Source organism: Notamacropus eugenii, chromosome 1 (assembly GCF_028372415.1).
Source record: "Notamacropus eugenii isolate mMacEug1 chromosome 1, mMacEug1.pri_v2, whole genome shotgun sequence".
Lineage (NCBI taxonomy): Eukaryota > Metazoa > Chordata > Mammalia > Diprotodontia > Macropodidae > Notamacropus > Notamacropus eugenii.
Window position 1 is genome coordinate 509967371 of NC_092872.1, and position 72089 is coordinate 510039459.

The following is a 72089-nucleotide window of genomic DNA, read 5'->3' on the forward strand; positions in this document are numbered from 1 at the left end:
TCTATGTAACATTTCTAGAGCCTTCCAAATAGATTTTTTCCTCCAAATTTCTAGGGCTTGTTATTTAAAAATACTATAGCATTTAGCTGCACAAAGAAGAATGTGTTATTTTTATAGATCTCACACCTCCTTGTGGATTATAAGTTTCTTAACTTCAAGGGCTTTGTCTCATTCTGTTTTGGGTCCCCCACAGAGCCCAGTCCATAGGCTTCAAATACATTAGATATTCTGCAGTACATATTGATTGAATGAATAATTATGATTTATGCTTTTAAAAAATACTTCTTAATACATCTAATTCATTTTGTAGCTTTAGCCTAGATGATGTATCTCTGTGTCTTAATTTGTCCACAAGCTGAACTGACTTCCTGTCCAGGAAATTTGTCTCTTTGCTTTATGTCCCTCTGACTTTCAGTGAACAGCCTAATAAATGCAAGGCTGAGAGGATGGATTAGAGGATATGAGGCTAATAAAACCTAGCTCTTCTAGCGTTCTGGTGAAGAGAAAATTTGGTTCAAACGAATGGTGGCAGAGGGTGGAGGTTGTGTGTGTGTGTGTGTGTGTGTGTGTGTGTGTCTGTATGTATGACTTAGTAAACTTAGTAATCCTGCCCTTTTTCTGGACTTCTGGAATAGCTAAGAATATTGTTTTTGCTTTCTTGTTGAAACAGTAGGAATCACTTTCACCTGGAGAGTGTAGTTGCTTGTTGTTGTTCAGTTATTTTCAGTTGTGTCCAATTCTTCCTGACCCCATTTAGGGTTTTCTCAACAAAGATACAGGAGTGGTTTGCCATTCCCTTCTCCAGCTTATTTTACAGATGAGGCAACTGGGGCAAACAGGGTGAAGTGACTTGCCCAGGGTCACACAGTTAGTATCTGAGGCTAGATCTGAGCTCATGATGAGGTTTCCTGATTCCAGAACAGGTACTCTTTGCACTATGTTGCCCCCTAGCAGTCTAGGAGAGTGCTGTATCCCTTTAAAGGAAATTCATTAAATATTACAAAATTGTAGAAGGTCATTGCTGGATGAGATCTTGGTATATTCTGTATGTACTTAACATAGATGCACACAGTGTCTCCTCTCCTAAAAGCTCCTAGAGGGCAAGGCTCTTCCTTCCTTCCTTCCTTCCTTCCTTCCTTCCTTCCTTCCTTCCTTCCTTCCTTCCTTCCTTCCTTCCTTCCTTCCTTCCTTCCTTCCTTCTTTGTCTTTGTATCCTCAGTGCCTAGCACAATGACTGTGCACATAGGAGGTGCTTAATAAATACTTGTTGATCAATTGACTCTGTTTGATTCTGTTCTACCATAATTATGGACACAACTAAACGAACCTGTGATCCTTTTGAGACTGTTGTATTTCTATATGGACCAGATAGCTACAATATGCAGCTATGTAGGGCTTTGCTCCAGACTGTCCTTAGCTTTGCCTTGACATTAACCTGTTTGACTTGAGAAATTTCAGAAACAAGAGCCCCCTTAATCATTCTGAACCTTTTCTGAGTAATTGCTGGAACCCTGACATTTAATATGTGTGCTTTCCTAATTAAGTTCCAACACAGGATGCATATGAGAAAAAGAATGGAACTTACTTGTCTCAAATATTGAACAAGTACAAAATGGATAATTTCTTTTTTCTTTTTTTGTAATGAGCAACAAGTTGTTTTTTTTTATTTTTTGCACGTGACCAATTTTATGGGGGTGCTGGGGAGTTTGATCCCAAAACCAGTGTTCCACTTAAGATTGTTCATACAGAAACTGCCATTATAACTACATTTTTCAAAATATCTTTAGTGTTGCAAGACTCATATGGTAAACACTTAACTCCTACTCCTGTTCTGTAGTGTACCTTTAATGGAAAATAAAAAAGCCTTAACAACTACTTCATTTAGGAAGATATGTAGATAACAGGAATGAAGACTGAGGTACTACAATAATTTGATGACAGTCATGACAACTTAATTGGCATTCCTTTTTGAGGGGGAAAACCTTATTACATAAACATGCTTTTAATGCATAGTAACACATATAAATATATGTGCATATTTATATATGTGTGTATATATGTATATGTAATACATATACATATACACACATATCTATGTATGTTTCTATGTATCTATCTATGTATCATCTATCTATCTATGTATCTGTCTATCTATGTATCTATCATCTATCGATATCTATGTATCTATGTATCTATGTATCTATGTATCTATGTATCTATGTATCTATGTATCTATCTATCTATCTATCTATCTATCTATCTATCTATCTATCTATCTATCTATCTGTCTATCTATCTCTCCTGCTGTGTCACAATAGGAATGTTAAAAGCAGGTTTGGTGTGCGGAGCATAAGAGCTTCAGGAACTGCAATCAAGTGCAATTTTAAGTAATACTGAATGAACTTTAGCATCTGACCAGTAGATCATACTTTCAAGGCATTCAATTAGTTAACCCTTTGCAGTTTTCTAAGCTATTCATATTGACTGTCATATTCATCTTAGTTCTACAAGAGATGCTTATAATGCCATTTGTTTTGGCTAATGTGATGTGAAGGCATTCCTCAGGTTCTATACATAACTACCAAGATGAAACAGTCTAATGGCAATCACTGGCAGGCTGCTTAAATTACTGACATTCCCTTTATGTTTTCTGGGAAGGTATGGAAAGAGACAAAAACTATTGCAACTAATGGAGTTGCAGAAATGAAAGCTACTTCTGGATGCCACTTCACTGTCATTTTATAAAGGTCTTCCCTAGAGTGAAACTACGACATTGCATTCCAATTTCTCTCCAAGCGTTGAAGGATGCGTGATATCATCCAAGCCATTTACTAGCCACTCATGTTTAATACCTGTAAATTTCTTTGTAATAGAACCTTTAGCACTAGCATAAATCATCTTGCTTTTTAAAGGTGCACATTCAGGAGCCCAGAATATAAAAAATACTAGGTCTTCTTTCTTACAATCTTTTGTCTCATATGTGGCATCATACAAAGCGTAGCAGTAATCATTTAGAGGTAGTATCTTCACAAAAGATATGTAAGGGTCCTCTACAGTATCACGAATGTCACCCACCAAGATCTGCTTTGCTTCTTCTGCAATTATTTGTTTTGTCACCACCTAAACAGAAGAGAACTGCATCCTTCCTTCCTTCCTTCCTTCCTTCCTTCCTTCCTTCCTTCCTTCCTTCCTTCCTTCCTTCCTTCCTTCCCTTCCTTCCTTCTTTCTTTCTCTCTCTCTTTCTTTCTCATCTTGTATAGAAGATTTCCTTACTTTCATGTCATTAAAAATTTTGGTTACTTCATCATTCATAGTTACTCCAGAAGGCATGATTCCCAGAATGGTAAGGGCTGCAGCAGAGGATTCTCAGTCTGGGGAGAGGAGGAGAAGAAGAGGAAAGAGGAGAGAAGAGGAGGAGCAGCAGTAGGAGACACCAAGATGGATAATTTCTTTACAAATTCTAGCGTGGGGAAGAGAAGACTAAGAAAGGCATGATAACTGTGAAAGATAGATCAAATTTGTTCTGCTTGGCCCCCAGAGGGGGCAGAACTATGAGCAAGTTTTGGAGGTAAAAAGATGACAGTTATCAGCTCAATATTTAAAAAAAAACAACCTACTATAACATTTGGAGATGTCCAAAAATGGAATGAGTTGCCTTGGTGATTCTAACACATTTTCCACCCTGTTCCACTACTGTCAATTAACAAACATTTCCAATGAACCTTCTATGTATGTGCCAGATAGTGTGCTAGGTGCTGGAGACACAAAGGTATCAATGATAATTTCTCTCTAAAGGAATTTTCCATAGCACAGGGGACCTGACCTGACCTATATCCTAGGAATCAGTTTGGCAGTTGTGTTGTGTTTGAATGGAGAAGTGAGAGCCTGAAGTAGGGAGACCCATTAGGAAGCTATTGCCACACTACAAGTGAGAGGTGAGGAGGGCCTGAATTAGGGTGTTAAACTTTGTGAGTAGAGGTAAAGGGGACAAATGTGAAAGATGCTGTAGAGGTAGAACTGACAAGACTTAGCAACTCAAACTTGCTAGACAGATGGAGAACACTGAGATTGTGAACCTAGGTGATTAAGGAGGAAGGTGGTGCCCTTGAGAGTATAAAGAAAGTTTGAAAGAAGGGGACAAGAGTTGGTTGGGGAAAAGAGTACTGTTGGACATAATGAATTTAAGATGTCTATGGGCATCTATTTGGAGATATCCAATAGGCAGTTGGTGATATGGGACTAGAAGTCAGGAGACAGATCAGTGCCAGATATGTGAATGTGGGATTCATCTGCATTTATATGATAATTAAACTGGATGATTTCACCTGGGCTGTCTCCAGTCATCTTGATTCTTTTCTTGCCATTGGACTTTGATGACTCTGGAGGAGAGAGTGAGGCTGATGACTTTGTGCAGCTCTGCTTCACTTAAATCCAATTCACTCACAAGTCAAGACATCGGCCTCCTGATGTGACTGGTCCTCTTCAAGAATGAACAATGACAGCAACAACAAAGTGGATGATTTTGCCAAGAGGAAATGTATAGAGGGAAAAATAGAGGGAAATGAAGAAGGCCAAGGGACAGAACCTTGTGGTATATCTATCTGTCTGTCTGTCTGTCTGTCTATCTATCTATCTATCTATCTATCTATCTATCTATCTATCTATCTATCTATCTATCTATATCTACACACACACACACACACACACACACATACTTAGGGGAAGCAGTAATGATGATGATCTAACAAAGGAGACTGAGAAGGAGTGATCTGATAGGTATGTGTTCGTCCTTTGTCCTTCGAAGTACACCATGCCATCAGAGAAATGATGACATGACTTGCACTTGATTTTGTTTTGAGTGAGTGAGGGAGGGCTGTGCAGGTCACCAGCCTCACTTCACCTCCAGAGCCATCTGAATCCAGTGATCAGATTTTCATCAGGATGACTAGAGATGACCCAGGATGAGGCAATTGGAATTAAGTGACTTGCCCAAGGTTAAACAGCTAGTGAGTGTCAAGTGTCTGAGGTGAGATCTGAGTCCTCCTGACTCCTGCACTGGTGCTCTATCCACTGCACCACCTAGCTGCCCTATCTGATAGGTAGGAGAGAAGAGAAAACATGAAAACCACGGTGAGGAAAGAGCATCTAAGAGAATCACATTCATTCCATATATTAGCTCCCTATTGCTCCTGTCTCCACAAAGAAAGGCAAGATTCCTGTCTCTGCCCTCAAGGAGTTCACATGCTAATGCACATAATACAAATTATGAAAATACATAAAATATAGACAGAGTAAATGGGAGGTAGTTGTAGATGAAGGAAGTATTAGCAGTGTGGAATATGAGAAAGGTCTTTTTCAGGAGCTGGCATTTAGGCTAACTCCTGAAGGAAGCCAGAAAAGCCAGGAAGTAGAGGTGAGGAGGGAGAATATTCCAGGCATAGGGGTAGGGGTGGGGAGTAGGACCGCCAGTGAAAAAGTGTCAAGGGAAAGTGCCTCCACTTCTTCTCATCTTATTTTATTCTCAATTCTCTGCAATCTAGCTTCTAACATCATCATCAAAATAAACTGAACAGAAGCAGTTAGATGGACAGAAGGAGAAACAGGACTGAGCAGAGTTACAAAAGCCTAGACAGGAGAGTACCTGAGAGAAGAAGGTGATAAAGAGGATCAGAGAGAGGTTGCAGAGAGGTCTGGAAGGATGAGGACTGAGAAAGGACCATTAGATTTGGCAATTAAGAGATTATTGGTAATTTTGGAGAGAGTTTTTTCAGCTGAATGATATCTGAAGCTAGATTGAAGAGAGTTTCGAAAAAGATGAGGAGAAATGGAGGTGCCCAATTTATAGGGCTTATTAGTATTTAGCCATTACAGTTTTTTAACCTCTAAGGACCAAATACTAGTTCCCAGGTTGTTTACTAATACCCACAAATGGTGGTGGGAGTCCAGAAAGGGTAGTAAATTCTTTCTCCTTTCCTCTTCCCATCCTGGGGTGTATGGGTATCTCTCACTTTTCTTTTGACCCCTTAGTATCCTCAGTATCTGATGGGATAGGCTAGAATATGGTGTCTGCAGTGATTCCTGTCAAGCTCTGATATCCTTCATTCTGAAATCTATGGATCAGAAAAATCTCCATTTTATATGACTTTATAATTTGTCTTTAGTGTTGAATTCATCAAACAGAACAAGAAAATTAAACACTTGGGCCTCACTGGGACTTTGTGGCTGAATGAGGCACATCACATAATTAGGGCATTACTTTGTTAAATAATGCTGTTGGTGTTTTTCTAAATGGGGATTGTGATTCATGAACTGGCACAAGGATTGCATTAATCTTTTAATTTTAACTACAGAGAGCTCTGGGCAATTTCCCTCTCTTATGTAAAGAAGAATACTTCTTAGAAATATTTTTAGCCACACAATTAGTTTTTTGAACTCTGCCTTGTTTGAAACTTCCAGTTAACAATTCATATACATACACACGTATACGTACATACTCAGACACACACACACACACACATTTGTATTTGTCAAGTTTTCCTATGAGTCTCTCTCTCTCTTATCCTGATTTTCCACTCAGGATTTGTAGTTACAGGTTTAGAGTTTGAAGGGAACTTTAATGGTCATCAACCCTTTATTTAGCAGATGAGGAAACTGAAACTCAGAAAGTTTCTGACTTGATGAAAGTCAAGTAGACAGAAAATTGTGGAGCTGAAACTCAAACCAAAGTCTTCTGACTCTAAACCATTGCCCCGTCCTCTCTTGTTCTGCTTCTCAAGTTCTGATCACTGGTAGGAGCTGTGTGTGTGTCCTGTTTTTGTGGAAGCGAGCTCATGTTTACTGCTTTCAGGAGGATGTTGCATTGGAAAGTGGGCTGGAATTGGAGTCAGATAAATGGTTCAAATATGTGGCTTTTAAACCAAGAAACTTCCCCTCTCTGGGCTTCAGTTTCCTCATCTATAAAATGAGAGTTGGACCAGATGATCTCTGGGGTCAGGTCCAGTCCTGAAGCTGTGATGCTATGAAGTCAATCAATCAAGAACCATTTATTGAACTCCTACTATGTGCCAGGCACTGCTGTAGGTGCTAGGGATACAAGGATAAAAATGAAATAATTTGTCTTCAATGATATTGCATTCTATTGGAAGAGACAAAGTGTTATATTTAAATATGTATAAAATATAGACAAATAAATACAAGATAATTTTGTGAGGGAAGACACCAGTTGTTGGGTAGAATGGAAAAAACTGAGTTTTGAAGGAAATGTGGGATTCTAAGATATGATGAGCAGGAAATTCAGTGTAGGCATGGGAATGACTTGTACAAAGGTGTGGAGATGAGAGGTGGAGTGTTATGTTTGAGGTTTAGCAAGATGGCCATTTTGATTGGATTGTAGTATGCAGAAAGGGGAATTTTACATAATAAAGTTGGAAAGGTAGGTTGGGATCAGTGTGTGAAGAGCTTTAAGAAGCAAACAGAAATTTAAATTTATTCTAGATGGAATAAGGAACCACTGGAGTTTATTGATGAGGGGAATGATACAGTTGAACCTGTGCTTTAGGACAACCACTTTGGCAACTTCATGCAGGTTGGATCAGAAAGGTGAAAGACTTATGGCTGGGAGACTCATTAGAAGGTTGTTGCAATAGTCTAGATGCAATAGGTAATGAGGACCTGAACTAGGGTGCTGACAGTTTTTAGAGAGAAGAATACAGATGAGAGAGATGTTATTAGGTAGAAATGATAAGACATGGCAACTGATTGGTTAGAGGATCAAGAGAGAGTGAAAAGTCCATTAAAAAACTGATGTGAACCTGGGTGAGTTGAGGAATGGTGCTGCCCTCTACAGAAGTACAGATAATAAAGCAAAAAAGGATTGTGGAAGTTTGCATCTTAGATTTTGATTCTCAAATGCACTTCATTAATCCCAGCAGAGAGAAATAAAATGTCTTGTTGATGATTTAGGGTTTTAATTAATTTATCATTTCCTTAAATATGAATAACTAGGTAACAATGGTTTCGTAGGAAGCAGCTCTCAGGCAGTCAATTAGGAAGAAAAATCCTCTTTCAGCTTGCCTACCAGCCAGTTAAAATTCCTTTTTCCCTTTTTTCATTTAAACTGAAATGAAGATTGCTTTGGATTGCTTTGGGGAAAGGATTTTGTCATCTTTCTTAAATGGGAGAGGTGGGTGAAGATTCATTGCCTGGATATGTAACGTTATATTCATATACCTCTGAGAGAAGGAGCAGAACTGCCTCACATCTGAGCCTGCCATGCTCAGCCAAGGTCAACCAAAGAGGCAGTGGCAGCAGGGAAGGCTGTTAACCAATCAACAGGACAGACTGTTCTTCCTCAGGACTAGCCCTGGGACTGGGGGTCCTGCTCTAGTTATAGGAGCACAGGATGGGAGATTCTAGAATGGGAAGGGATTAACTAGTCCAGAGGGTCCTAACCTGTGATTGCTGAACTTGTTTTGAAAAAAAATTATAACTATGATTCAATTGAATTGGTATCTCTAGCCCTTAATCAGTACCTGACATACTTTCAATTTTTTAATTTTATACATTTAAAAATGTTATTTTGTGGATGGGTCAACAGGTTTCATCAGCTTACCAAAGAGGCCCATGACACAAAAAGGTGAAGAACTCCTTATGTGGTCCAATCTCCTCATTTTAGAGATGAGGAAACTGAGGCCCAGAAAGGGGAAGTGACTTGCTCAAAGTCTCACAGCTTTAAAGTCATAGGCTCTGACCTTGAACTCAGGTCATTTTACATTCAATGCTCTTTCCACCACAACATGATTCAAGCAAAGCTTTTGTGAACACCTCTTCCAGTTTTCTTCTCAACAGATTCTGGCAATGTGTCTCCCAGTTTAACAGCTTTTCATGAAGTGCCAGTAGGTTTGATAAGTATTTACTGATCACTATTATGCTATGTTTCATCTCACTAAGAAAATGACGTTTGTGTGTACTTACAAGAACATAAATAATTATACAAATGATGCATCTTTCTTCAAAAACTTTTTCTTTTGTTTTTTATATCATCTTGATTTTCATATATATACCTTTGCCTTTTTCTCCCTAGAGTCATTTCTTATAACAAAGGATGAGAGACAGAGACAGAGACACAGAGAGAGCAGGAGAGAAAGAGAGAGAGAGAGAGAGAGAGAGAGAGAGAGAGAGAGAGAGAGAGAGAGAGAGAGAGAGAGAGAGAGAGAGAGAAAGTTTGTTGAAATTAACCAACCAATCATACCAGAGTTTAACCAATACAGGCAATGTGTTATGACCGTAGCCATCACCTTTGCAAAAAAGGGAGAGGAAGTGCATTTTCTGTTCTCTACTTTGTGGCCAGGCTTCATCCATATAATTACATAAAGTTCAGTTTCATTTGGGGAGGACCATTTCTATTCAACAATACAACAACATTTGTTAAGTGTCTACTATGGAGAGGGCACTTTGATTAGTGCTGGAGCTACAAAGATAGGATACAGCCTGTTCTCAAGGTTCTTATTTTCTAAAGGAAGCAAAAGGACATATTTATAAGTAACTATTAGTGAAGGTAGTGGGGAGAGTTATCCGGGCAAAGCACCATAAGCAGTTTGAGGAGGGAGATAACAGTTTCAGCTTGGAGGGGAGGGGAAGAGGGATAATCTTGGGATGTCTCACATGTTAGCCAGTCAGTCAACAATCATTTATTAAGTGCCTATTGTGTGCCAGGCACTGGGTGAAAGAAGTGTTTGAGATTCAAAGAAAGCTAAAAAAACAAACAAAACTTCTCCAGGAGGTTGTACTCTTTATTTATTCTACATGTATTTTGTTTATTTATTTACATTTCTCTCCCCTAGTAGAATGTCTAAAATAGAATCTTTCCCCCAAACTCTCCCTTTTTCTGAAGTTCCCTGTTCAGGGGTGCCACTATCTTCTCAGTCATATAGACTTGTGTCTTCAGTGTTAGTCTAGACTCTTCACCATTGCAAAGCATCATTTCTACCTTCACTACAGTCTTTGGATACATTCTTCTGTCACTACTCACACAACTGCCATCCTAAGGTAGGCCCTCATCACCTCATTCTTTGACTATTGCAAGGTTTGTCTCCCTTTGGAAGACCCTCCTTACTCCAATCCATTCTCCACTCAGCTGCCCAAGTGATTTTCTTAAAGCAAAGGTCTGTGCACATCACTTTTCTCTCCCAATTTAAAAAGTGCTCCCTCTTACATCTAGGAATTTAAAGACCTTCCCAATCTAGCCTTTCTTCCTTTCCAGTCTTCTTACACTTTATTCTGACTCAATAATACTGGCTTGCTTGCTGTTTCTCCTACCTAATACTCCATCGGCTGATTTCCAAGCTTTTGTCCTGATTGTTCCTTATGCTTGGAATGCTCTCCTTCCTCATCTTTTCTTTCTGGCTTCCTTCAAGACTCAGCTTAAACCACCCAAGGTAAAAAGGCCTTTCTCAATACTCTTCCATCCTCAGTGTGCTCTCTCAGATTACCTTCCATCTACGTCTATATCTTGTATGTACAATTTATGCATTTGCCTCCTCCATTATTAGCTCCTTGAGGACAGGGTTGGTATTTTTTTATTTCTTTGTATCCCAAGCCTTTAATACAGTGCCTGTTATGTAGTAAGCACTAAATATATTTTTTTTGACTCACTCAAGGAACTTTCTGACCTATGATAGGTCAGTAAGATTTCCCATCCAAGTGAGATGTCTCAAATCTGAATTTGAAATGAATCATATGATTCAAATGAATCATATGAAATGATCCAGATCTCATACCCACATTGCAGGATGAATTATATATAACATAAACTGTACAGAACATTTTGTTCCTACACTTTGTCCATCTGGGCAGTTTATTGACTGGAGTGAGTAATCCATAGGCCAAACCAAACATATATAGCTGTTTTCCTAGCCCTTGCTTATGAGAACACTACTGATGGGTTGTTAAAGGAAGTGAATTCACGTTCAGTTTGGTGCTAGGGATTTTAGTTTCTGGTTAGGCTGTCCATTATTTTAGTAATCTAGAAATTCTAGGAGTCTGTGATGCTTCAGTGACTCTAGAAATGCTCTCTTAAGTCATAAGCCTTTCTTGGAGGCATCTTCTGGAACCCATCTTATAACAATTATGAATATGAGTCCTATTTTGAGCATATTCATATAGTCCTTCAGGAGAGATGTTGAAAAGCTTTCATTGTAAATATTTCTTTCTTTCTTTTTTTTTCTTTTTTTGTCCTTTTGGTCTTATACCTCAGCTGCTCTCTGGGATAATTACCAAGCTTTTAGGCCTAGCTTTTTTCTGCTTTTCTTTTATTCAGGCTCATTATCTGTTGTCCTTTGCTCATCAAGTAGGTTAAAGTACTTAAGTCACATTAAGACATAGAACAACAAGCTGCAAACACTAAAAGGCAGTTGTATGGAGCTTGTATATTTCCCTGGTGCAACAGAACAATTCTCAAGAGCTTTCTCTGTAATGATTTTTGAGATGTTTAAGAGACCTGATAATTGAATTTTAGTGGGAGATGTTTCAACCAAAAGAGGGTGCTTCTTTAATAAATGAATTGTTGGTGGAGTAGTGGATTTATCTCACTACTCTATATAATAATTTTGAATTATATAATAAAATGATTGAATAGAATTCATCAGAGAAAACCAGGATACAAGAAGACTAAGGACACTGAGGGTATCCTTTGTGTGTTCGTCCTTTGTTACCAAAGAAGATCATGCCATCAGAGAAATAATGACATGACTTGCACTTGACTTTGTTTTGAGTGAGGGAGGGCTGTGCAGGACACCAGCCTCATTTCTCCTCCAGAGCCATCTGAATCCAGTGACCAGATACTCATCAGGATGACTGGAGATGACCAAGGATGAGGCAATTGGGGTTAAGTGACTTGCCCAAGGTCACACAGCTAGTGAGTGTCAAGTGTCTGAGGAAAGATTTGAACTCAGGTCATCTTTACTCCTGCAGTAGTGCTGTATCCACTGTACCACCTAGCTGCCCAAGGGTATCCTTTACCCTTGCCTCCAACTTACCTCTTTTTCTAGCCCAAGGCTTCCCAGAACTGGGCTGTAAATTTCCTCATATGACTTGGACAAGATGGTAGTCACCAACTGTTCCACGTGGTGAGATGGAAGACCTCAAGACCTTCCTTTCCCTGTTTCTATGTCCTCTGGCATACTGGGTAGATCATCTGTGGAGGATTTATGGATAATAATGGGCAACTAGGTGGCACAGTGGGTAGAGTGCCAGGTCTAGAGTCAGGAAGACTAATTATCCTGAGTTCAAATCTGGCCTCAGACGCTTACTAGCTGTGTGACCCTGGGCAAGTCACTTCACCCTGTTTGCCTCAGTTTCTTCATCTGTAAGATGAGCTGGAGAAGGAAATGACAAACCCCTCTAGTATCTTTGCTAAGAAAACCCTGAATGGGGTCACAAAGAGTCAGTCATAACTGAAAACAACTGAATAACAACAACAAATGGATAATAATAACAGAATGATAAGATATGGATATCTTGTGATCTGCACTGGTGGAGAGAGCATCCATCTAGATGAGAGGAATGAATGAATGATAAAGCATTTATCAAATGCTTATTGTGGGCTAGGCACTATGCTCAGTGTTGGGGATATGAACATAAGCAGGCAAGACAGTCCCTTCCCCCAAGGAGTTTAAGTCTTGTTGGGAGAAAAGAACACATAAAGAGAAGCTAGAAGGAGGAGAGGTATACCCATGGAGGCTTGATTTGAAAATGTCCAGGCAATGATGTAGAGTCCTGGTTTCAGAGTCTAGGTTCTCAGGGAAAAGGGTCCAAGATCTGGTGGGAGGGGGATGAGGAGGATGACTAGGATGACTGCATCATAGACAGCATGGTTTGGGAATGGCCAGGATGTGACACAGAGGCCTGGTTGCAGGCAAGACCAGGAAAAACCTCACCAACTAGAGCCCAGAGATCCCAGATCCATTGAATTTCTGAAGTGTTGAACTATATGTTGCCTTGTGAACTCATATTGAATTTGTAATTCACTAAAATTCTCCAGGGAAATTTTAGGTTTTTTCAATTCCACCATTGGATGACTCTATGATTCTCCCCACAGACTATGGGAGCAATGTATCTTTTGTGAAAACTCTGACTGATATCTCCTGTACTTCAACCAAACAAAAGTTGATTTAGAAATTACCGAAATTTTTTATCCCCTGATTCTCTTACCTCTGAAGTAATTGAAAAGTTTAAATGAATTTTCAAACAAAGATTAATGTATTTGAAAAAGGAATTTTACTTATATCAGGTCTTGAAATTAGGGAGAAATGTGGATTGTGTCCTCAGGAAAGCTGGAGGCAGATGAAGAGAACTGGGTCACCTGTATGCCCTGTATGAGGCATTTGCTCAGAACACTTGCTTTTACTAAGTTGGGAGAATGGATTACCCATTGCTGTACTACTGGCTGAAAGAGTTCAAGACCTGAGTTCAAATCTTGACTATGTCATTTACTGTCAGGGTCACCTTAGGCAAGTTATGGAAAATTTCTGGGACTTAATTTTCTCATCTTTAAAATGAAGAAGTTGGATTAGATTACCTATAAGGAGCTTTTTAACTTAAATCTATGATCCTAGACTAATTTCATGTCCTATCTACATTCTTTTGAGTGTATATGTATAAACTGTAGAATTCATCATAGCTTCATCTACCTGGACCCTGACATCATTTTTCTTCGTGCTTTACCTTGCTGAAGGGAATTTATACCCCTTCCCCGTCCCTTGCCTACTTCTATCATAGGACTATAGGATTTAGAGCTGGAAGTGGCTTTGGAGATCTCATCTACTTCTCTCATTTTACATAAGAAACTGAAGGCCAAAGATGAAGTGACTTGGTGAAAGACACAAAGATAGTGAGTGTCATAGTAGGGGTTCAAACCCAGGTCTCAATCCAAGACCAGTGCTTGATTGATTCCACTGAAACTGCCTAACCCCAGAATTGTCTGCTTCTCAGGAGGGGAGGAGCTTCAGGTTACGCTTAAGGAGATCTTGATACTTCTAGGAACCCTCTAGTCTTTCCTTGAGGGAAGGGAGTTCAGTTTCTCTGGAGATAATTATTATTTTTATATTGATTCCAAGTACCATTCTCTCTCTCTCTCTGTCTCTGTCTCTCTCTGTCTCTCTGTCTCTCTCTCTCTCTCTCTCTCTCTCTCTCTCTCCCTCCCTCCCTTCCTCCCTCTCTCCCTCTCCATCTTTCTGTGTCTCTCTCTCTATTTATTTCTTTCTCTTTCATCTTCCTTTCTCCTTCCTTCCTTCCTTCCTTCCTTCCTTCCTTCCTTCCTTCCTTCCTTCCTTCCTTCCTTCCTTCCTTCCTTTCTTTTTCAACAACATTTCCTTGGCACCAGCTCTGTACTAGGTTTCAGAGATCCAGAAATGAAGCACATGATAAGCTTCTTTAAGGCTGCCATAAACTACAAGAGAAATGATGATAATACAAGGCAGAATATAAAGCTGCCTAAAGAGAGCTACTGCAGAAGTTCTCAGAGGTGGGAGATGTAATTTCTAGTTGGAGGAGGAGATATGTCACATTCTTACTTCTTTTTCTTCTATTCAACCAAAACAGCCGAATTCAATCCAACAAGCTGTATACAAGGTATGAAGTGACATGGCATGGTGGATAAAGGGCTGGTATTAGAGTCAGCAAAGTCCTGGGTTCAAGTACTACCTGAAACACATATAAGTTATGTGACCCTGAGTGAATCCCTCCATCCTTCAGTGCTTCAGGCACTGAACTAAACGATAACTAAACTAAAACTACAAGTTTTAGAGGAGTTCCTGGTCTTCGTTGGTGGAGGGTGTTTTTCTGCTTGGAGTTCCTTGCACTGATGAAATTCCAGGTCCAGATCAATGTGTGAGGTCATGTGCTAGGATCTGTAGATGAAAAGACACACAAAAAGCTTGCATCATATTAGGGAGATACAGCATATACAGCATTGGTCAATTAAGGAAGGAGAGATCATTATGACCTGGGAGTACCAGGAAAGACATCATGGAGGAGATGGTGTCCTAAGCCTTGGAGGAAAACAAAGATTTTGAAAGTCAGAAATGAATATACAATGCAAGATATTGTGCTTGTGCTAGAGACATTTGGGAAACTGGCCATGAATGCATTCTAATCCTTTCAATTAATTTAATTTAATGTTAATTTAATGTCATATAGACATGACCTACGTTCATGTGTAGGGCAACGATGTTCTTTGGACGAAGATGTTCTTTGTACTACCTTAGTCTGAATGCAAACCTTGACAGATGATATTCTAAAAGAGTTAGTGTGTCTTTACCAGATACTTTCTGACAATAGAAATTGCTTGAAGGCAATTTGTTACTCTAGGTGATTTCTATTTTGAGGACTTAATAAAAGATGTAAAAATATATTCCTCATATGGTGGCCATGGAGAATACTGAAAGAGTCTTTAGGGCCACCTTTGCCACTGAATGTCATTTACTCTCACTTTAACTTAACTCTTCCCTTTGCAAAACAAGTATAAGCATCTCATTGCCTTCCTAGGCTACTTAGAAGATAAATGGAATAGCATTTAAGAAGTATTTTGTTGAAAAAGAAAAAAACCTTAGAAAAATTCAAAAGTCCTTTCTTTCTACACAAATACACAAAGTTCTATAAACAAAAGCACAAAGTGTTGTTAATAAGCAAGCTCATCTCATCAATATCATTTGAGATATGGTGAGATCACTGAATTATGACACCAGAAGATTGTACATTATTTAAAAAGAACCAGATAGGTTAAAAGTAGAGAGTATGAATTAACTTGATTTATTAAGAGGGTACATTCATGTGAGGAAATTTAGAAACCAGAAGTAAGAAGCATAGTTAATAATATTTGGGCAAAAATCAATGGTGGCAGAAATAGAAGTGATATTGACATCAGATTATTCTACAGATCATATGACTAGAAAAAGGAGATAGATGAAAAGGTTATGAAACAGATCATAAGCTTGGCATTAAGGCATGATGGAGTAGTGATGAAGGACTTCAATTATCTGCACATCTGTTGAGGCTCTCTCTGCCAAAAGCAGAACCACTAATGATAATTACATTTTCATTAGATGGAGAAACCAATTTAGGTAACATTCTATTCTAGGTCTGCTTTTCACTTACAGAGAGGAGCAAGGTGCTATGGTGGGAATGACAGGAACTTTGGAGAGATGTGACCACTTGCTCCTCAAATTTGTGATAGAGAAGGAGAAGAACACCGAGCTTAGTGTGATAGACATTCTGGACATGGGTAGTAGATTTCAAAGGTTTTAGAGACAGAATAAGTAGGATCTCACTGATTAAAATTCCATAGGAGAAGTTAACATAGTGGGTATGGGAAGCTTTTGAGAAAGAAAAATTTAAAGAAAATTTAAAGACATAAAGAGAAACGATTCCCATGGAGAAGAAGAGGGAGATTTGCTTAAAGAGACTGATGTGAATATTGTGAATTTGCAGTGAATATGTGAATTTGTTGATGAGTTTAGATTTTTAAAAAAATGGCACTGTCCTATAAAAAGAGTATAGGGAGTTAGTGAGGAAAGCCAAGCACTACAAAAAGTGCTTCTAAAAAAAAGGATATATTGGACAAGAGGCTCAAAGAAGGGTTAGGGTTGTTTTTCGGAGTGAATGAACTGCTGAAAAATGATGACAGAGAGAAGATGGGTCTATTTAATTATTGGTTTGCTTCCGTTCATTCTGCCAGGGAGAATGATCTTTGAACTGCAAATGACCGGACAAAAATACCTAGTAGAGAATCGATGTCCAACACAAAGAGAATATCTAGTTACCTTTGATGAGTTCCAGTTTACCAGGTTGAGATGAAATGTATTGAGAGGTACTGAAGAACTTGTGAATATAATTGCTAAGCTAATGTGAGTGATCTTACAAACATAATTCAGAGTTGAAGAGGCACAGAAGAGTGAGATTGGAGCAGGGCAGAATTTTTTTTTTTTTTAATAATGGGAGTGAATAGAGTCCATAAATAATAGCCAGTAAATTTGCCTTCAATTTCTGGTAAAGTTCTGGAGCATACTCATAAAAGGGTGGTTAGTGAATGTGCAGATAAAGAAGCAGTGATCAGAGTCAGTATGGCTTGATCCAGATCGGATCAGGCAAGATTGACTTTCTTTTTTCTTTTTTGACTGGGATAGTAGGTTACTAGATTAAGACAATGCTATAAATAGTGTATCTAAATTTCAGAAAAACATTTGACTATGTTTCCCGTGCTATTCTTATGTACAAGACAGAAAGACATAATTTAGATAATATAGTTAGATACTTGAACAACATTCCTGGATAAATTCCAAAGAGTAGCCGTTAATGGTTTGATGTCACTTGGAAAGAATTTTAAAGTGGAGTATCCCAGGGATTTTATTTTAAATTGAATAATGTCTTACTTGACATACTTATCAGTCATAGATATCACAAAGTTAGGAGAGAGAGATCTAGCCAGTAGAATTAGTCATGATCCAAAGAGATTTTGATAGACTAGAATTTTTGGGTTGAGTCAATGAAATAACGTTGATAAATATAAAAGCTTATATATGGGTTAAATATCAACTTCACAAGTACAGCTTGGGAAGCTTTAAAACTTACAACAATACAAAGACTTTTGGGACACACTACATGAAGGGGAGAGGTGGCTAGATAGCAGTTCATCTGAAAGAGATTTGAGTAATAAATCGGCATGAGTCAACAGTTAGCTGATCCCTCCCAAAGCTAATGCAATCTTGGAATGCATTAACATGGACATAGGGTTCAGAATGAGTGATAGTCCTGCCATACTCTGCCCTGTAGTCACTGGGCACCCCATTTTAGGAAGGACACTGATAGATTGACAAATGTCCAGAAAAGGCTATAAGCTAGTCACTTGTCTGGAAGGTTGCAGATGACTTTTCTATTTCATTATTATTTCTATTTAATTATTAGAAGGTGTTCCAATTTTGGGAGTCTGTGATGATCCTGTGGAAGTCTCCTAAACTGCATTCTCACTTTCCTTACAGCCCTTAACATATTTTGCCTTGGGCTATTGTTATTTTGTACATGTCTTATCTCCTTTACTAGTCAGTAGGCTCTTAGATAATAATAATAAAACAACTAGGACTTACATAGGACTTCAAAGTTTGCAAAAGGCTTTACATATGTTATCTTATTGGATTCTTACAATAATCTCATGAAGTGGGCACAATGATCATTTCCATTTTACTGATGAGGAAACTGAGAGTAGGAACTTTCCTAGGATCACACAGCTAATAACCTTGTGAGGCAGAATTCAAACTCATAACTCTCTGATTCCAAGTCCAACGCTATCCCCTGTGCCACCTAATTACCAGATGTCAGAGACTGTGTAGTGCACAGCTTTATTTCCCCAGTATCCAGCACTAGGGTCCTGCATGTAGTGGCCATGTAAATGTTTGTTGAATGAAAGAATGTGATTCAGTAATGATATTATCATGTTATTGGGGAATTATGCCTTAAATTTCTAGGTAAGTGATTTGCGGAGTTAAGGATGATAAGAGGATTTTGATATATGACTGATTTGGACTCTGGAAAATTCTCAGAAGCAGAACAGCTTTATTTCTGCCATGCTGGGAGATGAGCCTGAGATAGAGGTCAGCATAATAACCCCAGCACTTGTACTACTGGTGAGTAGAGAATATTGCCCTTTTGGGCCTGCTTGGGAATATTGCCTGCCTGCGGTGGGATTGGGGGAGCAAATAAACTGGGAGGGATGCAGATGAAACCATCCCCAAGGATTGTTGATATTCTCCATCCCATACCTGTGGTCTGCTGTCCTGAGGTGTCCCAATGAAACAGAAGATTATTTATGAACAGAACAATGATTTCTGTACAACAGACCTAGCATGGTGGGGAATATAATCTGCCCTTATTCAACCCTTGCTGCTAACTTTAAATAAAGGCATCTCAGAGCCAGCTCTGGATGGTCTTGTCAGAAACTGTAGCAACGAAACAGAGGAATCAGATGACGTTCCCAATTGTTTTAGGGTACAGAAGAAACTATCTGATTTTATTTATTTATTTATTTTTTCTTTATCTTATGGAAGATATAGAGGAAATATTTCTGACAAGGAATGGTTGGGTTCAAGTCTCAGCCCTTCTTCTCACTAGCTGTATGATATTCAATCACTCATTAGGCAGTTAGGCGGCACACTAGGCCTGCACTCAGGAAGACCTGAGTTCAAATCCAGTTCAGATGCTAGTTGTTTGATCTGGGGCAAGTTACTCTGCCTCAGTTTCCTCATCTATAAAATGGGGATAATAATAGCTCCTAACTTTCATGGTCATTGATGAGTACAAAATGAAATAGTACTTAAAAAAGCATTATAAATGTGCTAGCTATCATTATTGTTATTTCCCTCCTCTGAGCCTCAGCTTTCCCTTCTGTAAAATAAAAGTTTAGACCAGACAACATCTGAGACTCCTTTTGGCCATAAATGCATGATGACCTATGACTTCAAATTTTTCTTCTGATAATATCTTCCTATAGAGCCTTAGAATTGGCAGGGCTCTCAGAGACCATCTAGTTCTTTGTGAATAGGAATCCTCTCTAAACATTCTGGATAAGAGGTCTCCTAGCCTTCTTTTGAATGAGGGAGAACTCACTACTTAGCTAAGCAGCTCACTATATTTTTGGACTGCTTGATTTGTTAGGATATTTCCCCTAACACTGAGCCCAAGTCTGTCTCTCTGTAATTTCTGCCTATCACTTCTAGTTCTTCCTTTTAGGGTCAGGCAGGACAAATATAGTTCCTCTTCTACATGGTGGCACTTCAAATATTTAAACAAAATATCTATTGTGTCCTCTTCACCCTCAACTTTTTCTTTTTTAGGTGCAACATCCCTGGTTCCTCCAATCAGTCCTTGGATGGAATGCTCTCCATGATCATCCCCAGTTACTCTTTCTTTGTGCTTTTTGACTTGTTAAGACCTTTCATAAAGCATGGAGCCCAGAACCAAACTCAATACACATAGTATGAACTGCCTAGGGCAGAGTAGCACAGCACCAATGCCTTCTTCATTCTGGATGCTATACTTTTTGGTGGCCATAGCACACTATTGATCCATATTGAGTCTGCAGTCCACTAGGACTCTCAAATCTTTTTCACAAGAGCTGTTATTCTCCTGTGCTTCCTCATGCATTTTGATTCCTGAACCCAAGCATAGGTTATATTTACTCCTCTTTAATTTCATTACATGTAGCACATGTAATGCCTTGCACATAATAGGTGCCTTATAAATGCTTGTTGACTGTCTAAGATTAGGTCCATTGTCTAACTACTTGATAGATTATTAGATCCTGATTCTATCAGCCACCATGTTAGTTATTCCTACTGTCTTTGTATTGATGAACTTGACAGAAATGTCAGACCTTCGTCATTACTGAGAAAACTGCTAAATGACAGAACGACAAGGGCACATACCTTGAAGGCACACCACCTGAGACCATCTTCTACATGCCTTGATCCATTAATTACTACTCTCTGGGTCTGGTCATTCAAGTAGTTCCAAAATCCTTCTAAAGACACTAACTCATAGCCCTACAGCTTTCCTTTGGATCTGTTCTATGATTTTATGATCTTTACGTTTTAGAAACTTCTAGCATTTTCTTTGATAACCATCCTCTCTTCATGACCCCAGCATAATGGGTATTGCCAAGAATTTGAGATTTGTCCATGTTATACATTGACTGTGCACTGGCTAAAAGTGATTGGGTGGAGAAGGAGCAAATGCACAATAGCACCTCAAGAGAGAAAGAAGAATGATCTTAAGCTCCATGAATGGAAACTCTAGCAGGCAAACAATTTCCTCTTGGTAGGCTGCCATTTTTGTTAAGCCAGACTGTGATGCTATATTTTTTCATATTGGACAATTTTGTAATGATTAATTACAAATGAATGCAAAAGCACTAAGTGCTTACTTTCTGCCACACTGTGCTTGATTATGGAGATACAAATATAAGTAGATACCAGGGGTAGGGACCCTGCAGCCCTGAGGCCACATGTGGTCCTCTAGGTCCTCAAGTGGGGCCTTTGAATTCAAAGTGTACAGCACAAATGACCTTAATCAAAGGATTTGTTCTGTAAAACTTGGACTCAGTCAAAAGGCTGCACCCAAGGTGCTAGAAGGCCACAGTTTCCCACCCCTGATGCTACACAGTTTCTGCCCTTGAGGAATGTATGTATGTATGTATATATATATATATATATATATATATATATATATATATATATATATATATATATACATATATATACTAATAGGGGAGGAAACATACAGAGGAGTGATGGTCTGGGAAGGATGCTGTTTTAGACAGGGAAATGAGAGGAAATGGTGATCAGAATAATATGACAATTGATTTCTTGGAAATGGTAGAGTTGTCCTTTCTAAGAATGGTAGTGTTGATTTGACTTTTGTCCTTTGAATGAAAGTTGGAGAGGGAGGTGGGGAGGAGAATGGCACCAGAGGTTGGAGCTTTAATTCCTTAAGTTGGCAGGTGGAGTACAGGCAGTATGACATGAAGACAGATGTCTGGGAAAAAGTATGTTGACCCTGAATTTGAACAAGAAAAAAATGCATGCTCACTGATTAGAGAACCAAATAAAATTCTTCTTTGTGTTTCCCCAAAGTACTGAGTTCTTTGATTACCATTCTACTTTTCATGGGGACGAGTTTCAAGAAGGCACTGCTGATCAGGTTAGTAGGACTTAGAAGAGTTATCATCACAATACTGACCAGTAAACTGACCCATCTAATTATATGGTAGCTCCTGGTGTCATTGCTGCAACCTGACCTCAGGATTTTATCAGTTTCCCCTGACTACTTTTCTTAGAATTAGATCTAGAAAGTCTAGATAGGTAAACTATATGCCTACAAAGCATGCCTAGAGGTCAATACTAGGCACTCACAGAGTTGTCTATAGCAAAATCATGGGCTGAATCTGTATTTCTTAATCATTGGTTCATATACCTGGAAGGGACTTGATAGATCATCAGTTATAACCCCTCTGTTTTATGAGGCAAGATTGAATCCCATAGAGGTAAAGTGACTTGCCCAAGGTCACAGAGTCAGTAAGTATCAGAGGACTGGGTGGCACAGATAGAAACCACACGTTCTTCTGGTCTGAGACAAAAGGCTTGGGGCAGGACCTAGGATAAACCTAAATGGAGATCCCTAGCACTAAAGACAGTTTCACAAGATGAGATCCCTAACTCCAAACACACAAAGTGGATTCGCAGAATGAAAAGAAGCCCTCTCTCTTGCATAAAATGATGCTTTCTTCCTAACTCAGAGCTGACGTTAATTGATTAAATTAAATTGCTTTTTTTTGCAATTGATTTCTTTTCCTCTTTTTCATCTGACACTTTGACCCTATACAAAGTGGAGCCTGAACTGGGATATGATTAAGAGATCACATGATGTAAAACAGAGGACTGAAGCCAATTACTACTCCACAGGAGGGCAACATTAGAATTCTCTCCTGGTGTCCACATAGTTGAGGCTATGTGGGTAAATTTTCCCTGAGGTGGTCTCTTCTTTTCTCTATCTGCAATTGGAATGTCACATCTGAGGATCCCTGATAATACAAGAAGTGACATTCAGTCATATCTGACTTTTTGTGACTCCATTTGGGGTTTTCTTGGCAGACACTGGAGTGGTTTGCCATTTCCTTCTCCAGCTTGTTAGATAGATGAGGAAACTGAAGCAGACAAGGTCAATTGACTTGTCCAGGGTCACACAGCCAGTAAGTGTCCGAGGGCATATTTGAACTCAGGAAGATGAGACTCCCTGACTCAAGGCCTGATGCTCTATGTACTTGGCCACCTAGCTGCTCTAAGAAGTGATTGTAACTAAGTGGCCTACGAGTAGTAGGTATTTCTTTAAAGGAGGGAATGAATGTTCTTTACTGGCTGGAGCAGTCAGGAAAGGCTTCATAGGTTTGGTTAGATTTGAGATGAACCTTAAAGAATTGGGCGAGGTGGACACGATGGAGACTAGTCCAAGCAGAATGAGTGAGGGGAGCAAAGCTCATCTCCATCTCCCTTTCCATTCTACTCCTGGATAAAACTTACTTCTATTTTTCAGCTTATCCATTGCCTTGGGCTAGAATTCACAATGCTGTTACCTAAAGAAAGATATGACACAGGCAGGATCACCCTGGGGCAAAAAGAAGTTTCACTGCCTGTAGACACAAAAGATTGGTTATTTAGCTCCAGTCCTGTTTCTGTGCCTCAATATAGCATGGAGGTCTTAATGCCCAGATTCTGGGCTCTTAAAGAAGCACAGTCTCTGGCAATTTTTATCAGGCTGGAAAGTGCAGGCCAAGTGACAAATTGTGGCTTTTTGTTGGGTCAAGTGACTTGGCCAGCTTAGCTAAGCATGGGCAGTCTAATCACCAGAATGTTGATCAACTGGAGATTAATAATAACCAGCAACCTTTATATAACAGTTTGCTAATTGGAAGTGCCTGTACTATAGTAAGCACTTCATAATTGATTTTGCTCCTTCCCCCATCTCTCTTTCTCTGCCTATCTGTCTCTCTCTAGTATCCCCTGTTTTATAGGAAACCGAGGCTGAGAAAGGTTAGACTTGCCCAGTTGCACACACCTCATAAATGTGTGAAGCAGGATTCCAACTCACATGTTCCTGACTCCAAGTCCAGCATTCTGAGCACTTATTCTACAGAAACTCAAACCTTCCACTAGGAAAGGAAGGGGTGCAATTTGTATTGTACATACTCTTCTGGTCTAAAACAAAAGGCTCAGGGCATGGCTGAGGCTAATCCTAACAGTTTCTATTAGTACCAAATGTAGTTTCAAAAACAGGTCAGTTTCAAAACTGGAAAGAGTTCACACACTGATGAAAGGACAGGTTTGTGGAAGTGTTGAAGTAGTTTACATGTGTCTGTAGCACCTTGTTTAGCTATTCTTAGGTTCAGGAGTTCTGTTTTGGAATGATAACTTTTCTAACTGTGTTCTAAGCCTTGACCCAATATATCATTCTTGCTAGGCATAACAGATTCAATTGTAAAAATGATTTGAATATATTTTGAAATTTGAAAATTCAGTGAAGCAAAATAAATTGCAAGGAAATGAATCAAGTAGAAAAACATTCTTAACCCCATCCATAAATCTATACCTCTGTAGGAGTTGTCTACTTCTCTTAAATCCCCTCTAATTCCTTGGCATAGTGGGAGGGATCATTTACTTTTTACTTTTGGGCCACAGATGGATGCTTAGCATGCTCTTCAGCTTAATTCTTGAAGCTTTTTCCTTGAGTCTGGCCAAAGAATGGCAATAATTCTTAGGTCAGTTCTGTAGTTATCCCAAAGTTCCTGAAATAGTGTTCAGAAGGCCATGACTGCTACCTTTGATGCTCTCATCCATATCACCCCTGTGGTTCCCACATGCCCCTTTGAAACCTGCTGTACTGTCCAGCGTATTCTCTCAGTCAGGATCTTCGAACTGGTGAGTTTATGCACAGACTTCTGGGAAATATAGTGCAGAGAATTTCTCCTGGTGATCAAGGTTCTTAGCTCTAAGCGCTGTGGAAAATGAAGTCCATGGACATGTCCTTTCTATGTTTTCTCATTCATATAGTGACAGATATCCTTCTTCCCCATCTTTGGAGTTATCATTCCTGGAAGCTGAGAGTGGGGGTAGTGTAGCTATGTGACTCACCCCTAGGTTGAGTTCCCATGATTAGCCAGCTGCTGAGCCTTGGGTAATGGGTCTCCAGTACTCATATGGATATTCAGGGTACTAGAATTGTCTCTGGCATAGGAATGCTAAAGAGGCCATCCACCCTTTGGCCATTTCTCTTTCTTTCTGCAGACTAAAGATGACTGAGCCAGGGAAACAGGTGTAAAAGAATGTCTTTTTCCCAATCTGACTACAAGCTATGAGCACATGTCTTGCCTAGGCAAGCCCATGTTAGGTATGAGGCTGACTTCTTTTGTGCCTTTTTTTCCTTTGGTACAGGGTCTTGTGAGACCTTGAAAGGTTTGGAGGTCTATAGTCACAGTAGTGTCATCTCCTACCAGTGTGGCAGTGGTATTCCTTAGACTGATAGTACTTGATGGCGGGGCGACTGACTGCTCTGGGTAGTTCAACCACTTCCAGGAGATAGCGCCTAAGCATTAGTAGGATTATGGCTAATGCCAATGGAGAAGTCGGTATTGAAGATAGGCCACTGGGAATATCGCAGTTGGCTGTTTGATCGGACAATGGCCCTGCAGGGGAGAAGGGTAAAGTGGCTACTTAATGACTGCAGTAACTGTTCTATGTTCCAATAACACTTAAATGTTGGTCTCCCAGCTGATTGTGCTAATAAGAAAGTACTGAATTCTGTTCTCATCATTCTATAATGCCTTTTAATTCATATGTGCTTATCATTGATTTCTTTGAGTAGGAATATGTTCTCTGTTCTATATCCAATTTGTCATTGTGTGTTGGGTACCTCTTTTACTTTGTCCCTGTCTGGGAAACCCTTGACTGGAGCCAAAACTAGAATTGTGTCTGGCATAGAGTAAATGAGGGGATAGATTTAGTGATAAGTCAGTGAATGTGAGTGTGGGGAGCCCAATCCCTCTAGAAGTTGGGCTTCTGACCCCAGGCAATCTGTGCTGTTGTGTGAAAGAGATTGCTGAAGGTTTCTAATCCTGGGCCCTTAATACAGCAATTGTTTCTACTCCTGATGCTAGATACATGCTGAAGTTCAGGCTCTCACAAATCAGTTAATAACAATTTTTAGGAGAAGCATGTAGTGCTCTATATGTGTTTGTCTAGGTGATCCAAGCTTCCTGGGTCCTCAAATTTTCTTGTCTTCTGCCTTTCTATTTGCTTTTCTGAATACCAGAAACTAGAATTGAGAGGATGGACTTTTACTGCCCAAGCAACCAGAATACTGATAGAATTTCTGCAGAAACACACAACACATACTTGCATACAGACTGAGAAGAGAGATACTGAGGGATGACTTTCCTACCTATAGATGTGTAATCTCAAGATCAAGCCATCAGAGGTTTAAGAATCTGGACCCCAGTCTCGTAGAGGGATTATGTTTCTTGTTTAAGAGAGAGGGTTGTTCTACAAATGAAATTTTGTAGCCATGGGGAAGGGGGCAAGAAGTCTGGACCTTGCCTGTCCCACTGCTATTGGAGTTGCTCAGACAGTGCAGATCCACTGAAAAGAGATTGTTGGTTAAAAGGAGATTGATAGTCTGGCACTCTCTCTTCCCCCTCTTCCCCTAGTATGTTTACCTTCTAGGAAGAGTCAGATTGCCTATATGAGTGCATATATATTGTGTGTTTCTCTATCTGTTTATAGGTTCCTGTGAGTTGTAGGCATTTTATACATTTTCTGTGGGGACGAAATAAAAGCTGTTCTATTCCAAACACTTATATTGTCCCCCGAATGTCTGTATGAGTATTGGGAACTCATTACCCAACTTGGGAAAACTTAGACAAGATGTATACTGTGAGTCATTTGGAGATTTTCTTGCAAACTCCCTGTGAGGGCAATGAGAAAAGAGAGAAAAATGATCCTTTGGGGTCAGCCGCAGGTTCCAACCTGGTCCATGTTTGCCCAGAGCCTTTGGTGGATTTTTGGTCATGGGCATCATCTAAAATGGAAGTCAAGAGAGGAGAAATTACATATCCAAGGTCACTTAGCTAGTATCAGAGACTGGATTAGAATCTAGCTAACTAGGATGTTTATTGTTTTTAATTCAGATGTTTTGTCCCAAGAACACACACACACACAAACACACACACACACACACCACCACCACCACCACCAACAACAACAACAACAGCAATCTACATTATTCATTTGTTTGCAGAACATGAATTGGGGATCGATCCATGGGGACTTAAGGAAGATGAAAAGAAAACTATTTTAAACCCAAGGTCAGGAAAAGCACTCCCATAACAACCTTCTTCAGTCAGGGGTAAACAAGGCTACTCCATTTGGCTCAGGACATTCATCAATGAGAAAACAAACATCTGTAGCAGTTCAATTTGTACCAGTTCTGTCATTATGAAAAAAAAAGTTCCATTAGGAAGCCCAGCAACATGTCATTAAGCAGATAGAAAACATTCACATGCAACAGTTAGTGCTTCTATGTGCATTTTAACTCAGCCTTTGTTTTCTCTTCTCTCAGTAGGCTCAGAAACAATCTGTTGTCAGAGTAGCACATTCAGTATGATGCAACACATGTTCCTCTTACTGGAAGGGCTAATGATCAGCATGGTGTATCTACTATATAACTATATCTGTATTTGTGTCTTTATCTGGATCTACATATCCATATTTAGACTGATATCTGCATTTTACCACTATATCTATATTCATACAGATATCTTTATCCAGATCTATATCTTTATCTCTATCTCTATCATCCATGTACCTACTTTGTGTCTTTCTCCCCTTTCTCATTCTCTTGGTCTCTATTTCTTATCTTTTCTATCTCTGTCTTTAGGCAGATTGATAGATTGAACATGTGCCAGGTCTTATGCTAAGTACTGTGAATACAGTTATAAGCAGCCAAGACAGTCCTGCCCTAGGGAGCTTACCTTCTAACAGAGGAAGACAAACACCTCAAAGGGAGGTACAGTGGAAGAGTGATGGATTTGGTATCAGAGCAGCTGTGCTCAAATTCTGGTGCTGCTGTTTATTTGCTCAGGTAAATAACTTTACCTCTCTAGGCTTCATTCAGTTCCCTGCTCTGTAAAGTGAGCCACATTGGATTAGATGATTTCTAAGATTCCTTCCTGATTTCTAATCCCTCAGGATATAGGAAAGACCATTCTACTGCTGTGCTGTTAGGGTTGACTTGGAAAGACATGCTTTTGGAAGCACTGTCAGATGTTAGTCATAGAATCACAGAATTGTTGGGTTGTAAAGGACCTCCATGGCCTTCCAGTTCAGCCTGCATTTAAAAAGGAATACCTACTATAGCATACCAGACGAGTGGTGGTCCAGCCTCTGCTTGAAGACTGCCAAGGATGGGGAACTCATTGCCTCTCAAGGGAGCCCATTTCAGTCCTTTTTTGGTCTTCTGTTTTTGTGCAAGTATGGAAAGTCAAATGTTTGAGGAGTTTACTTTGGGAGGATGGAGGAAATGGACCCCTGACAGAGGGCACTTAACTACCTTTCTTGGTGTGAACAGGCACTGCAAGTGTCGTATTGCATATTTCCCTTCCTGGGCTAAAATTTTAGCTTTTAGCCTGACAGTAATTCTAACCCCTATCTCTGCCTCTGTCTCCTCCCCTACCACTCCCCCCTCAGTTTTGGGGATCATCCAAAAGGAACTTGGGTGCCAATAGGCACCAAGGTGCTTTTACGAAGTCAACAACTCAACAAGTGTTTTAAAGTACCCATGATGTGTCAGACACTCTGGGAATGCAAAGACAACAACAACACAACTGTCCTTGACCATAGTGAGTGGAACAGGTGTATTTAGTAAGACCCCTCAGGGAGTAGAATAGGTCTATTTAGTGAAAATCTCTCAGGGGTCCCTTGTGTCAGCCCCATTTGTCTCACCTGGCCCTGAGAAACCAAACAATAGATTCTGTTTTTTTTTCTTAAAAGTCTTTTTGTGTTATGAGATAGTCCTTGACAGAGACTGCCTTTACTCACTCCCTTATCTCCTTTCCTAGACATTACTCCATGTTACATGACAGTCCTTGAACAGCAGCTGCTCACTTCCTTATCCCCCCACCCCCTTTTTCTAAAAATCGCTCTTGTAGACTTGTTCTTTGTTGCTGGGGTAGATTTTTCATGGATAGATTGCAGCCTCAAGGCTCAGCCAATGGGCTAAGAGGAAGGGGGTTAGGGTGGGGGTATTGTGGTCAGGGTCTATAAAAACTGCTGTGCAGGGCACACCCTTGCCCTCCTTAGACATTGCCATGTTGAGCTCAGGCAGAATTGCCCTTTCTCGAGAAAGCTGAATAAGTATCTTTCCTTTTTGCTCCTTTGATCAAGACTCTAATTTTATTAAGGGGGTCATTCCACACAGTTTAGGTGTATTGGCTGGGAAACTCCCCTTTTCCTTGGAATTTCTCCAGTACCAACTTGGTGGCAGGTGCCATGCCAGCTTTTCTGGTGGCTTGTGAGCCTGGTACCCAGGGAATCTTCCTTGAGAAGGCAAAGTCCCAAAGAAAGTCCTTGACCCAGTAAAAACAAAACAGCAGAGCTCCAGAGATAATGAAGAAGTCATCAAGGCCACCAGATCAAAGTGAAACCAACTTGGTATCATGAGTTTGTGTGCACAAACCCCTCCCAGGTAAGCAAGATCCCTGAGACTTGGCACCTTAAGCAGTTAGAGTCCATAAAGCTTGCCTAGCCAAGACCAGTGAGTTCCTGGATTTGCCTCCCACTTAAGTGGTTAGAGTCTGTAAGGTTTGGGTAGGAGTAGCCCTAAGCAGTTCGAGTCTGTAAGGGCTGTTTAATCTCCCACTTAAGCAGTTAGAGTCCATAAAGATGGGGAACACTAATTCTAAGGAAAGTGGTGTTGTTACCTAATATGCTGGCTGATAGTCCTCTTGGGTCCCGACTTAGTAATTGGAATGAGCTACCAAGATAGAAGGGAAAAGATAAGAAGAAAATGATTAAGTATTGTTGTTTAGTTTGGGCAGACACTCATCTCAGAGGATATGTCTTCTGACCAAAGTATGGATCTTCCGAGGACTAGGTTTGTCAAAAATTTAAACCTATATGTACACTCCTATTTTGCTAGATGTTTTGTCTGTATATGTTGTGTTGATGTTTCTGTGTGAAAGTCTGTGTCTCTGTTTTATCTGACACTTTGTAAGGTTGTAAATTTAGCCAGCCAGCCACCAAGAGCAGAGAGGCTGAGCTAGACTGTCCTTGATGGAGGGACAGGGAGAGAGGGAATTTATCTTTTTTTCTCCAACTGAAGAAAGGCGGGCTAACCAGCATTTAACCATTTCCTGCCTCACCCAAAGGAGAAATTTTTGTGTAATGGGACACAATAGAAAGGTAATTGAATTCATTCTGCTCGTATTTGGAATTGTGAGGTGAAATGTGTCACTCTTAATTTAATGTTTAAGATACGTTAGAATTTATTAAAGTCTGGTGGAAGTAAGTGGAAGATTGGCAAAAAAATCTCAAGCAGGCAGCTTAGAAGAAGGGCTGAGAGTTTTGATTTAGGTTTAATTAGGACTTGAAGCTAAACTTGGTACTTTATGTTCAAATTAAGTCAATATATCTGATACCAGACAATGGGTTTAAAGTGGCAAAAATAAATAAATAATAAGAAGAGGTTTTTTTTTTTTTTTTTAAGTGATCACTTTAGGATAAGGAAAAAGGGTTTCATTTTATTTTGCAGAGGTGAGAGGAAGAAATGTGGCTTTCTTGGTATGTAAATTGTTAGACATTTAATTCCTTCTAGTTTTTAAAGTTTGGGGTAGGACAAAATTGTTAGGCATTTCATTTTTCTTCGGAATATAAAGGAAAATAAAGGTAATCTGAGTAAAGGCAGAAAAGAAAAAAGGAATGATGTAAAGAAAAACAAGAGATGGGGGAACAAAAGGCTCATGTGCTTTCAGCCACTCTCTTCCTCATATTAGCTCAGAAGATTTGGGTACGTTGAGAAAATGAAAATTTGTAACTTGATTGGAAAACTAACAGACAATTATTGTGATTGTTAATTATTACAATTCAATGAAATATTGAGCTTCCAAGTTCCCTGCTTGGAGAGTAAATCAAACCCACCTGGTTAACATTGGTTCAGAATTAATAAGATCCTCTTTTACCAAGGCTAAAGACAGTCAACTTAAGCACATTTTAAGCTTACATAATTTTAAACTTTTTCAGAAAAGAAGGTAAAAGGTTATTTAGACTGAATTTAAGTTAAAAAAGTAATAACTTATGAGTTAGCTTGTCTTATGGTTAAAATGTAAAGAAAAGTTGGATAAACTGAGTAATGGGATTGAGAGATTTGGAAAGATGAATAAAGATTTGATTGAAAATATGGGAGGCAGATAAAATTTGGGAACAAATAAGGGTTATTCAAACCCCACTTGTCTCTTGTTCTAGACCTTTGTGTCAGTTTCAGATGGTCTCAGTAAGTGGTGAGTGTGTGAGGAAGTATTTTAAGGAGACAGAGAAATCATGTGACTTGATTTGATAATTAATAGCTCAAATTGGAGATGACTGTATCTGATCAGATGATAGAGTGTGCCCACGTGGTGGTAAAGAAATGAATTACTGTGCAAGGTGATGTGGAAATGCATTCACCTGAATGCATTAATGATTTTTTTAAGTTTTCAGTAAATTTAAATAGTTTTAAAGTTTTAAGTAAATCTAAATGTTGTTATATTAGGAGTGGCATAGTTAAATTAATGATGAATTGGTTAAAGAAAGCTGTTGTAAATTCTGTGTAAGAGTTTCTATGTTGTAAAATTCCTATTGAGAAAATGAGGATCCTTAAAAAAATACATATATTTTTATATATAGGTGTGATTTTCAAGCCTGTTCCATCCAAGGATGTATTAAGTATGTTGTTTATTTCTGCTGTTAAAAAGCAAGTTTTAACAAAAATTGTTTTTGCTATGACTCAAACATTTACACAAGTATGTTTGTAGAGGAAGCTTATGAGAAAATGTGAAAAGGCCTTAGTTTTTACATCTTTTGTAATTTTTGTCAATTAGGTTCATGAGGGTCTTGTGATAAACTCTCAACTGTTTTTAAGAGAGGAAGATTTATTTTTTTGTATGAAGAAATGCTTTGTAAAATCTTTTGTAGTTTTTGGAAGGCCTACCCAATTTGCATTTGTGAGTTAATTTGTTCTGTTCCCAAAAGTTCATGTTTTACAAAAGCGGGAAAAATTTAGTTTCTCTAAAGAACTTAAAAAGAAAAAGTTCATGTTCTTTTGCAATACTGTTTGATCTCAGTATCGCCTAGAGGGCCACAAAGCATGGCTCATTTTTGGGACTTTAAAAATAAATACTCTCTTACAGTTAGAAGGAAAATGAGGAGATGTTTCCTACATAATGGCCCTTGTTGAGCTCTCAGAACTCTGTTCTCAGGAGAGATTGTGAGATACTCATAGTTAGAACTTCTCCCAAAAGAGCAATGGGGGTCAACCAGCTTTGGCCCTCTTCCCCTCCTCTGGTCTAGCCATGGGTCTTACTGAGGTGTGACCTTTTGACACCCACTTATGCCTCAGGCCCTGCTCCCACAGCACTCTCTGAGGAAATCTCCCCTTTGACCCCTACTCTTCCTCAGCAGATTTTTTCCCCCTGCCACCCTTGACTTTGCAGCCTAATCTGGTCCAAGCAGCATTCCCTAGCCCCTCCCTCAGAAGAGTGGAACTTCCTATCACCACAGGGCCCTTGAGGCTTTTTCCCCTGAGGGAAGTGCTTGCTTCTAGTGGAAAAATTACAGCCTGGAAGTATCTAGGTTCAACATATAGCCACAGCCATGGATAGAGGGTGAAGGGGGATGGGTCAGTATGGAGAAGCCAGCCAGTTGCTGTCTGCACTTGGTAAGACAGCCCATCTTGACATGAAAATGCAATTGATGTCATCTGAAGTTTATTGTTCATGTTCACACCAAAAACAATTTGGTTATCACTTATGAAAATTGTAAGTTTGCTGTTTATAGTTCTAATGCTAAAACCTAAAGCTGGTGTACTGTGTATGTGTGGAAAGGAGCAGTCCTCAGGCTAGTTTAAGATGTAGGCACAAAGCAAGTAGTGGGATCTTGCTGTTTTCAATTAATTGGGTAGATAGGTACTCTGGTGTGAATGGGACATTTTTTCTGAATGTTATAGGAATAATTAGATAAAAGAAAGGAAACCAGAATATAAATGTAATGGTGTATCGTTGTTCCATAGAGCAAGATTAGTATTTAAAGTTAATTGTAATTGTATCAAATTGTTGAGATTAGAGGGGCTTGTGACCCAAAAATAGTGCCACATTGGGTCCTGCTCAAATGAATTCAACCCAAACCTTCTTTTAACTAAAGAAGGTCAAAGTTTGTTACCTTATCTACAGAGGGACTGAGGAAGGAGTCCAGGGGTGGCCCCAGGAGGTCTGGGGGTTCCAGGGCTGATCTTGATGGGAGTGGACAGTAACCTGGAGATTTGGATTGGTAGGATCAAAGATGGGAAATAGAACAGAGATTTGGGCATAATGATAAGGAAGAGTTTATGGACCTCTAAAGAGCCAGATCAAGTAGAGAAATCTAAGGAGCTTTCAAGGGGAGGTTTTTCCAGGGCCCTTTTGGACAAATGGGATTAAAACTCCTTTGGAGTAAGGGACAAAGGTTCCAACTTGGAATAAGATCTTTACCTATTACAAAATGATGTAAAAGCGATTGGTATTAAAACAATTGACTGAATCAATTACTGAGACTAGAACAGAGACATCTTTAATTAGAGGAAAATAGTTTGTGTGGTTTCTTAGAGGCAGGTAACCTCTGGCAATATTTGTCCTTAATGGAAAATTAAATGTTTCTGTTTTGCTTCGAATTCATTTCAAGAATATAAGTTGAAGTTAGTGTTTCAACTTGTGATATATGTAGCTCATTCTTTTAGACTGAGCAGGATGATAAAGTATAGAGAAGCTTGGGAAACAGATGTGAATTTAGAGCAATAATGTGGTTTTAATGGTCAATTTGATTTTGGTTGTTATTTAATCAGGAATTAGAACATATATAAAAAGGCATGCAAGCTACTTGAGACTTGCTTCGAAAGATGTTCCTTAACCAATGTAAAACGATAATCATATCTGAAACTGATTACTGGAGCTTGCTATGTTAAGATTTTATGGGACCATTAACTGACTGTTCTTCTAAGTCTAACTCCAGGTATGGATAGCAAGAAAGACCATCTGAACCATTGATCCATGATATCAGTGAGCCTGTGAGATGCTGGTATGAGCTGCAAAGGTGATCTCATGGGAAGGTTGAGGAAATGACTGTTCAGCCTGGGCTGAGGTAGGATTTTCCTGACTCAATTTCCCCACTGACACCTGAAAGACTTTAAGGCTGGCTGAATGCCAGTTGATGGTCTACTCCTGCCTGGGATTGACATGAAGTTAGGGAGATGTTCCCCTGAAATGTCCCTACTCTTAATGGCAATTTACTATAATCAAAAGTTTTGTAAGCATAATAACAGATCTATTAAATAGTAGATTGTTGGTAGGGGAACATTTGAGGTTAAGTCCAAAAATTAAGCTATTAGGCTTAGGATTTTAGACCAATAATGAAAAGTTATAGTCCTTTAATTCTTAGTAATATTTTGGAGACAATCAGGTTAAGGACTTGTAAGGTTAACATACATAGTTATTATTTTGTCTCAGTTGGTTAATGTGAATTTCTTAAACATGATGATTGGCCAAAGTTCTAATTTTGATCTTGTAAGAGTGATAAGTATATGAAGCTCAGGAATGGTCATCTGAAATTGTATTGTATTAAGGTCAGTTTTGTAGGAGAGTGGACATCTGGATTTCTACAAGAAGATGAAGAAAAGAAGATGCTGAGATGCTGTACTGAAGACGGTTTGAAGAAGCATCACATGACCAGAAGTTGGAATTATTTTATGATGTGATATGTACTGTGCTAACAATGATTATTTAGTATATTTATGTAAGTACTGGAACCTGTTATTGACTCCTTAGTGGAATTTCATGAAGGGGACTGCCCCCCCTCCCCATAATTTGTCAGTGCATCAATCAACCTCATACCTGAATGAAGGAACTGGTGCTAATTCTGACCCAGTGGATGGTGAAATCACAAAATCCTGGAACCTTAAAATTTGAAGAAGGGACCAATTCATTCATGACAGAAAAGACTGTTGTGGGTTTATTGTTCTTGTTAGTTGTTATACCTTTTCTTTCCTTTGCTGGAGATATTTTGAAATATACTGGGAATGGTGTGAGAGGTCTTCAATTGAGAAATAAAAATCTTTCCTTTTTTTTTTTTTTTTTTTTTTAAAGAAGAGGGATTGAGTGGAACAGGTGTATTTAGTAAAGACCCCTCAGGGAGTAGAATAGGTATATTTAGTGAAAACCTCTCAGGGGTCCCTTGTGTCAGCCCTGTTTGTCTCACCTGGCCCTGAGAAACCAAACAATAGATTCTGTTTTTTTTTTCTTAAAATTCTTTTTGTGTTATGAGATAGTCCTTGACAGAGACTGCCTTTACTCACTCCCTTATCTCCTTTCCTAGATATTACTCCATACTACATGACAGTCCTTGAACAGAAGTGGCTCACTTCCTTACCCCCCCATCCCCTTTTTCCAAAAATTGTTCTTGTAGACTTATTCTTTGTTTCTGGGGTTGATTTTCCGTGGATAGATTGTAGCTTCAAGGCTCAGCCAATGGGCTAAGAGGAAGGGGGTTAGGGTGGGGGTATTGTGGTTATGGTCTATAAAAACTGCTGTGCAGGGCACACCTTTGCCCTCCTCAGACATCGCCATCTTGAGCGCAGGCAGGATTGCCCTTTCTTGAGAAAGCTGAATAAATATCTTTCCTTTTCACTCCTTTGGTTAAGACTCTAATTTTATTAAGGGGATCATCCCACACAACAGTAAACTTGTGTTTTTTTGGTGGTGGGGGCAACACTGGATAGAAAATGAAATAAAAATTCTATACAAAGTAATTTCTGGGGGAGGGGGCACTTGCAATTAGAAAGATCAAGATAGACTTTATGTAGGAGCTACCTCTTGAGTTGATCTTTGAAGAAAGCTAGAGATTCCCTGAAGTAGTAAGGCAGTGATGGTGAGGGAGGTATATTAGGGATAGACACAGCCTGTTGAAAAGCACAGAAATCTCTGTCTTGCATAGAGAATCGCAAATAGGCTGGCTTAGCTGGAATGTAGATTTCTTGAAAGAGAATAATATTCAGCAAATCTGGAAAGCTAGATGAGAGCCAGGTTTTGAAGGATTTTAAAAGCCAGAGGAATTTATGTTGTATTTTAGAGGATAGGGAGGCAATGGGGTTTCTTGAACAAGGAGGTGACATAGTGAGATGGATGCTTTAGGAATTTCAATTTGGCTCCTGTGTAGAGTTTGTACGAGAGTGGGGCAAAGAAAGGTCAATTAGGAAGCTCTTGCAATAACCCAGGGGAGAGCCTGATGGAGCTTCCAAATGGGAGGAGGAGTATTGGTTTGTATCGAGAGGGAAAAGCATGAGGTGGTAGGGAGGAAGGAGCCTTAGAGAAGTAGTTGGGTAGCCTCACTGCTATCAGGATTGTCCTCCTTTGGTGGCTGTGGGTAAGCTGTGGCTACAATCAACACCTTCCCTTTTCTTTCCTCTGGTGCATGGGATGCCTGAACTAGTTTCCAAATCTATGCATCCTTCAGCTTTCCAGACAAGCTTCCCCACCTTACCTGCTCCATTAATTTCCTAAGACCAAGGGAGAAGACAGAATACTGAACCCTGTTGCTTGATAATGACTCTTCTTCACTTGAACCCATAACTTCATGTTTGACATCTAGTCCATACCTCAGCTGACAGGGTACAATGTCTAGCATCCTTGCAGTATTGGAACTGTAGCTGAGGCAAGCAGGAAGCAGTCCTCCTTCCAGACTGATTATTGGTCATATGTACTACCTGATTCCCTGCCTTAACTCCTGCTAGTCATTCTCCTCTCTGGAATCCAAATAAAGAGTATGAAGACTTTCTTGATTATACTTATCCTTTAAAGCTGAAGGCATAGCTTCCAAAACACCTGATTGTCACATGTGGGCAGATCCCATTATGTATGACACAGTGCTGACCTGGATAACTTTACCCTATCACCTAAAAACAGCCTAAAGTCCCCCACTGCACTGTTCCATGACTGCCTGTCAAAGTCCAACTGCCTCCAGAGCCCAGAAGCCATGATGGCAGATTTCCCACTGTGGTATTCTAGACCCAGAGAGGTTTGGGATTGGCAGTTTGTGGCCAACTTACATCTACCTCCAGTGCCTCCTCTTTCCCTGTAGGCATGTTCTTCAAGATGGCCTGAGAAACCCCATAGGAATTTAAGAAGCTCTCTGCCTAATGGTAGATGCCTTAAGGTTCTCTTTCTTGTGCAAGGGGAAGGTGTCCCAGGGGAGTCTTATTCAGTATTTGTAGGAGAAGAATGTGGTACTGGCTATCTCCAGTGTCCTTTCCATGAGGCACCAGTGTAATCAGGATGGAAATCACAAGAACAGATTGAAAATGGAGAAGAATATCTTCCTTGTCCTCTTGGCTGACCCAGATTTTATTATGTCTACTATTCAGATGACTGATTCTCAGCCTTCCTTGGCTACTGGAGGACAAGTCTTTCCAGCTGCCCCTGGTGGTGAAACACTCCCATCCTTTTATATTTTAGCACAGGCCAACTTATCACTTGGGAAGAATTCAGAGGTAAGTAGAATACTACATATAGAGAATGCTTTCCCCAGAACCCTCCATTTTCAGTCTCAAGAACTTTAGAGTAAAGTTGATGCCCCAGAAGCAGTCAGTGCATGGGAGGTCCAGCAAGCCAACTGGGAACAATCTCCTCTTTGGTGACATGCTTGTTGGACTGGCTTGTTTTGATGTGAAACTGATAGAGCAACATCTAAGAAAAGAGGAAGACTAAAAAAAGAGAATTCCTTGTATGATCTGTGAAGATATTTTGCCATCACCTGGAAGAGCTAATTTGTTGATTGTATAAAGGAGCTGAGGTTGCAGATATAATGAATGTTTCTCAGATCTGCTATGATAGAGTCACCTATGTAGAAGATGCTTGGGACCAGTATTTGGAAAACAGGAGAAATAGTGCATGCGTGGACATCCTGCAATGGCCTGGTACATGCTTGGGAGCAGATTTTTTCCACCACTGGGTCAGTTCACCTATCTCCCAGGAGTGTGTCCCCAGTATCTTCTATAATGGTGTCTGCATCTTGGGTGACCTGAAAACGCATTGAATCCCCATTACACGGACAACTTGATTTCTCCACAGTCTAAACTTACAAGTCTTCCCTCTAGTTTTTACCATCTAGTTAAGAAAGACATAACTAAATACTAACTTGTGACTGAGATTATCTTACAGAAAGGGAAAATTTGTCTAGGGTCTTTTGGATAATGAACAAGTTTTAAAGGGCATCTTTTGATTGATTGCAGGAAATCTGCTAAGCTTGAGGGTTATGCAGATAACCTTTTGACTCAATTTTAGCAGCTTTTGATACAGTGACTGGGACATTTATATCTCAGAGAGCAAGCCAATGACAGGATTTAATAAAGTAACATCTCAAGCAATCTGTCAACTGAAATCTGGTTAGTTGGAAAAGCAGGAACGAGATGGAAGTCCTGCAAAAACCATTGCTTTTTTGGGGGAATTTTTAAAAATGTTAAACTTATATACAAAATGAGAAAAGAAAAAAAAACTGCCATGTATACAGCAGACCATAAGAGAGGATTCAATATAAAATAATAAATTTTCATGTCAAGAAACCTATATCATAAATACTACCTATATAAGCCTATATAATACTACCTATAAATACTGCCTTTATAATAAAGACTACACTTGATTTTCAAAGCTGCCCAGCTTTTCTTTGCTTCCTTGGTTTCCTATTGTTCTTTGCTGTGTACTTTTTACTTTATTTCTTCCCCTCCTCCTTTCCCCCTAAAGAAGGCTACAATTAAGCTTGGATATCCAAGCCTTCTTTAGGGGGAAAGGAGGAGGGGAAGAAATAAAGTATATGTATAATATATATATGTACATATACACAGCTATCTATAAACATATACATATATACACACATATACTCATACACACATATACATGACTGTACTATGCTTATTTCCTCCTATCATGTTTGTTTGAAGTTTGATAGCATCTTCCTCTCTAAGTCCAAGTTTTTTTCATGTTTTTCTAAATCAAATAGCTCATCATTTCCTATGCCACAGCAATATGCCAACCCAATCAAAGAGAGATTATCTATGAAATTCCTCCCCCCCCAAGTTTCTGCATTCCTTCTGTTCTTGGTTATATAGGTTTTATTTATACAAGAAAATTTTAATTTAAAATAATTAAAATTATCCTTTTTAGTTGAATAATGTTCTCACTTTATAATGTAGTTTAAGGTCTGATAGTACTGAATCTATTTGCTATACATCTTTTTTTTATCCTGGTTTCTCTGAAGTTCCTGACCTTTTTGTTCCTCCAAATGAACTTTGTTATTATGTTTTCTAACTCAGTAAAATAATTTGTTTTAGTAATTTAATTGGGATGACATTGAATAGATAGATTAGTTAGGTAAAATTGTCATTTAAAAAAATTGGCTTTACCTACCTATGAACAATAAACATTACTTCAATTATTTGGATCTGAGTTTATTGGTATAAAAAACATTTTATGTTTATGTTCATATGGTTCCTGTGTTTGTTTTAGCAGGTATCCACTCAGGTATTTTACACTTTCTAGGTAGTTTAAATACTCTAAAACAGTATTGAATAATATTGCTGATGCATAATGTAGTTTCTCTAGTTTTCACTTTTGATTGAATCTATTTTAACTTTAATTTTGTCTGAAATCTTGATTACTATCCCTGCTTTTTTATATATGAGATTCTACTCCTGCACTTTATTTTATCTTTGTGTATATCTTTCATTTTTATAATGTTTCCTGAAAGCAACATATTGTTGAATTCAATTTTTGAATCTGTTCTCTGATTCCATTTTATGGGTAAATTTGTCCCATTTACATTTTAAGCTACAATTACTTGTTGTGTATTTTCTTCCTATTTTTCCTCACTATCCTTCTCATCCCATTTACTCTGTCCCTCCTCACTCCTGTGCTTTACTTCTTCCCTCTACCTTGTTCTCCTATTCCTTAATCTACCCACCTCTCTAAGAGTCTCTCCCTCATCCTCTCCCCTAACCCTATTCCCTTGCCCTCTTATTTCTTTCTGAATCTAGACTATTCATATACACAGATATGTGTATGTGTTGTTCCCTCTTTAACCCATTCCTGATGAGAGTAAAGTTCCAGCATTACTTGTCCTCCCCCTACTAGCTTCTTCTATATCAATTTTTCCTTTTATGCATTATTTGTATGAGATAATTACTCCTTTTTAATCTCTCCCTACACAGTTTTATTTTTTTAAGAATCACCCCATCATACTCAACTCAGCCCATGCTTTTCTCTCAAACTACCTAAATAATGATCATAATCATTAGGATCCTGCTAATATTTTCATACATATGAAGTAAACAATTTGACCTTATTGAGTCCCTTATAATTGGTCTTTAATGATTACCTTATATTTCATCTGAATGTTATATGTCCAATTTTCTCTTAAGTTCTGGAGTTTTTGTTGGGCAATGACTTTTTGACAGATCACACTGATGTTGTAGAAAGAAGTTAACCCTTAACCTATTGGCTTAATTGCGATTATTTTGCTTGAAGTAAAAGTTACTTGAATTATTGTTTATTTTATTTTTAAAGAATCTTCTAATGACCAGAGACTGAAAGGGAAAAGAAAAACAGGTACCTTCCAAACTAAGGTTTTCCTAGAATGATGCTTTCTACTACTACCTGGAAACTGCCAAGTCACTTAGTGTCTCAGTGCTTGAAGGAAAATAGCCTAAGTGGTGAGTCTCATGGGTTTAAATGTTCCTTCCTCTGTTCCCTTAAAACAAAATAGAATTACAGTAGATCTCTTAGTCAGACAGTTGCCCCAGAAAATTCCTGTTTTATTAAGAGTCCATAGAAATCCAGGAAATATGACAATACAGAAAATGCCTGGGAGCTAAAAGGGGTGTAACTATTTTGCACTGTTTTATAAGAAAAGGCATTAACCCTTGCCTTACTGATAAAATAATGAACACAGACCACTGAAACTGTTGGGAGATATTGACATTTTAGTTTTCTTGTTGGGGATAATCATCATAATCATTATCGCCATCATCTCCTTCATATAGTACTTTAAGATTTATAATGAGCCCTTATCCTCTCAACAACCCTGGGAGGTCAGTGCTATTTTTATCCCCATTTCCTTGAGGAAACTGAGGCAGTCAAAGGTTAAGTGACTTGCCTAGAGTCACATAGTAAATGTTTGTGGTCAAATTTGAACCAAAGTCTTCCTAACTCCATGTCCAGCACCCTATACACTGAGCCACCAAGGTGCCTTTTCTGTTGGAAGAAAGTATTTCAGAAAACATTCAATGCCTATTATAAGTAAAGCAATTTGGATTCTTAAAAAGAATCCAGGCAAGGGATGATGAGAAACAGAATCAGGGCAACTGAAGGAAGATAATGTATGTAGTACTTTGGAAGTAGAGTTGACAAGACTTGGCAAGAGGTTAGATATAAGGGATGACTCTGAGATAATGAATTTGGATGACAGAAGTTGGTGATGTCCCTGGGGAATAGGGAAGTTATAAAGTTATAAAGAGGATGAGGTTTTTTGTTACTTGTTGAATCTGAGGTGCCTATGACACATTAAGTTCTAAATGTGATATGACTAGAGTTGAGGAGAAACAGTGGCAGCCAATACATAGATAGGAGTCATTTGCATTGAGCTTGTAGTTAAAGCCTATGGGAACTGATGAGAGGGGGAGGAATAAACATTTATATGGCAGCTATTATGTGCCAGTCACTGGGTACTAAGCTAAGAACTTTATAATTATTATTTCATTTGAGAGGTAGGGACTGCTGTTATCCCCATTTCACAATGGAGGAGTTGGAGGCAAACAGAGGTGAAATGACTTGCCTATAGTCACACAGCTAGTAAGTGTCCTGAGGCTGCATTTAAAGTCAGGTCTTCCCGATTCTGGCCCCAGTGCTCTAACCACTTCACCACCTAGCTCTTTCTCCCACTCTAGTTCTGGAATCCCACATTGAAAGGACTGCCCACCCCTGCAGCTTGTCTCTCTCATTTCCAGTCATGTCTCATTCTTCTCCAAGCTACATTCTGGACTTTCTTGTTCCCTCTCCTATTCCCACTCTTTTCCAGCTTCCTTTGATGTCTTGTTTTCTCGCATTAGAAAATAAGTTCCTTGAGATCAGAATCTGTCTTTCTTTCTACTCATATTCCCATCATTTAGCACACTGCTTGGTATGTAGTAAGCCCCTAATAAAATTAGTTGACTGATTGACTGAGTAGGCACTTAATGTTTATAGAATTGAATGAACTTTAGTAATTATCCACTGTGATCATCCTGTGATGGTCCATAGAGAACTATTTGTTGATGGTGAAAGACTTTATAAAAAATTAGATATTGCTAATTATTGTTACATCTTCACACCTGATTGTGACTATACATCTCCTTTGCTATATATTACCCACCAGGCTACATCTGACCTTTTGGTTTATACAGCTATAACCTGATTATTATGCCTTCTTATTTTCTTTTTCTATTCCTTGCTCTCACCAGACCTTGAGATGATTCAGGCAGGTTGTTTTATCTCTTCAGTTAGTCTCTCTCTCTCTCCTGTATATTGCAAATTGCTAATGGCCACAGCTGAGCTGTTCACCTTTCCAATGCCAGTGTTGGCCCTTTGAAAGGTAGCTATTTATGCTCTATGGCAGGAGTGGGGAAACTGTGGCCTTGAGACTCACATGAGTGAACCCTTTGGACTGAGTCCAAGTTTTACAGAACAAATCTTTTTATTAAGGGGATATGTTTTGTGAAGTTTGGATTCAGTCAAAAGGTTGTACCTGAGGACTGAGAGGGCCACATGTGGTCTTGAGGTCACACATTCCCCATCCCTGACCTAGGGCCTAGAAGACTGAGAATTTAGGCAAAGGTTTAGTCATGTTCTAGGGTTGGGCCTCAGGCACCACACCTGAAGCTGGAAAGGCTGGGGATTTGGACAGAGTCTTAGAGCTGCCGTGAATGGGGCATTAGACACCATGATGAATTCCCAAAGGACCAGGCTCTGGGACACCTGGTCCTTCTCCAGATCTGAATGAATGGTCCATGCATGAGATATCTTTTGGGACCTTGAAATCTTAGGGTAGAACTCCTGAGCTGATGCCATGTGTGGGTTCAATCTGGTACCTGAGGATCTAGATTTTAATTCACTTAAAAAACATTTGTTTAATGTTTACTGTTTTATAGAGTAGAAAGGAGGAAGGCATTTGTTCCAGACATGAGGGAACTATTTGTATAAGAACACAGAAGTAGATAGAAAGTCAAATACAGGGGACTGTTAGCAGGCCACTTTGTCACTAGTGTAGCATGAATGGAGGCAGGTAATATAAAGTAGTTAGAAAGGCAGGAGGGAGTGACAGCAGCCTAATTCTTTCTAGGATTGTTGCCAAAAGGGAGAAGAAATATAGGATGATAGCTTGAGAAAATGGCATGGTCAAATGAATTTTTTTTTTGAATAGTGGAGAATTGAGTATACTTGTAGACTGTTGGGAAAAAGAAAGGGCCTTCTTACCTGAACTTCCTACTTAACTTCCTTCATCTTTGATCTATTTTCCTCTAATTTCTTAAATATTTAAAATAAACTCTCATATGATAAATATAAACAAATATGAACATTTTCTTTTATGACAACCAGAGAGGATTATTATGTATCCCTACTAAGCAGAGTTTACATCTAAAATTATATATTAAATTATCACAGTAGTCCTCATACTGCCCTGTTTTTCTATAGTCTCCTGAACTTCTTTCTGCTTTCTTCCATGTATTTTTTGTTTTGGTTACTTTTATTCCCATTCTCATAATTCCTCATAATTCTCTACCTCACCCTCTCCCACAAAAAGCCTAATCTTCTAATAAGTGAATGTAATCAAGTAAAACAATCTACTAACTTTTCTTCTTTTTAAGGATGATGTCTCACTTAAAATATTATATTATGACATTTCAAAGTAGGATGTAGATTTTTTTAAAACATGAGAATGAAAGATTCTTGGTCAAGGATAGATTATGCCTATTAAAGGCAAATAAGTGTATTTTCATGGTACCTTGTAAATTCAATAAAAAAGGCTTAAAAATAAAAAGGATAGAGGAGAGAGAAAGATGCCAATCTATATCCATTGGACACAAAATCCAATAAAAGAAACATAAGTAAAAGCCCTGGTTTCAAATATCTATATGAAAATGAACAAATAGGATACAAGAAAGAGGAACTACCGGTAATGATACAAATTTCAACTGAAAGATATCACTGAGACATAATGGGATGAAATCCATGACTGAAACATGGCTTTGGTTGGAAAGGTTGGATTTCATGGACTAAAACCTTATGATGGAAGTTAACCCAAGAAGGGTGAGAAACTCTTAAAAATAAAATTCTGAAGATTCAAAAGTAAACAATTCCAATGGAGAAGAAAGCTGGAATTGTCTCAACAGATCAATGCAGACACACTCATCGCTACTTTACATTTTAAAACTATGCATATGGAAGATGAAGTGAGGGCAGACCAGAAGATGAATTTGAGTGTGGCATAGTATGTGGCATAGTACTACAAAAGTAGCGTCATTCCAAGCCAAAGCTAAAACTAAAGCTTAGAATGAGTTGAGGATGGCAAAGAAGGCTAAGATTAATGAAAAAAGGATTTTGTCAACTAAGTTGAGAAAAACAGAAGACTCTAAGAGAAAGGTCACAGTTGGGGTGAATGGGAGCATAAAAACTCACAATAAAAAAAAGCAGAACTGACCAATTCTCACTTTTCTTCTCTTTCTCTGCAAAGTTACAATGACCTTTGCTCTGAAATTGCAAAACAAAAATGTCTAGCAGGTAGTTGAAACCCAAGGTAACAAGACAGCACCTACTTGTTCTTCATGATTTCAAATCACCTGGCTCACATGAACTTAGTTACTGAAAAAAATGATTGCTGATCTACTGTCAGCGATGGATGAAAGATCATGGAGCACAGGAAAGATACTATAGAACTGGAAATGGGCAAATGTCCTGATTAAAAAAAAAAACAAATAAAAAGCAATAGAAGAGAATAGTCTATGAATGTAGGATGTATGTATTGTCCATGTGCTATATGTGTAATCTAGATGAGTTTGCTAAATGTGACTTTTGGGGAGCCTCTGGAATATTATCCACATCTCTCTCCAAGAGAGATTTTGTTTTCTTCTAGGAGGAAAGTAGGAGAAAGGACCATGAGACTGGATGAATTATTCTTTTCTGATAGAGAAGTACTGGATTATAATTATATCTTTCTGACCCCTAAAAATTGATAGTCTAGGGGACTCTTTTTTTTTTTTTTAGTTTTAAGCTACTTTCCTGATCACTGTTCCTTAAAGTTGTGTTACTGTATGCACAGTTGGTTTAAATCTACAGGTTTGACTCCTTTCCAACAAATTCAGTTATACAAAAGACTCTCTCAGATAAATCCATTTATCCATACAGATAACAAAGAGAAGTGAGAGAAGTTACACAGATTAGACTGTACTGGACAATACACAGAGTGTATGAACTCTCCTAAATTGGAGGGAGATCACTCAACCAAGTGAGAAGGCTTGATCTCATTCAAGGAAAAAAGTTTCCAGTGGAACAAACTGGAAATTAGAGAACATATTGAATACTGAGCTTTCCCCTACCTATCTGCCTTCCAAAGTCTGTGCTCTTTCTCCATGTCTCTCTCCCTGAAGAGAGTCTGGAACCACATGTGTCCTCTTTCAAAGGAGGAGTAAAGAATGTCTCTCCTCTCCAAGAACTCCACCCCCCCATCCTTCCACCCCCCAGAATTTGTGAGTAATCATTCTCTTTGTCTGTCCAGAAGTACACCTAGATAACAGAAGGGAAAACACTTCTGGGCAACTGAAGTTACACAAATATACAGGTCAATGAGTTTGCCTTAAATTGCTAGCAAAATTCTAGAATGGATGATGTGGTATCCCAATTGGCTAATAATATGAAAATTACCATGTATACAAAAATATTCATAGCAATACTTTGTTTTTTAAATAGTAACAAAGAACTGGAAATAAAGTAGTTAGGGAATGGTTGAACAAGTCATGGTACTAGAAAATTAGGAAGTATTACTTTACACTAAGATCTCGGCAAAGATACTGGAGTGGTTTGTCATTTCCTTCTCCAGCTCATTTTCAGATGAGAAAACTGAGGCAAACAAGATTAAGTGACTTGCCCAGGGTCACATGAATAATATCTGAAAGTAGTAGTCACACGATGACTACAATGTAAATGGAAAGCATAAAACCTCAAATTGAATGCTTTATAACTATAATCATCAAGCTTATTCTTGAATAAAAGATGAGAAAATATCCCTCCCTTTCTTCTTTGTAGAAATGGGTGACTATGGATGTGGAAAATGACATAGACTGTTAGGTTCTAAGATTTGATTCATATGTTGTTTAGTTTTTCTGGACTGTTCTTTTAACTTCTTTGTGATTTGGTTTTGCTCCAAAGAGATGACTTGCTGGGTGAAGAGGGAAGGATATATTTGGAAATTAAGGTGGTAAGAGACAAAAAAAGTTATCAAACCCGAAACCTCTCAATATGATTTTTAAAAGGAAAAAAGGTGATACTAGTGTAACAGGATTTCCCTTTTGGTCAGTATTAACAAACTAGATGATCAATAGAATGCTGTAGCTATAAGTCTGCTTAGTTGTAACCTTACTTGCGGGGCATCTCATCAAGTATCTTATATTTTTATGGAGATAGTTTAGAGAGATGCAGGCTGGATGATAATATAATTAGATGGATTTGGAATTTGTTGAATGGCTGAATCCAAAGTGTGATTTGGTTAATGGACCATTATCAACTTGTGATGAGGTCTCTAAAAGAGTTACATGTGCTTGACCCTGTGATATCTTTTATCAATCACTTGGATAAAGATTAGGGTATACAGGAGTTTGAATTTACTCTAGAGATCTGATTGTTAAATGTTCAATATTTGCATTTACGCCCCCAAACCAGACAATCTATACAAATCAGGGCTTGACTGATTGCTTTGTTGATTATCTAGACTTAGGAGAGTGATGGAGAAAATGTTAATAATTACCCTGAAGGGTTGATTGTTAAATACTGATCAGTATATCCCTGGATAAAGACATACTTTGCATACTCATCAAATTTGTAGATTTCATAGAGCTAGGAGGGATAGCTAGCCTATTGTATGATAGACTCAAGATCCAAAAAGATCTTGACACTCTAGAGGAGTAGGCTGAATCTCCTAGATTAAATTTTAAAACAATAAGTGTAAAAGTTCTTTTACTTATGTTCAGAAATGAATCCCCAATCACCAGATAGGAATGACATGTTTGGAGAGTAATTTCTTGGAAAAAGGCTTGGGCGTTTTAGTGGACTGCAAGCTCAGTATGAGTCATCAACATGATGTGGCAGCCCAAAGAGCTGATATGACCTTGGACTACATTGAGAAAGGCATATTTAATGGGAATAAGGAGGTGTTAAGCCCTTCGTACTCTGCCCATATTAGGCCACATTCAGAGTATGTGTTTAGTTCTGTGTACCACAGTTCGAGGACATTATTACTAAGATGGAGAATTTACAGAGGAAGGCATGTGGGGATGAAGATGCTTCAGTTTATGCCATATGAGGATAGGCTGAAGGAAGTAGGGGTGTTTAGAGAACAGATACCCAGGGAAGGGACATGATAGCTGCCTTCAAGTATATGAGAACTGGCAGGAGGAAAAGAGATAACACCTTTTTTTTTTTGTTAAAGTCCATGAGTGCAGAACCAGAGACAGAAGGTACAGAGAAGGCAATATCAGGAAATACTTCCTAGTAATCAGAGCTGTCAAGAAGTGGAATGGATTGTCTCAGGAGATGGTGAATTTCCCTCATCAAAGCTAGATCACTGACCTGTCAGGCATGTTAGGAGGGTGGTTGCTTTGGGGGCATAGGTTAGATTAGGGGACTGTGAAGTCTCTTCTGTCACTTAAACTAGGTAATTATATAATTTGGTTGAGGCCTCATTGGTCACATCAGGAAACAAGGAGAGAGGAGGAAGGAGACACAATATGACCTGCTGCGTTTTTCAGATCAATGTTTGTGGTGACTCACTGCTGCTTGCGTAGGTTTTTGCATTGGCTAGTGGGTAATTTTTACATGACATTTATCCAAAGTTCCTATAATAATGACTCATGGTCCTGCTTCTGCTCAGAATTTAGTTAAAGCAGAACATTAAGAGGAAAAAATTTCCATGTGGTACTAAAATGTTTCAGTGAAATCCATTAGGGAAAGATATAGATGGAAACAAGCCATGAGTTCTCAGGGAACCCTTATGTATCATTGGAAATGAGACCAGGGACAATGTAATAGTGCTATTGGGAAGCAAATTTTGCTGTTATAGAAGTCTCAATTACTCTTAAATGTCCAAATTTTTTTCCTAATTTCTTGAAAGATAACTGTTCTGGAACCTCACTGTTTATGCCTGTGCTTGGAACATATAGTTAGGTTCTTATCCTCAGCATCTTTTTTTGGTCCTTGGTAGGATAATAATAGTCATAGAGATGGTAAGCTGAACCAGAGGGCAGTTGATTATCAAGATCTTTCTAAAAGCAGTAGGATTTGATTACAATCCAGGAGCATGACGGTGGGGCTAGGGAGGAGGAAGGTGGTGTGCAACCATCAGGATAGAGGTTAAGAAGACAGCTAGGGTGTATAGTTGGATGGTATGTGAATGAAGTGTGATTTGATGGTCTGGAACTGACTCAATGTAGCAGGCAATGTGAGTTTGGGTTCCTTCACTCACCAGTTTGGACAGCTCAGCCCCAGGCTGAGAATTCCAGAACTGAGTAGATTAAATTTTCTGGGGGAGTAGGAGGGGGGGCGGGTGGGAGGTGGAGGGAGCATCTTTAGAGACATCTCTAAATCTCAGTTTCCTAATCTGCAGAACAGAAAGGACAGAGATTAAGTGATTTACCCAAAGTCTAAAGCTATTTTTAATACTATTTTCAATGAAAATAATGTTACTAGTTATAATCATTATAATTAGGGGCAGTGAGGTAGTGTAGTGGATAAAGCACTAGACCTGGAGTCAGGAAGACCTGAGCTTAAATCCCATTTCAGACACTTATGTGTGACCCTATGTAAGTCACTTACCTTATTTGCGATAGTTTCCTAATTTGTCAAATGAACTGGAAAAAAAAATGGCAAACTACTCCAGTATCTTTGCCAAGAAAATCCCAAACGGGATCACAAAGAGCTGGATATGACTGAAACAACTTGGATCACATAGAAGTTAAGTGACTTGCCCAAGACCACACAGTTAATATGTCAGCACTAGAATTTAAAGCCATCTCTTTCTTATTCCAAGTCTTAGATATAATGCATTAAGATTGTCCTCAGTTCCTTCATTGTGATGTGGCTGTGTCCTTGAGTTCCTGATGGAAATGCCAGTGAACAAAAGTTCTGGCAAGTCCTGTCTTGTTAGAAAATGCCTAGCAACAAACTGCGTCTTTAATCTAATCTCGAAGTTTGGCAACCAAGAAATTAATATTTTTGACCATAGTCACTCATGGTGACTATATGCTAAAGCCCAGAGAAGTCACAGTCTACATTGGTGAAGAGTATATCCACACTAATGACATTATAGATCCCTTAATGAAGGAGTGGTGATGGAAACTACAGTGGCAATGTTTTAATACTTAAATGCCTCATCATTTCATTGACATGGGTACTTCCTTCTTTGGTACAAATCACAGTACACTTCTTAACATTCTACAATACATACTTGAAAGAGGACCATCTAATGCATTAGAGGTCTTTCTCTATGTCTTTCAACAGTGAGTGGGTATCAATGCTGTACAAAGGCTATACATTTATTAACCTTTACTTTTATTATATGACAAATTTAATTTCCTTTTCTGATCATTTACTAAATATACATACATAGACATGTACATATAGAAACAAGTACATACATATGCATGTGTATTTTTTTATTTTGGGCCCAAATTCTTATACACAAGGAATCACTGTTAATAAACACACAGCTTACTTATGTCCAGTATGTGTCTGTCCATTGTTAGTTTGGCACCTGCAATTTTAATTTTGTAAAGATTTCAGTGTTCCATGATTTGAGGCACTATAGCATCACCAAAAAGCTATTGGTGTTAAAAAATGAATTTTTGCACTGGGGAGGTGCCTGGAGTTATCAAAGATGTCCATTAACTAGATAGGCAAAATTAAAATTCAATCCCAAGTTAGAATAAAGAGTAAAGAAAAGAAACACCTATGTAATTGCACCAGGTCTCATCTAACCTATTCAAATAAACTGTTGAGCTCCCCAAAAAGGGAAATGGGTAAAGAAAAGTCATTGATAAAGACTACCACTGTTTCCTTCAGAGACTTAACTGACATGAAGTAATCATCCTAATAATGATGGCAACAGATCCCAGAAACCACCTCAGTCAGTAAACTTTTGATCTCTTGGGCAAGTGGGAAAATATAGCAGCCCAGGGCAACAACTTGAAATATAAACTAATCTGCTAATTTTATGGAGGAGGATGGTAGAAGATTACAGTTGGATGACCTCACAAAGCAGCAAAGAATAGTAGAAGAGGGAACATATCCACAGAAAGCTTGGCATGAGGACTAAATAAGTTAGATTCTTTCAAGAGCATTTATGAATGAAATTGGAAGGACAACAGTGAAAAATGGAAAAGTTTTGTCAGTATCTTCATAGTGGGTTTTGTTGGTAATATATGGGAATGCTCATGATTTATGTGAATTTATTTTCTGTCCTACAATTTTATTGAATTTATGGTTTTAATTGATTTTTGATGGATTCTGTAGGTTTTCTTATGTAAAATATATTATCTTCAAAAAGCCAATATTTCTTTACTTGATTTCTTTCTTATTTTATTGCTATACTTAGCCTTTCTAGGCTAGATAGTAGTGGTGATAAGGTGAACCCCTGCTTTACCTATGATCCCTCTAGAAAGGTCTCCAACAATATGCCATTACATATGAATTTTGCTCTTGGTTTTAAATGGACATTATTTACAATACTAAGGAAATGCCCATTTATTCATATGTTTTCTAGTTTTTCTTTTAAAAACAGCAATAGGTATTTGATTTTGTCAAAAACCTTTTCAACATCTATTGATATAATTGTGTGATTTTAAAATTTATAATATCAACATGATCTATTATATTCATAGTTTTTTTCATGTTGGACTAAACCTGAATTCTTGAGAGAAACACAATATGTCATTATTGGGTATAACCTTTCTAAGATATTATTGCAGTCTATTTGTTTTTTGGTCTATAATTATTTTTCTCTGCTTTAGATTTCAAGACCATATTTGTGTCATAGAAAGATTGGAAGAGTGCCTCCTTTTCTTATTATCACAAATGTAATACTGGAATTAATTGTTCTTTGAATGTTTGAGAGAATTCACTTATAAATTCATGTAGTCCTGGAGGTTTTCTTCTGCTTCTTCAGGAGTTCCTTATGGTTTACTTGACTTCTTTTTTCTGTTAGGTTATTTAAGTAGTCTATTTTTTTTTTTTGTTGATCTGAATCTTTTGTATGCTTTTTAAGGTGTTTGTTTTAAACTTAAATGCAAAATGAGAAAAAAAGGAACGTTTCCATGTACACAGCAGGACATAGAGGATTCGCTTTTGAAAAGCTATGTAAAAAATACTGCATATTGTTTTCAAAGCTACTTAGCTTTTCTGTGCTTCCTTTTAAGTTTTCTTTGTTCTCTGCTGTTTACTTTTTATTTTTTTCTCTCTCTTCCCTAACGTACCCTACAGAAAGCTACAGTTAAACACAAATAGACACTTATAAGCATATATACATACACTCACACATATATGCATATATACACACATATATAAAACTATACTTCTATTTATGAATTCATATTTTGTATATTTTAAGGAATTAATCTATTTCCTCTACATTGCTATTTTTGTTAGTATATAATCATTTTTGATAAATTCCTTTTATTTTTACTTGTGAATTGTCCTTTTTTCATTTTTGATATGAATAATTTGACTTACCTTTCTTTTTTTAAAAGATTAAGTCTTTAGTTTATTATCATTAAAAAAATCCCAAATCCCTAGATCTATTCATTAGTTTGGTTTTTTTTTGCTTTTGATTTGATTAATCTCTTCTTTAATTTTCAGCTTTTACTTTGTTGTTTAGTTGGGTTTTTAAAAATAGTTGTTTAGGCTTTTGTAAATTGTATGATCAATTCATTAATTTGTTCTTTTTCTTTTTTTATTGAATGAAAGCATTTAGAGATACATTTCTTCCCAAAGAATTATTCTAGCTGCATCTCATAAATTTTGGTATGTTATTTTATTATTATCATTTTACTAGAGGCAATTTTCTATCGTTATTACAATTTCTTCTTTGACAAGTTCTTTAGAATTATGTTATTTAGTTTCCAATTACTTTTTTATTCTTTTGTCAAGGGCTCTTTTTTAAATGTAATTTTTATTACATTGTGACCAGTAAATGGTGTGTTTAGTACTTCTGCTTGCCTACATTTTTGATGAAATCTTCAAGGTTCAATAACTGATGAATTCTTGTAAAGGTGTCATGTACAGCTGAGAAGTATGGCATATAATTGTTTGTAGCAGTTTGTTGTGAATTCACCTTGCTCTTTTTATTTTGGTTAATTTCGTTTTCCTTTGTCTGATCACCTTAGCTAGTCTATTGATTTTGTATGTCTTTTCAAAATATCATCTCTTGTTTTTTTTATCAGTCTTTAGAGTCTTTTTATTTTTAGCTTTCTCTATTTCTACTTCAACTTCCTTTTTTTAACAATTAAATTTAATTTTTTTTGTTAAATTCTAAACTCTCTCCCTTCTTGCCTTCCAGTCCCACGCTAGAGAAGACCACCATTTGACACACACACTCACACACAATTTTATGGATGTATAAATATGTATAGGTACATATATATTACACACATATATAAAACCTACTGTGCCTACTTCTATTTATCAGTTTTTAAGGTGGATAGCATCTTCCTTCATAGTTCCTTTGAAGTTGATTTGAGCATTTATAATACTCAGAATAACTTAGCTATTCACAGTTATTCTTCAAGCAATGTTGCTGTTACAGGATACAATATTCTCTTGGTATTTATCTTTCAATATTTCTTTTTTAGACTTGTGTAGTGATTGCTAATCTTTGGTATTTGTGGATTGAAAAGTCTAGAAATCACTTCAGCTGCCAGGGACTCAGTTCCCTGAGACCTGCTCTGGGTTTGCTGGGGCCCAGTCTGTGTCTACATGTCCTATGCTGGACTGTACTCTTCTCCCAAAAAGGGACCCACTTCAATTCCTCTCTCCAATCCCCTCAACAATGGTCGACTCACTTCAAAAATTGTTTTTTGCTGAAGACCAATTTAATGCCAGTATAACTTCAGCTTCATTGTATCCTGTTTCTTGACTCTGAGGGCTGTGAAAAGATTTTCCTCAGAAAACCTCTACCTACTTGTCAAATACCCCAGAAGTGAAATAGGATTGGGAAATTTCAGTGAAATTCAGAGTCTCTGACTCAATGCAAGCAAGAGGTCAAGTGTTCCCACCTGGTGATGTCAAGAGGATTCTGGCAAAATGATCTTTTAAATTCTTGTGCCATTATTGAAATGGGCTGAGTAGAAGAAAGCCTTTTTTCTTGATTTTTATAATTAATATTTCATTTTAGAGATTTGCTCAGCAATGAGCCAAATTTTCAAAATGCTCTCTGATTTCACTCTTTTCTTTGAAAGGGAATTAGATTTGAAACAAATTGTTCCTTACTATTTTTGTGAGGGGTCTTAATGCAATATAAATGAATGGTATCTTCATTTTTGTGTTTATTAGTCAGAACCAGATTCTTAGAGATCATTTAATACAATCCTTTCACTTTATACAAGAGGAAACAGACTCCAAGAGAAGTGATATGCTCAAGGTCACCCTGAGAGTTTGTGGCCCAGTCAAGATTAGACTATAAGCCCCCTGAGAAATAGCTCATTATTTCAAATTCTGTACTGTTAATGTATTCTGATTTCTATTTGAGACCCATTTAGAGAAAAACAGGGATGACACAGTGGATAGATGACACAGTGGATAGAGTACCAAGTCTGGAGTCAGGAAGATTCATCCTCCTGAGTGTAAATCTGGCTTCACACATTTAATAGCTGTGTGACTCTGGGCAAATAACTTACCACTAGTTGCCTCAGTTTCTGCATCTGTAAAATGAGCTGGAGAAGGAAATGGGAAACCAATCTAGTAGTTCTGCCAAGAAAACCCCAAATGGGATCATGAAGGGTTGGAAACCACTGAAATGATCCAATAACAATAGAGGGTTTTGTGAGGAATCTAATTATTAATCAAAGTCAGCTGTGCAAGGTATAGTTTATCTTCTGAAAAGGGGGGGAAACCCACTCTAAAGTCTGATCCTGGAGCTTCCAGCAACTAAATTCTCCTCATAGGGAACAGATGGTGCAAACAGGTCACTGGCTACAAGAGTTGGCCGCAAGATCTACCAAACAGAATAGCAGAAGACCTTGTTGCCAGTACGTAGGGAGAGCAAGGAGAATTTTCAGTGACCTTCAAAGAGTGTGCTATATCTGAATTTCTGCCAGCATGAAGTCACAACTCTGAATGTGCTGTAGGGTCCCTGCAAGAGGAAAGGGTGGAAGGGCTACAGTGAAGCCTCTCTGATCTCCAGGCAATCAGAGAGAACATGTTCATTGAAAGAATGAAAAAGTACATCTGGGTGGAGTCAAGATGGCAGAGTAATTGCTTGACTTCTCCCCCAAACCCCTCCAAATACCTGTAAAATAAGACTCTAAACAAATTTCAGAGCAACAGAACCTACAAAAAGACAGAGTAAAGCACATTCCAGCCCAAGACAACCTGGATGGTCAACAGGAAAGGTCTGTTGAACAAGTCTGGGAGAGGACCTCAGTGCAGGCACTGACTGGGCCCCAGCAAACCCAGAGCAGGCCTCAGGGAACTGAATCACTGGCAGTTTATGTTGTTTCTAGACTTTTCAACCCACAAATACCAAAGACAGTTTAGAAGGTCAGTGGGAAAGGTTTGTTGGACTTGGGTGAGAGAAGAGCATAGACTAGCCCCAGTGCAGCTTTGGGGCACTGGTTGCTCTCAGACTACAGATGGTAATGGGATGGAACAACTGATCAGAAAGAGATTGCAGGTATCTCTTTGTTGGCACTGAGTCAGGATTCTGTTGCTTTTCCCATACTTGGATCTGGGTTGCAGTCCTGGGTGGTAGTTCTGGGGCAAGAAAGAGCACTGTCATAGCAGAGCTTGTGTAGCAGTAAAGAGGGAACCCTCCTCATCATTCTAGGGTAGAAAAGAGTACTTGTGGTCACTCACTGACCAGAGCACAGACCAGGAGAGGAATAAATGCCTCTCTTTAGATCATATCTCATTAGAAGAACTGAAGACTCACAGGTCCCTAGAATTATCTTTGAGAACAGTTGCACAGAACCCCTGAAGCTTGGGACAGTACAGCCTCCATGCTGGAAGCAGAGTCCTGCCTTAATAATGAGTTAAGAAGTCAAGTAATTGGCTGGGAAAATGAGAAAACAGTGGGAAAAAATCAGACTATAGAATCTTACTTTGGTGACAAAGAAGTTCAAAACATAAAACCAGAGGAATGCAACAATCCAAAGCCTCCAAGAAAAATATGAATTGCTCTTAGACCATGGAAGAGTTCAAAAAGGATTTTGAAAATGAAGAGTAGAGGAAAAATTGGGAAGAGAAATCAGAGTGAGTCAAGAAAATCATGAAAAATGAGTCAATAGCTTGCTAAAGAAGACCCCCAAAATACTGAAGAAAAATAGGATAGACCAAATGGCAAAAGATACTCAAAAAGTCAGGGAAGAGAAGAATGCCTTTCAAAGTAGAATTGACCAGATGGAAAAGGAAGTCCAAAAGTTTACTAATTAAATAATTCCTTAAAAATTAGAATGGAGGAAGTGGAAGCTAATGATTCTATGAGAAATCAAGAAATTATAAAACAGAACCAAAAGAAAACAAGTAGAAAATAATGTGAAATATCTCATTGGAAAAGCAACTGACCTAGAAAATAGATCCAGGAGAGATAATTTAAAAATTATTGGTCTACCTGAAAGCTATGGTTAAAAAAAAGAGCCTAGATATCATCTTTCAAGAACTTATCAAGGAAAACTGCCCCGATCTTCTAGAACAAGAGGGTAAAACAGAAATTGAAAGAATCTGCTGATCACCTCTTGAAAGAGATCCCCAAAAGAAAACTCCAAGGAATATTATAGTCAAATAGAAAATATTGCAAACAACCAGTAAAAAACCAATTCAGATATTATGGAAACACAATCAGGATAACACAAGAGTGAACAATTTCTACATTAGGGGATCAGAGGAATATGATTTTCTAGAGGTCAAAGGAGCTAGGATAAAAACTAAGAATCACCTTCCCAGAAAAACTAAGTGTAATCAGAGAGGGGGAAAATTGATAATAAATGACATAGAGGAATTTAATGCATTCTTGAGAAGCCTGAGCTAAATAGAAAATTTGACTTTCAAATAGAAGACTCAAGAGAAGCATGAAAAGATAAATAGGAAAGAGAAATAATAAGGGACTGTAAAAAATTGAACTGTCTGCATTCCTACATGGAAAAATGATATTTGTAACTCATGAAACCTTTCTCAATATTAGGGTAGTTATAGGGAATATATATAGACAGAGGGCAGAGGGTGAGTTGAATATGAAGGGATGATATCTAAAAAATAAAATTAAGGGGTGAGAGAGGAATGTACTGGGAGGAGAAAGGGAGGGGGTAAATTATCTCACATAAAAACAGCAAGAAAATGTTTTTACAGTGGAGGGGAAAAGGGGGGAGGTGAGAGGGAATGAGTAAACCTTAATTTCATCGGATTTGGCTTAAGGAGGGAATAACATGCACACTCAGTTAGGTATGGAAATCTGTCTTACCCTATAGGAAAGTGGGGGAGAGGGGTTAAGAGGGTGGAGGTGATAGAAGGGAGGGCAGATTGGGGGAGGAGTAATTAGAAGCAAACACTTTTGAGGAGGGACAGGGTCAAAGGAGAGAACAGAATAAATAGGGGTAGGTGGGATAGTTTGAAGGGAAATATAGTTAGTCTTTCACAACATGACTATTTTGCATGACTACACATGTGCAACCTATATTAAATTGCTTGCCCTCTCAATGAGGGTAGATGGGGAGGCAGGGAAGGAAGAGAATTTGGAACTCAAAGTCATAAAAAATAAATGTTAAAAGTTGCTTTAATGTACAACTGGGAAATAAGATACAAAGACAATGGTATATAGAAATTTATCTTACCCTACAAGAAAATAGAATGTGAAAGGGATAAGAGTAGTGGGGAGAGTGAACAAAAGGAGGGTAGATTGGGGAAAGGAGTAATCAGAATTCACACTCTATTTAGGGTGGGGGGAGGGGAGAGATGGGGAGAAAATTTGGAACTTGTAATCTTGGGGAAGTGAATGTTGAAAACTAAAACAAATAAATAAAATTTAAATGTGAAAAAAGGTATCAATCCCATTTTTTTTTTTTAAGAATAGAAAAGTGCTTCAAGAGGAAAACAAAGAAGAACAAGGATTTGAAGAAGCAAAGTGTCAAGTTGTAGGAGGGTAGAAGAAAAAGACCCAGAGAAGGAAAAGAAGAAGGGTTTTTGAGCATTTGGAGCTGATAGACTGGAGATTATTTTCATAGGGAGTACAATAGCTTTTTATCATCTGCAAATTTAATCAAATCAAATCTGCCACCTGTGCCTTCAATCAAATAATAATAGATGTTACATACCATTTTAAGATTTACAAAGCACTTCATTTATGTTATCTTATAAAAACATTAAATAACATAGGATCAAGGATGGGGTCTGGGCCCCAGTGTTCCCAGGTACAGCAACTCCAAAGTATAACTAAAAGGAAATTTATGCCAAAGTTGTGAGTGTGTGTGTCCTGTTGTTGTTGTTACTTCATGGCTATTTAACTATAATAGGTCACACCATCTATCCTTGTAAAGTTGAAAATATGTCCTTACATGGGTTGATATTTATAGTTGTTATGGTGTTCCCTAGCCTAGCCTCTACCATTGAAAGCCTTGAACAGAAATGGACTTTTCCCAGTGGAATGCTTCAACAGAGTGGGTCACACAGGAGGAGAGATGACTTTCCTAGATATTCTAAGCAGAACAAGGGTCTTGCTGAGATTACTTTGGGTATGCTTTCTCCTGTGGAGCAGGTCAAGATTAGGACTACTCTGTGTGGGTACAAGCAAGAGATCTCCCACAAAAGGCTGACAGAAATCTGGACCTGGAAACAAGAAACAAAGGGATGAGTCATTTTAATATCATTCATTCATTTATTTTAGTAGTTCTTTAACATTTACCAACTACTTTACATACATGATCTCATTTGATCACTATTAGAACCCTGAGAGGTAAGTGCTTCTAAGTATTATTATAATTAAAATGTCAAAGATCAGAATATTGAGGAATAGAGAGATTAAATTATGTTCTCACAGCCTCACAAATGTCAGAGGCAGGATGTGAATGTAGGTCTAAAGTAATTAATGAGTATATAAGAGCAACACCTGACACCAGAGAAATTCTATCTATTCTAGACTATTCATGATCAGTGTGTTGAAAAGTCCCTGAGGTCTTGTCAAACTGTTTTTTTCTTTCATTTTTTTAGTCTTACTAAGAATTAGTATCATTATGAATTTGTGTCATGTTTATAATTTATTTTGGAGAATTATTATTAATTATTGATATTATTAATTTTGTGTTATTAAGAATTGGTCTCTGGATAGGGAAGAAGACATGGGATACATTGAAAAACTAAGATAATATTAAAATAAAAAAATCATTAAAAATTAAAAGTAAAAATGGATCTCAACATTCTAAAACAATTGTCTGATTCTAATAATAGCAAGGCTAATAGCTCACATTTATGCAATAATAATAATTTAAATTTGTAAAGCACTCAGAGATTTGCAAAGCACTGTGCTTATAACAACCCTGTAAGGTATGTAGTATAAATGAGAAAAATGAGGCTGAGGCTAAGTGGCCTTCCCAGGGACATATAATTACTGACTTTCAAAGTGACCTACATTTCACGTGGTCATGGAAAAAATAGCAAAATGATTGAAGAATGAGCTTAGGTATACACACAACATTAAAATATTGGGTTATTGACTTGTCTGAAATTGGCATTTGTCTAGCTCTTGTTTTGCTCATTTCTAAAACTGCTGGGCAGGAGGCACATTTGCCTTCATTATTAAGTTGAAATATAAGAATAGCCCTTCCTGAAAAGCTTCTGCAGGCTCAGGGCATCAATAATGGTCTGTGGGATGCTGATTACTGCAGGGCCAATTAGTTGTCCTTTGCAACAGTGAGAAAGAGGACGCACTAGCTCATGTTTTAGCACTTTTGGCAAGCAGGGTGAAGTAAGACCTGGTGGTGATGCACTTAGCAGATAGTATAAAGTGCTAAAACCTAAATCCAAGACACTCCTCTGCTCATATTCTAGAACTTGTCTTTCTTCCCAACCTCCTCACTGAAGCCTTTGCTGGTGGCTATTTGTCACCTCATACTATTATTCCTTATCTTATTTGTCTGAGGCCTAGAATTGACTTTATTTTTTCAATATTGCTGACATATTTAGTGTTGGTTCTTTGTCCTGAATCTTTTGTCCCTTCTTATGCAATTGGTCAGCCATGAAAATAAGCCAATGGATTTTTAGTGCTTAATCAAGCAACTCTGGGTGAATGTTAATTGAGAGGAAGATGGTCTAGTGACGTCAGAAGACCTGAGTTCAAATCCTGCTTCCACTGTTATATCTGTGTGATTTTGTCCAAATCATGTCACTTTTCTGGGGCACTATTTCTTTGTTTAATGAAGAGGATCTCTAAGGTCTCTTTCAGCTCTAAATCTATCGTTATGGTCCATGATCTATTATTTCTGTAGTTAGTCATGAGGAGGTCCTTTTTTACAATTCTCTTATGTACTCATCATGTATCATTGTGCATTATAGTTGTGCATGCAGCAATATAATGTAAACTCCTTGAGTAGAGGGATTACTTTTCACTTCTATGTTTTTGTCTTCAATGCTTTGCACAGTACCTTGTAGATTGGCAGGTGGGAGGCTCAGTGGATAGACTGCTAGGCCCAGAGTCAGGAAGACCTCTAAGTTCAAATCTGGACTCAGACACTTTCCTGGACAAATTATTTAATCTCTGTCTGCCTCAGTTCTCTCATCTGTAAAATGGGGATAATAATACCACCTACCTCCCAGGGTTGCTATGAGGATGGAATGAGATAATAATTGTGAAGTCTTTAGCACAGTGCCTGGAACATAATAAGTACTATACAAATATTATTATTATGATATAGGAGACAGTGTTACTTAGGAGGCTGAAGTGAACTCTATGTGTGTATGTGTATATACGTATATGTATCTATCTATATCTTTGCCGATTTCTACATATCTATACTGATATACATATATACTGATATAGATAGAGTTTAGTCATTCAGTCATAGACCACAGTACTCCAGGGGTTTTCTTGGCAAAGATTCTGAATAGTTTGCCATTTCCTATGCCAGTGAATTAAGGCAAACAGAGGTTAAGTGGCTTGCCCAAGGTGATGAAGCAAGCATCTGAGGCTGGATTTGTACTCAAATTTTCCTGACTCCAGACCCAGTGCTCTATTCACTGAGCTACCACCTAGATGCTTCTGTCTGTATCTGTATCTCTACCTATTACCCCCCCCCCACCCCGCCTGCCTCTATCTCTCTCTGTCTCTGTCTCTGTCTCTCTCTCTGTGTCTCTGTCTCTGTCTCTGTCTCTCTCACACACATACACATCCCTTTATTAGACTGTGAATTCTATGAAAGCAGGAACTATATCTTAACTAAAATGTCTATCCTTCCAAACCAAGCTTGGTGCTCTACAGACATGAAGTGCTCCATAATTATCTGTTGAATTGGATTCTTCTGATCATCTAATAATTAACAAGCATTATTAAGGGCTTCCTGTGTGCCAGACATTATGCTAACTGCTGGGGATACAATGAAAAAGCAAAGAGTCCCTGTCCTCAAGGAGCCTACTTTCTAATGGGGGATACGCCCCCTCTCTGGCTACTCCTCTAACTCCCACTCATAGTTAGGGTTGGATCCCCAGAGGGATGATTGACTCAGGTTCTAGGGATAACTCTGTAGGTTGCACTTCTAATGTTTTAGTGCCTGATTTTCTCTCCTCATCCCAATGTGTTTCTATTAATAATCAGCTAGTAGACTTAACTTTTATTTACTAGGATGATATAATAAGAATAATTAGTATAAAATATTCCCCTAAAAGCTTGGCACACACTGTCCAACAGAGATACGTGAGGGGAATGGGTGTGCAAAAGGGTAGCTAAGAACTTCTGGTGGTAGAAGTTCTTTGACTTTTTGTACAACTCTCATTCAGCTTCCTTTGAGGGTAGCTCTCTACTGGGATGGATGGCCTCAGCTGGGCTGTGAGGATTCATTTCTCTCTGCAGTCCAGATCTAGCCCATTTTTCCACCATGAGGATTTATGTTTACTGAAGCTTTCTCCTTCCTTAGGTTACTGTCTTTCCACATTCATCAGTTCTAAGTGTCTTTCTGCTCCTTATACAAATGCTTTGCATGCTGTCAGCGGTGGTCACTCCAGGGACCTCATAAGGAGGACCTTGCAGCCCTAGATCCTTAACTCACAAAGTTATTCCCTGGACACATCCATCTTGAGGCTTCTGCTCAGTCATATACTCAGGGAAGGAAACACAAAGAAGGCATTCCAAACTCTGATTCGGTATTGCCATGAGTGGTATCTCTCATGTGTTCTAAAAGCATGTAGACGATGGAGAGAAATGGAACCAACTTCTCTTCCCCTACCTTGCACCTGAAAATGCTTCTTAAAGCATTCTTGCCTCCCTCAGACGCAGGAAGAAAACCTCAAGTGCCCTGTGACTTGCTTTTATATAACCCTTTTGTCATTTGCTTCTCTAGCTCAGCAGCCTATTAGGGGACATGTTAGCATTACACAATGTGAGTGCTTTAGTTACATATAGCCAAAAGCTTTCCTGGTTTCTGATGATAGACCCCCTAAGTTTCCATATGGTAGGCTGGAAGCAGGCAAGGAGTTAGAGGTGGGCCTGATCCAGGCTGGTACCCTTTTAGTTTAGATTTGAAGTAGTTGAAATAAGGTATTCAGTAGTCATTGAGCAGTTAACAAAAGGAAATTTGCTTAATTCTAAAGTAGCAAGAGTATCCAACAAGGACACAGTAATACTTAGCTTCTACAGATGGGGCCTTCCATGTCTCCATCCTGAAATATATCTGTTCCACAGGGCAAGGGCTAGTGACTTGCTTGTCCTGGCATCTACTAAGTTGGAAGGATTATTAGTGTTTGGTAGGAAGGGGTTCAACTGGTAAGTCGTCATAGAAAGTACCCTAGCACAGGCAGGATGACCTGCTAGCACAGGGGTTTGGATCTGCTTTTCTCAAAGGAAAGCAGCTTTTAAGGGTCAACAATCTTTAATTACAGAGAAAGAGGTGAATATAGAAAATACAAACAGAAAATAGCACAAAGATCAACGGATAGGGCTCTGCCAGAATCAAAACAATATTGCTATACAATAGCTAGAGAGAGCCTTTATATCTGAGCAGTCGGGAGCTCTGAACATACCTCCATGGCTAGGGAACTGCAAGATCCTTCCCTCCAAGCAAAATACCAATTCAGAGTGTATGTGTATGTACGTACGTACACACACACACATATATATATATACATACATACATACATGCATGCATACACACACACATATATACACTTCTTAGAGCCAGAAGGCTTCACAACCCTCATCACTCGGTGCCCAATTAGAAATTAGCAAAAGGTGTGAAAGCCTTCCTGCAAACAAGCCTCCCCTGAGCAAGTTTCCCTTAATGGGCTCCGAGTGATGCCAATTAATGGGCAGGCAAGATCTTAAATCCTGTTAACATTACACAGATGTAAGCTTAGGGTACCCTCCCTTTTTGAGGGATAGCGACTAAGGATACTTGCAGCTTTTGAATTTAAAAATCACATCCCCAGATGAGCAATTTTTTAGGGAGACTAATAGACATAATTCCAGCCTGGTATCCCTCTCTGAGGAAAACAGAACTCCCCTTTGGAGAGGGGTGGATAACACCTCAGAGCTATCTATTCATGCCTTCCTTTGATCCGCCTGACTATATGTTTAGATATCCAATATGGATATACACATTTTATACAGACAGTACAATTCTTACTTAAATTTGTGTCCACTGAAAGACCAGGATCTCTCTTTTCTTTAACTCTCACCATTTTGGTTACTCATGAAGACGTAGAACATTGATTAATCAATCTCTAGCAATGAGGAGATTGATTAATAACTAATTGATTAATGGACTTATACAAATGGACCTTTGAACCAAGGGTTCCATATATATACACTTAGTATTCCTTCTATCAGAATGTAAACTTTTTATAAGCAAGAACTGTTTAATTCTTTGTACTCATATTTCCAGTGTCTTAAACAGTCTGACTAGTAAGGGTTTACTAAATACTTGTTGATTGTTTGATAAATTCCCCATTAGAATATAGTTCCTTTATGACTCATGCAGGAATTTCTTTTGATTAATGATACATATTTGTAATGGTTTTTGTTCTTTTTGCCTTTTAAATGAATGGAGGAGGTAGAAGGGACAGAATTCAGAACCAAAAATAAAACAAAATTGATTTTAAAAATAGGGAATAGATACAATCACGGGAAAAAAAGAATATAGGCTTGGTGAAGACAGAGACTATCTCATTTTTTGTATTTGTATTTCAGGACTTTGTGTAGTGTCTGACACAAACAGGAAATGACTAATAAATGCTCTTCCCTTTTATTCACTCATATAAGAATACAAAACCCTGGACCTCCCAGGAGGAACATTTGAAGCACCAAAGCACATCTGCTAACAGTAATAATAGCACATTTTAAAAAGTACTTTACAATTGATAAAAATGATTTATGAGCTGAATCTACAGAGATCTTTGAAGTCTATTGCATAGTTTTCCCAGATGCATCAATTTCCATCATTCTCTCTTTTAGAGTAGTTTTCTTAGTTCACTTGGATAAAAACCATGACACTTTCCTCAAGGATGCTAGGAAGATGTGTTTGGGGGCAAAAAAATCTTTGCTTTGAAAAAGCTAACTCAAGTACGTCATCAGCCTCTAGGTCCTTAGTGCATCCTTTTAAGTAGCTCAAGACTGGTTTCATCAATTGATTACCAAAGCAACATACCCATCACTTGAGAGACAAGTACAGGGAGTAGGTGAGAAATGGCTTTCTTTTCACTATCAAAATGAAATGAGGATTAGGTTTTTCTGAGTTTGTGAGACAATTTCACTGGGGTGGAGCAGCCTGACCTTTTATTGTAGAGGAGGATGCGTAATTATTAAACATATTCTAGACAATAATTATCATTTTTCTTTCTTGTCTCATTTGAGTTCTTGTCATTTGGAACATCTAATCACTACCCAGGCAAAGAAATGTAAATCCAGATGAACTTTTCTCTGAAGAAAGACTACTTCTAAATAGTCTCACTTAGAACTGGGATGAATTTAGAAAATCATTGAGTCCAAGCAATAAAGTCCATGAAAATTAAATGACTAACATAATACCACATATGAAGTAAATATTAGAGAGAGGAGCTGAAACAAGGTCCTGTAACTCCAAATTCTGGGTTAACAAGCACAAATGGAACAAAACCAGACTAGACTACCTACAATTGTGGTTAATCGCACTATATTTCCTTTGCCTTTATATTCATTTTTACAAGCCCACATTTTGAAGTTCAATGCATCAAAAAATATAACAGTCTTCAACAAATTCCCTTATTTCAAAGTTCACAGAAATGAGGTCCAAAGAGGTTCAGTGATTTAACCGTTAATAAGTAACAAAACCAGAGTTTTAACCTATATGCTTTAATTTCAAATCCAATTCTCTTAGCACTAAATGAGGCTTTGGGAGTGTTTTGACTTTACTGAATTTGAACTCTTTTCATTATAAAGTGCTTCAGATCCCTTTATTCTTTTTGACTTTATATCCTCTGAAATATCAGAGGTACTTAATTCATGCTTGTTAATTGATTGATAGATTTTTGTCTGAATCTTCCTCTGATTAAATGCTATTTCTGAAGCACTGCTATGGAAATTTGTCTACTTCAGCTCATCTCCTTCACTTCTTAAGGCTATGGGGATGTAATCACTATTAACAGTAAAAATATCGTGGGAAATATTGATGAAGCAGAAAATGACAGCACCAGGAGAGGTTCAGCCCCTGACCTTAAAATTCAGGTATCTACTTTAGTAAAGAAAAAAGAAAAACTCCCCCTCCCTCTCCAACCCCAGTTGTCCACTTCCTCATTGCCTCCATCTCTACCCTACTCCCTGACACTCCCATCCCACTCCATATCTTCCTCTTCCTTTTACTGTTCCCTCTGGGATACCTGCTCCATAATGAACAAATTTCCTTTTATTTTTTACCACTTCATTTTTTGTTACCTTCAGTCTTCTTTCGCTCATGGAGACCTAGCTCCAGATGGGTGACCTTGCATTTCTGGCCACCCTTACCAGCACTGGTTAAACTTTCAGTCATATTGCTCCCTGCCCCACTCATACCTCACTCTAACTCACTCATTTGGTGAAAATGGGGGGGCTGAAATATTCTTTGTTCCCCACCGATACTTCTAGACCCTTCCTCTACCATTAGCATCCAGCACCCTCTCTTCCCTTGAGGTTCATGCAATCTAAATTTATCTAAACCTCGATGGTTCAGTGCCTGGCTCACAGTTTTTCTCTCCTCCTCCACTCCTACCCTTATTCTATCAAAATACATGTCGGTATTCCCTGAAATACCCTAATTTACTATTTCCTCAGACTACTCCACTCCATCTCATCCACATATAATCTTCTTGTCACCACCTGTAAGTATTCTGCTGTCATGTTCAGTAACGCTAAATTTCCTTTATCTAATCATATTTTTAAAAAAATCTTTCCTACACCTCCTAAATCTACTCTTTGCTTTGCTATGACCATTTATCTTTCGGGCCTGTCTGAGGCTCTCATTCCTCCTCTGGCAACATTTTTCTCCCTTCCAAATTTCAGGCATAGGAGATAGGATAGGAGCTGGACCTCTGATTTCATTAATACAGGGAACTCCCAGATGAAGACTCTTCCTTTGCCCTTACAGATAAATAGATCTTATAGCAGCGCTTCTTAAACTGTGGAATGCACTGTGCCTTCTCTCAGGCCACACCACCAATTGAACACTGCTGAAAAGTGAAAAGGGGTCTCCAGTGGAAAAAGTTTAAGAAGCCCTGGTTTAGAGCTCTAAAAAGTTAAGAGATTTGCCTGAGGTCACAAAGCCAGAATGTATCAAAAGGAGGACTTGATCCCAATTTTGAGGCCTTCTCTGCAATCCACTAGGCTGTGGTGTCTCTGCCAATCTCAACGCCTTGGTTAATTAGTTCAACTTTACGGCATTCTCTATTCTTGAATCCCTTATTTCCATGTCCTGTTGCTGAACACACCTTGCCAATTTGCAACTCTGGATTACTCTTCCTACCTACCTCCTTTGCTTTTATGCATCCCCTACTAAACAGAACTAGAGGACTGTATAGAACTATGCTACAAACTTATGCAGGGAAATCTCCACTGGGTCCCCACTCCAGCATGCCAAAAACCATTCCTCCTCCTTAATTGATTTTTCCTTTCTATTCACCATAGTAGTTGGTTTAAACTTTCTCTTTTCTCCTCAAGTCTCTCAGACCATCTCTTCTCCCTCCCTTTTGCTGTGGACTTTGCCCCATACTTTAGTTGCCCCCTCCCTCATTGAAAATATTTGCCTCAAACTTCCTTTTCTCCCCTCCTCTCACATGCCTTTGACATTACCCTCCACTAGCTGTTCCTTTGCTCCACTCTGGTGGTTTTCTTCTTGTTATGGATCATCCTCTATGGATTCTTGATCTCATACTTTCTTATTTTCTCCAGCAGATTGCCCCACTCATCCCCATATTCTTTCTCTGTCTCCAATCTTCAATCTCTTGCTGTCTCTTATTCCTTCCTTATTGCCTACAAACATGTCTAAACTTCTAGTGACCTTAAAAATCCTTCACTAGAACCTATTATGCCCAGCAAGGTCACATCTGATATCTCCCACTAAGCTTGAAAAAGTTCTTTACTCTCTGGTGCTGCCATTTCTCCTATCATTCCCTTCGAAACCTTTTACAATGTGGTTTCTGACTTCATTATTCAAATAAAACTACTCATATCATAGTTAGCAATGGTATCTTTTTTTTGGTAAATAGTATTTTATTTTTTCCAATTAAATGTAAAGATAGTTTTTAACATTTATTTTAATAAGATTTTTAGGTCTAAGTTTTGCTTTTTCTTCCCCCTCTCCCTTTCCCAAGACGGCAAACAATTTGATATGTTTTATACATGTGTGGTCATGTTAAACATATTTCCACATTGGTCATGTTGTGAAAGAAGAAACAGGAAAAAGGGAAAAAATGATGAAAAAAAGCCCAAGAACACAAAATGAAGAACCTGGTCCATAGGTGTAGTGGTCCATTGTAGGCACTTAATAAATGTGTATTTCCATCCTTCCTCTCTGTAGCATTTGAGAGTGTTAACAATATTCATCTTTTGGATTCTATGCCCTTCTTGAGTTTCTGGGCCACTGCTCTTGAGTTTTTGTGTCTCTGATCTTTCTATGTTCTCCTCCAACCCATCTAACCTCTCCTTTGCTGGATCTTCTTTTCTTTCTATATTCTTCTTTTAAAAAACAAATATTTGTTGATTTTTTTTGTTTTTACACTGTCCAAACTTTCCCTTGTATCTTTTTTCTTGTGTCTTATTTCCTATATAACAAAGAATATTTTTAAGGAAAAAAACACAAAGAGGAAAGAGAAAAATAATCAGAAAAACTGATTAGTCCATGGAAAAAAAATATATGCAATGTTCCACACCTGTGTAGCACCCACCTCTGCAAAGGAGTGGGGTGGGGGAGGTGTTCTCTTATATATCTTCTGTGGGCCACATTTGTTCTTGGTAATTTTGCAATATTCACTATAAATTGTTTTATGGTTGTTCATTCCATTTACATTGTAGTAGTAATCGTGCATATCGTTTTTCTTGTTCTGTTCACTTCACTTTGCACCAGGATGCATCATGAAGGCACTGCCCATCCGGGGGGCGGGCACTGAAAGGCATGGCTCAGTGAAGGCCCACTCGAGGAGATTAGACAATGACTGTATAGAAGATAAAATGATGACTATGCAACTGGGAAGAGGAGTTCAAATTCTTCCTCACACACTTACTAGTTGTATGATTTGGGACTAAAAACTACTTTATCTCTCTTACCCTCAGTTGTTTTTATCTATAAAATAGGCATAATAATAACACTTGCCTCCCAGGGTTATAATGAAGATCAAATGAAATAAAATATTTAGAGTGCTTTGTGAAACCTCAAAACATTATATAAAGGCTAACTATTATTATACTTTCAACAATTCTGCAAACAGGTGCTAACACCTTGTGGGTCAAAGCTTTATGCTAGGTACAAGATGCTGGAAGAGTTACAAAACTGCAAAGAAAGGATATATCTGGTTAAGTTTGAATCTTAGATCTAAGATATATTTCTTTTTTCGCAGAAAAGGGAAAGAGTTCAAAGTAATTAAACTAACACTATAGTAATTATTCTAACTTTGATAGGATCACTGATTCATTAATTCATTCACAAAATAATTAGTAAGTGCCGGCTGAACAGGTAGAAAGTTTATGAAAGATATTTCATTTGTAGGTCCCCATGCCATCCCCTATTCCTGAGACTGGGAAAGGAGGAAAATATAGGTATGCAAGAACTGGAGCCTTGGATAGTACTGTAATCAACCTTTCTATAAACTTCGACTAACTGGTCCTAGTTCTAGGGTCAAGCAAAACAAATTTAATCCTATTCCCTCACAATAATTCTTTAAATGTTTGAAAGGTGATCATGTTCCCCTTACATCTTTTATTTTTCAGGCTAAACATCTCAAAGTCCTTCCTCACATGACATGAACTTGAGTCCCTGTATTATCCAGAATACTTTCCTCTAGATTTAAACTTCCTTCTAAAACATGGTACTCAGATTTCAGACACAACATTTCATATCTGGTCTTATTAACAGAATGAAATTTGTCTATAATTTGTCTTGTTCTGGACAGTATGCTTTCATTAATATAGCCTAAAATTGCGTTTGTTTATTTTTGGTTGCCATGTCTTACTGCTGACTCATGCTGTGCTGAAGTCAATCCCTCCCCCCACCCCAAGTCATTTCATACCAACTGCTATGCAAATATGTCATTCTTATCTTGTGTACGTCACTCATATGACCTGGAGGGAGTGATGACCCTTAGATTCTGCCTCTCTTACCTCGTCGTGTCACCTGCCATATATGAAGGAGCCCTTCATCTCTGGACATGCCAGAATAAAGAGACAGTTTCCAAAAATGCAGCTGGTTGCAGTTACAAACTCAATTGATAGGCCAGCACTGAATGTCCACACTTAGGTTAGTCTTCCTGCTTCCCAGAGGCAGGTTCCTGGCACCTCCCATGTGGATGGTGCCTCCTTACCATGTGGCATTACCAGCTATTTTATGAATGAAGAGAGAGAGAGAAAGAGGGGGAAGGAGAGGAGGAAGGGAATAATTATTCATATAGCATTATTATATGTGCTAAACATTTTATAAATAAATATTATCTCATTTGATCCACACAAGTGTTGTTATTATTTCCATTTCACAGTTGAGGAAATTGAGGTGAACAAAGGTTAAGTGATTTGTTCAAGAACACACAGTTAGGAATTATTTGAGGACACGTTGAAACTCAGCTCTTCCTGGCTCTAGGTCTAGCACTCTAGCTACTGTGCCATCTCACTGCTTCTTTGACAGACAGACATTGTCTCAGTCAGGGAGTTCAAAATTCAGCCACTTCTGACTGTGTAGCCATTGGAAAGAGGATGCTTCCACCTAAGTGGTAGATCAACAGAGAATGCTGATGTATGGACCAGTCTTCCTGTTTCTCAGAATCAGGTCCTTAGAGCCTACCATGAGGATTATGACATTTTAAAGTGATCTAAACACATGCCAACCCCCTATATATATACAGCATATGTATATACATATAGGTACATTGAAGCCACAATATGTCATACTTAATATGGTATAATACATAATTATATATACCATATAATTTGAATATAATTATTTGTGTATGTGCATATATGTGCATATATACATGCATACACATACATATGTGTATGTGAGTGTATATATGTATATATATTATATATATAGTATTCAGACACATATACACCAAAAGCCTTTCCCCAATAAATAAGAGGCCAAAGGATAAGAATAAACAATTCTTAAAAGAAGAATTGTTACTACTGACAACTATGTAAAAGGGTGCTCTATTTCACTAATAATAAGAAAAATGCAAATTAAAACCACCTTGAGGTATTACTTTATAACCAGCAAAGTGACAAAGATGAGAAAAGATAGAAATAGTTAACATTGGGGGAGTTGGACTAATTCATTGCTGATGGAGCTGTGATTTAGTACAACCATTTTGGAAAGTAGTTTGGAATTATGCAAATAAAGTGACTTAAAATTTCCATATCCATTGACCTAGAGATTCTACTACTAGGCATAAATCCCCCAAATATCCCTGTACACACCCACATATTTGTATAAGGACTTTTTGTAACAAAAAAAATGGAAACGAAGTTGATATACATTGATTGGGTATTGGCTATCAAATTGTGGTACATGAATATTGTGGGATATTATTGTGCAGTAGGAACTAGTGAATATGATTAATACAGAGAAGCATGCAAAAACTTACATGAACTGATACTGAGGGAAATAAACAGAGCCAAGAAAACAATATGCACAATGGTTACAACAATGTAAATGGAAGGAACAATCAGAAAACAATTGAAAGTAGAAAAATGACCAAGAAGAGGGGTGGCCACGAAGAGTAGATATGAGAAGATACTTCCTTTAACTCTTTTGCAGAGGCAACAAGTCACAGCTGTGGTACCTTGCATATATTTTCTGAGTTTTTTTTTTGATGGGGAATGTATTAATTAATTTTGCTGATTTCTTTTAAAATATGTTATTTATTATGGGATGTCTCTCTGGGAGAGGGACGAGGAAGGATATAGGATGAAATTTGTACAATGTTAAAAACAAAAAAAAAATCAATAAACTATATTTAAAAGAACAAACAGGGTTTTATATTTGGTCTGGGAGGAAACAGTGAGTCCCTGGAATTTATTGAGTAGGGGAGTGATATGGTCAGGCTTACGCTTTAGGAAGATCACTCTGGTAGCAGAGTAGAGGACATATTGGAGTGGGAAGGGAGACCAACCAGAAGAATATTGCAATAGTCTAGGTATAATGGGACAAGAACCCACACTAGGGTGGCAGTTGTGTGAGGGGGATGTATATGAAGTGAGAAAGTAGAAATAAGACTTTTTAACAGATTGAATATGAGTGGTGAGTGTAAGTTGCTGAGGATGACAATATAGATGTGAACTTGTATTGCTGGGCAGATGGTGGTACTGTCAAAAGTAAAGGAGATTAAGAAGAAGTGATTAGACAGATAAGAGAACCAGGAGAGAACAATGTCATGAAAATCTAGAGAGGAGAGAGATCAAAGAGAAGAGGGTGATCCACAGTGTCAAAGGCTGTAGAGAGGTCAAGAAATGTGAGCATTGGGAAAAGGTCATTTTACTTGTCAATGAAGAGATTGGTAGTAACTTTGGAAAGATGCTTCATCTGAGTGATGAGATTGGAAGCTAGACTTCAGATGATTTAGAATAGAGCAAGAGAAAAAGAAGTGGAAGACCAATTATAGGCTTTCTCAAGGGATTTAGCCACAAAGGAGAGGAGAGATTTAGGGTTATAGTTAGCAGAGATGTGGATAGTTATCTTTTACTTTTATCATATTACCAATCCATATTCTTTTTTTTTTCAATCATGCATTGATGGAACTAGTACACTTGGAGAACATTGATATT

General features: G+C 38.2%; 1 long non-coding RNA gene and 1 pseudogene across 3 annotated transcripts; one reads left to right on the top strand and one right to left on the bottom strand.

Moving 5' to 3' along the window:
• Positions 1-2739: 2739 nt before the first annotated feature.
• Positions 2740-3330, bottom strand: LOC140527169 (cofilin-2-like; annotated as a pseudogene).
• Positions 3331-28944: 25614 nt separating this feature from the next.
• Positions 28945-58753, top strand: LOC140519945 (uncharacterized). Of its 3 annotated transcripts, none has more exons than XR_011972331.1 (4): positions 28945-29334; positions 33874-37413; positions 40484-40629; positions 57487-58753. It is a non-coding gene; the product is annotated as an uncharacterized lncRNA (long non-coding RNA). The 3 variants fall into 3 exon arrangements; XR_011972330.1 differs by lacking the exon at positions 28945-29334 and having other exon boundaries at positions 29360-34013; positions 34495-37413; XR_011972329.1 differs by lacking the exon at positions 28945-29334 and having other exon boundaries at positions 29360-37413.
• The last annotated feature ends 13336 nt before the right edge of the window (positions 58754-72089 follow it).